At 36.6% G+C, this 72,089-nt stretch overlaps 2 pseudogenes; one reads left to right on the top strand and one right to left on the bottom strand.

Moving 5' to 3' along the window:
- Nucleotides 1–25,233: 25,233 nt before the first annotated feature.
- On the bottom strand, nucleotides 25,234–25,746 carry LOC116904437 (annotated as a pseudogene).
- Nucleotides 25,747–33,161: 7,415 nt separating this feature from the next.
- Nucleotides 33,162–33,903, top strand: LOC116904436 (annotated as a pseudogene).
- Nucleotides 33,904–72,089: the final 38,186 nt, after the last annotated feature.

Below are 72,089 nucleotides of genomic sequence, written 5' to 3'. Positions count from 1 at the left end.
TTATGACAGTCTATTAAACTGATAATTTATTGTTACATAAAAATAGCCTTACTTTTGTTAAAGCTATTTAATTGTCTTTTTTCATGCATTTCTGTATGTGTGCATATTTTTCTTTATAGGTACCTATATTTGAGTTCCCTGAATATGGGCACCTCTCTCCTTTCCTGGGACTGAACTCAGGTCATCAGATTCAAGTGGCAATATTCTTTATCTCAGAAAGTTCCTGGTTTTTTTTATAATGTAAAGAATCCAAAATTCTCACCATCTAACCGATCCTCAGAGATGATGACATTGTGTATATATTTTGTAAAAAAATATTCCTTTTGTTTTGCTCAGATAATTTTCATATTGGTAAGGAAAGATATACACAATACAAAATAGCACTCTGTTTCTTCATGTTAAGAAAAATAGAACTTACAGTTATACAGTTGATCTTAGCCAAAAGGCCAAGAAGTAATAGAACTTACAGTTATAGCAACTATCTAACATATATGAAAATCATTTATAAATCTAAATGGAAGTGGATGGAAAAATGTACAAATGAAGGTATCATGCTTAATTACTTTACGTAGGTAATATATTTGTGCATAAAGTATGCTTTATGTAATTATATACACATGCATATAGTCCTTTGTGGTTAACAATAGACATAACATTTCTTTCTTTTATTCTTTTCATTCTCTGCATTTTCAGTGGAGAAGTAAGGTTTTGGTATGTAGAGTTTTGGCTGACCTGACGTTTTCTATGTAACCCAGGTTCCATAAGACATTTTTCCTGCATCAACCTTCAAAAGACTGGGATTCAGTCGCATAGCATTCACCTGATACATTTTTTTATTCTTAATGCTAAATTCTTTTAAAGAAGTATTTTGTCTTTCCATTGAATGGCTTTGGGCTTCTCTGTCAAATATTAAGTGTCCATAGGTATATGGGTTTATTTCTGGATGAACCTATCTGTTTTTATGCCAATGTCATGTAGATTTTATTACTATTAATCAGTGGGATAGCTGAAAATCAGGATACTGTCTGAATTTCTATTTTTGTACAAGATTGTTTTAGCTACACTGGGTTTTTGTTTTTCTATATGAAATTGAGAATTACTCTTCCAAGGTCTGTAAAGAATTTTCTTGGAATTTTGATGGGAATTGAATTAAATCTATAAATTGTTTTTTTTTAAGATGTCCACTTATAATAGCTAATCCTATTGATCCATGAGCAGCATGGGAGGTCTATCCATCTTCTGATATATTTCTCAATTTCTTTCTTCAGAGACTTCAAGTTTTTGTCATATTTATCTTTCACTTGCTTGGTTAGAGTTACGCTGAGTGATTTAGTTAAGGTCTTATTGCTGTGAACCGACACCATGACCAATGTAAGTTTTATAAAGGCCAACATTTAATTGGGGCTGACTTACAGGTTCAGAGGTTCAGTTCATTGTCATCAAGGCTGGAACATGGCAGCATCCAGGCAGTCATGGTGCAGGAGGAGCTGAGTTCTACATCTTCACCTGAAGGAAGCCAGGAACAGACTGAGCATCCTCAGGCAGCTAGAAGAAGAGTCTCTAAGCCCACCCCAACAGTGACACACTTCCTCCAACAAGGCCACACCTTCTCATCATGCCACCCCCTGGGCCAAGCATATGCAAACCATCACACCAAGATATTTTATCTTGTTTGTTGCTATTATAAAGCATTTTATTTCCCGAATTTCTTTCTCAGTCCATATTAAGTTTATATAAAGGAGAACTACTGATTTTTAATGTTTATTGTATATCCAGCTACTTTTCTGAAGGTGTTTATCAGCTGTGGGAGTTCTCTGGTAGAATTTTTGGGATCACTTATGTGCACTATCATATCATCTGTGAATAGCAATTCTTTGACTTCTTCATTTCCAATTTGTATCCCCTTAATGCCCTTTAGTTCTCTTATTGCTCTGGCTAGATCTTCAAGTACTATGATGATTAGATAGGGAGAGAGTGGACAGACTTGTCTTATCCCTGATTTTAGTGAGATTGCTTTAAGGTTCTCTCCATTTAGTTGATATTGGCTATTGACTTGCTATGTATTGATTTTATTATGTTTCAACATGAACCTTGTATTTCCTGATTTCTCCAAGACATTTAACATGAGGTGCTGTTGGATTTTTCAAAGACTTTTTCAGCACTTGATGAGATTATCATGTGACTTTTTTCTTTTTCTTTGCTTATATGGTGGATTATAGTAATGGATCTTCATATATTGAGCTATCACTGCATCACTGGGATGAAGCCTACTTGATCATGGTAGATGACGTTTTTGATGTGTACTTGGATTCAGTTTGGGAGTGCTTTATTGAGTATTTTTGCATTGATATTCATAAAGGGAAATTGGTCTGAAATTCTCTTCCTTTGTTAAGTCTTTTTGTGATTTAGGTATTAGGGTGATTGTGGTCTCATACAATGAGTTTGGAAAATGAAAGCATCTTCAGCAAATGGTGCTGTTATAACTGAGTGTCAGCATATGTAAAATGCAAATAGAACCTTATCTATGACCCTGCATAGAACTCAAGTCCAAGTGTGTAGGATGTCATACCGGTGAAGACAGGTACAAGGCCTATCATTGGACAAGAAGGAAGGATAGGCAGGAGAAAAGTTTTAGAGAGAGGAGGAGACTAAAGCAAGGTGAGAGAAAAGCAGAGAGAACATGGAGGCTGATGTTAAGAATCCTCTCTGCACCTTTATAGGTTGTTGTGAATATTTTTAAGGGATGGATGTGTACAGGGCTTTGTGTGCCTAGATTAGCAAATCATATATTATCAATTGGATCAGAGGTTATTGTGTTGTGTGTTCTTTCATGTGGCAATTTAAGTTCAAGAGAGTATGTGACACTAGGCCTACTAGCTGGAAACACTAGGCAACAATGGAATTGGAATGTATGAGATGAAAAAATCTACCAGATATTTTGGGGCACTACAGTGCGGATCTAGTGAGGGATAAAAGACAAACATTTTTTATATAATTTTACAGCAACACAAGTGGGTCAAAGACCTCAACATAAAACTGGACAAACTAAATCTATTAGAAGTGAACATCACAACCTGTCTTGAACTCTTGGTACAGGAGATAAATTCTTAAACAGAATACTAATAGCTCACATCCTAAGATCAAAAATTAATAAATTGGATTTCATTAAACTGAAAAGCTTAAGAGCAACATCAATAGTACAAAATGGAAGCCTACAAAATGGGAAAGAATTTTCATGAACCCTATATCCAACATAAGACTAATATACAAAATATATAAAGAAGACAAAAGGAATCAGACATCAAGAAACAATGTAACTAAATTTTTTTTTATTATTAACTTGAATATTTCTTATATACATTTCGAGTGTTATTCCCTTTCCCGGTTTCCGGGCAAACATCCCCCTCCCCCCTCCCCTTCCTTAAATTTTAAAATAGGATACAAAGCTAAACAGAGATTTCACAACATAGGTATCTTGAATGTCCAAGAAATACTTAAAGAGATGTTTGTCTTCCTTAGTGATCAGGGAAATGCAAATCAAAATGACTCAGATCCCATACTGCCCTCACCAGAATCTACAGGATCAAGAACTCAAGTGACAGCACATACTGGTGAGGATGTGGAGCAAGGGGAACACTCCTCCATTTCTGGGGGAGTCCAAACTTGAATAACCTCTTTTCAAATCAGTTTGGCAGTTCTCAGAAAATTTGGAATAGTTCTACTTCAAGAAATTATGACGAGGTGTCCGTGTGTCTTTGTTGGAATAGATGTAATCTCATTGGAGGAAGCATGAAACTGAGAGTATGGCCTTGGAAGACCTACACTCAAGATATGCCTTGTGTGAAAGTGCCAGTCTCCTACAGCATGCCTTAAGGTCAACATTCAGACTTCTCAGATCTCCCAGTATCATGCCTGCTTAGACGTTGCTTTTCTTCCTCCCATGATGACAATGGACAGAAAATGTGAAATTGGAGCCAGCCCCTAGTGATGTTTTTCTTTGTTAGAGTAGCCTTAGTCTTAGTGTGACTTCACAGGAATGGAAAGCCTAACATAAGACAGAAGTCAGTACCACAAGTAGAGTGTAGATTTGAAAGGCTTGGCCATGAATTTTGGAGTAATTTTGATTATGTAATTTTGTATTTGTAGAGCAATGGAATGCAATGAATGGGGTTTAGTGGGCCATCCTAGTAGGAATGTAGAAGATATTGATGCTGAAAGTGATTTGAACTGTGGGGGCCTGGCTCATGATGTATCATAGGAGAAGAATTTTAGTATGTAGCCTAGAGATTATTCTTGTTATAAGTTGGTGAAGAATGTGGCTACTTTCTTCAGAAAGTCTGCCTGAAGTCTGCCTGAGACTAAGCTGAAGAGTTTCAGATAAATTTCAATTGACAAACAATGTAATCAACCCAGTTTAGACTCTACACTGTGCTTTACTATTATGAACCCCATCTTGATAAAGCAGAGCAAATTTAGAGAGGAAAATTGCAAAATGAATGGTTCAAGTATTAAAGTGACTACAGGAAGTGGTGCAACTGAGTTAGATCATGAGTACAAAGACATTAAATGGAATTAAGGAAATAGTGCCCTAAGGACAAGCTCCGACCCAGTAAGTTTATTGTTTATGTGTTTGCAGCTGCTATAGGAATGTTAAGTTTTATTATAACCTTGGGTTTTTTTCCACTTGGAATTTTGATCTGGAATGAACTACACTCAAGAAATGGAGGGTACATCTTTGATCCGGATATTGAGACTGAAAAACATAGAATTTTGATCTGAATATTGACATGGGATGACAGAAGCTTTTGATCTGGGTCTTAAGGCAGAGTGGTCATGAAAATTTAGGTCCAGGAATGCTGGCACATGCCTTGAATCCCAGGAAATAGATACAAGCACATGTCCAAATGCAAGGCCAACCTAATACAGAGAAAGTTCCAAGGAGAGAAAAGCTTAAGTCCAAGCTTGAGGGATTGTCCCTTTAATACCAGCACTTAAGAGACAGGAATGCAAATCTTTGAGTTCAAAGTCAATCTAAAGAGCAGATTTCAGAATAGCAAATATTAGTCAGAGGATGAATATATTGAAACAATATATATTGACAATTGATGCTGGTTATCTGAAGCTAAGAAATTAGCCATGATTAAGAAGAGACCAGAACCACTGAGGTGAAACCTTCTGGGAAGCGTATTCTGCAAGCAAAAAAAGGCTGAGATAGATAAGGTTGTACCTTGAGATGAAGCTGGACTTGGTAATGTGTAAGACAACCAAGTGATGTTGACTTTGAGGCGATTGTGTTTCTTCACAGCAATGGAAACCCTATCTAAGACATAGGCTTCTCCTTATCTAAGGAGAATGGGAGAAAGTGATTTGAAAGGGACTTTTAAGGACAGGAGTAGGAGGAAAGGAGGGAGGGGTACTGTGATTGGAATGTTATATAAATAAAAACTAAGAGAAAGGGAGAAAGGGTTTAAATGAACAGAACAGTAAAGAATTATTTTGTGAGTAATTTGAGCTTGGGTTATTGTCTTAATATCTAGTTTCTTGAGGTCATTATACATTTTTGATATTAGCTCTCTATTTGATATATAGTTGTTAAATACCTTGTTTTTCCATTTTGTAGGCTGCCACTTTGTCCAAAGGACAGTATCCTTTGCTGGGCAGAAGCTTCCCTATTTCATGAGGTTCTATATCATAATTGATCTTAGTTTCTGTGAAACAGTGTCTGTGGGAAGGAGTAAAAGATAAGAGAGCTAAAATTATGGGGCATTTGATGGGTAGACTGGCAACCTAATATAGTAGAAACCTACTAAAATATATACATCTATGAAAGTGACCTAAATGAAATTGCCAAATTATGGGGGAGGCAGTGTCCCAAATGTCCATTCCTTGTCACCAAACAAAGCTTCTGATATTGGCATTGTGCTACATGAAACAGAGGTGTTAGTCGAAGAGGCCTAATTGTAGTCTCCAAACAACTAATACTGTTGGTGAGACAATAGGTTGTCTGAACAAAATGTCACTAGGGTCCCCTTGTTGAAGATAACACCTACTACACAACCCATTAAAATTGAAGATAGCAACTCAGTGCTCACTAAGACCATTTACATTTACATTCTAACAACTTTGGTACATAAAGATACTCTGTATGCTGTCAAAGGAGGAACATAGAAACCCAGCTAGTCACAAACTCTATGTGCAATGGTGTACTGTTTGCAAGATATTCTCTGGCAAAAGAGGGGAGACAAGAAATCCTTTAATCAATTATATGATTTCTATACTTCTGTTAGTTTCCCCACATATGTACCCTATAAAAACATGCATATACTAATGAAAAAAGGAAGCAATAAATAACTTTCTCCCTGTCTTTCCTCTTTTTTTCCTTGTCCCTCTCTATTTCTTCACATTTCTCTTCCCCCACATCCATAATTCAAAATAATGATCATGACCTCACACCTTTCTTACTTCTTTCTTCTTTTAAATATTATAAAATTATTTAGAAATTACTAACAAATAATTAGGCTTACTAAATAAACCTGGTTTTCAATTAATCACTTTGGAGGAAGGAAGATATCTCATAGCCTTTTGATCAAAATTTTGAGAAGCATCAATGAACAATCATTCAAGACACTTTATTGTACAGAAGAAACCAGAATAGAATAACAAAATGTGTTTCTAGAAAGAAAACATGGTGTTAAAAAAAGTTGTTGAAACATACTTTAGAAAAATGTGTGTGTATATGTGTGTGTGTGTGTGTGTGTGTGTGTGTTCATGTGATCAACATGTAATGAACTTGAACCTATTTGTTCTTATATCTCACTTACTGGAGCTAAGTTATATTTTGGCTTTCACCATATTTTCAATAAAAAGCCTGACTACTAAGAGTACTGATTTACTCACAAGATAGAATGTAAACTATCACTGGAGAGGATCTTATTTGATCATAATAAAATGAAAACAGGGTGTAGAGGGTAAAACAGGCAATAATAGAGGAAAGCAAGAAATGCCATTATAAGCTACTACCTGTTGCAACAGTGGCTAAAAGTTGTGGAGCTGAGGTGAGGTTATTCTCACTGATATGTAAGATTCTTATTAAATCCAAAGGGAAATTTGAGTATTATTGATCTCATCACAACCAAACACCAGGAATGAAATCCCACAGGGGAAGCAAACATTTTAATAATCTATTATGTATCCAGAGCAGTAACATTGCAGTGAAATGTCATGGAAAACCAAGCTACTGCAACCTTTAAATTTCACATGTTCGGGATTGCATTCTAAACCAGACAACCCAGGAGTCCAAAAAACTTTTGCTCTTACAAATTGATTTCAGAAAAGTTCCTGGTATACAGCCTTACCACGCAAAGACCATTATAAATTGCTTGACCATATTAAAATGTGTTTTATGGGTTTTTCTCATTGCTGCATGCTCTGAAAATTAGAGACCTGTGACTGTACGAGATGATTTTAGATAAATTTCTGTCTTAATTGTCCCTTTGTATTGTAAAGATTTTATATTAAAATTGACAATTTTATTATCATAAAAAATAAAACAAATTGTTATATAATTTCAATAGAGGAAACCAATATGCAAGTACTTATTGGACTCTTTCAGAAACATGACATAAATAATAGAGTGAAACAATTATTTCTTGAAAACACTGCTTATGAAGAGTCCACTTATGTTTTCAAAATCTGCTGTAATGAATCAAGAACAACACAGAAAGTTTAATATTGTCTTGTAACAAAGACTTTTGTTTTTCTTAGAAAAATCTACACATCTTCTACAAATATGGCAGTTCAAAGTTCACCAAGTTCTCTGAGTCTAGTATCACAAACAATGAAATGAAATGAAAACTGATGCAGGAAAGACAAGGGATTCTGGCCGGACAATTAGATTAGTCTGACAGAGGCCAAAAGTTGGCCATGGAATTTCAGAAATGCTTTGGTGGATACTAAACCTACAAGTTGATTCAGAGTGCAAAGTGTGCAACCTTTACAGAAGTAATTTTAAGAGTAAAAATATAGAAGTTTAAGAACAAAAACGTGTATTATTCTGCTGGAGTTTATGTTGTCCCATAATTACAGTGTATGGATATAATAGCACAATATCTTCTTACCTAAAATATATTGTTTGCTTCTTCAGTCAGTGAAATAAACAAATGATTGCAAATCTAAATTCCCCATTCACCTTCAAAAACTACACAGGGATAGACTCACAATCAATGTTCCATTTTGAAGTAGAGCAGGCCCCAAGTCTACCCTACTTTCCTGCAGTATAATCAAATAAACTGCACACAACGATGGAGGAAACGAAATAACAGACTTTAGCTCCTACCACCAAGAAGTTTATATTATATTCATGGTTCACAGCTTCAGACAATCAAATGACAGATGCTGAAAAATAGCATCTCAAGACACATCAGCTGAAATGTCACAGATGTTACAGATTCTTGATAAGAGAAAAGACTTGAAATTGTGGAAATACAATTCCATAGAGGAGGAGCAAGTCCTTTTCAGTCAGTGCTGTAGATTTCTTGCCTCAAACAGTCCCTTATCAGCCCCACTAAATAAATGGACAGATGGGACCACTAAAGTCACTGAATGAGTTAATTTGTCTTTGTCAGTGTGGCAGTTCACATAGCTTTTTATTTCTTAGACATTTAAAATTGGATATTTTATGTATTTACATTTCAAAGATTATTCCCTTTCCAGTTTCTCCTCTGGGACCCCTATCCTATCTCCCCTCACCCAGCTTATATAAGGGTACTCCCCCACACACCTACCCATTGTCCTCAATGCCCTGGCATTCCCCTACACTGGGGATTCAAGTCTTCACAGGAACAAGAGCCTCTCCTCCCATTGATGCCCAAGCAAGGCAATGCTCTATTACATATGCTCCTGGAGCCATGGGTTCCTCCACATGAACACTTTGGTTGATGGTTTAGTCTGTGGGAGCTCTGGGGGTGGGTTATTGGTTGATATTTTTGTTGTTCCTATGTTGTTGCCAACCCCATCAACTCCCTCAGTCCTTTAACTCCTCCACTAGGGTCTACATGCTCAGTCCAATGGTTGGCTATGAGCATTAGCTTCTGTATTTGTCAGACAATGACAGAGATTCTCAGGAGAGCATTATAGCAGGCTCTCAGCATAACATCTTGGCATCAGCAATATTGTCTGGAATTGGTAGCAGTATGCATATGGGCTGAATCACAGGTTGGGTAGTCTCTGGTGTTTTTCAGTCTCTGCTCCACATTTTGTCCCTGTATTTTCTTTAGACAGGTTAGACAGGAGCCATTCTGAATTAAAAATTTGTAGATTGGTAGGTAGCACCATCTCCAAAACAGGGGTCTTGCCTAACCTCTGGATATGGTCTCTACAAGTCCTCCCTCCCCTTTTGGGGCATTTCATTTAATCTCATCCCCTTAGGGTCCTGGGAGCCTCTTGCTTTCTTCTCACCTGGGACTTGATGGTGGCTACCCCCAGTTCCCCATTCTCTATTGTTACATACTTACTTTCAAATTCATGACCTTCTATATATCATCCTTGACTCCTTCCATACCTGATCATGCCCCTTCTTTTGCCTCCTTCTTTTTTTCTTGGTCCCAAATACCAACCACTCTCTACCTTCCATGAGCATTTCATCCTTCCTTCTAAGAAGAACTGAGGCATCTGTATTTTGGTCTTCCTTCTTCTTGAGCTACATATGTTCTGTGAATAGTATCTAGAGTATTCTCAACTTTTGGGCTAATATCTACTTAACAGTGAGTGAATACTGTTTATGTTCTTTTGTGATTGGGTTACCTCACTCAGGATGATAAGTTCTAGTATCATCCATTTGCCTAAGATTTTCATGAATTTATTGTTTTTAAGAGCTGAGTAGTACTCCATTGTATAAATGTACCACATTTTCTGTATCCATTCCTCTGTTGAAGGGCATCTGTGTTCTTTACAGTTTCAGAGAAGAAACTGCAGGCTATTACAAATAAAGCTGCAATGAACATAGTGGAGCATGTGTCCTTATTATATACTGGAGCATCTTTTCGATATAGGCCCATGAGTAGTATTGTTTGGTCCTCAGGTAGTACTATGTCCAATTTTCTGAGAAACCACCACACTGCTTTCCAGATTGGTTGTACCAACTTACAATCCCACCAACAGTGGAAGAGTATTTCTCTTTCTCCACATTCCTGTCAGCATCTGCTGTCACCTGAGATTTTCTTCTCCCCATTCTGACTGGAGTGAGGTAGGATCTCAGGGTTGTTTTGATTTGCATTTCCCTGATGATGAAGGATGGTAAACATTTCTTTAGGTGCTTCTTAGCCATTCTGTATTACTCAGCTGAGAATTCTGGTTTAGCTCTGTACCCCATTTTAATAGGGTTATTTTTCTCTTTGGAGTCTAACTTCTTTTGTTCCTTGGATATATTGAATATTAACCCTCTAGCAGACGTAGGATTTTCTAAAGATCTTTTCCCAATCTGCTCATTGTAGTTTTGTTCTAATGACAGTGCCCATACAGCTTTTATCACTATTGCTCTGTAATCAAGCTTGAGGTCAGGGATGGTGATTTCCCCAGACAATCTTTCATTGTTCAGAATAGTTTTTTGCTATGCTGATTTTTTTTTTGTTATTCCAAATGGATTTGAAAATTGTTCTTTCTAACTTTATGAAGTTTTGAGTTGGAACGTTGATTGGAATGTCATTGAATCTGTAGATTGCTTCCAGCAAGAAGGCCATTTTTACTCTACTTCTGTCAATCCATAAGCATGGGAGATTTTTCTATCTTGTAAGATCTTTTTTAATTTCTTTCTTCAGGGACTTGAAGTCCTTGCCATATAGATCTTTCACTTGCTAATTTTTAGTCACACAGAAGTGTTTTTTATTATTTGTGACTATTGTGAAGGGTATCATTTCCCTAATTTCTTTATCAGCCAGATTACCCTTTGAGAAGATGTTTGAGTTAATTTTATATCCAGCCACTTTGCAGATGTTGTTTCTCAATTTTTGGGGTCACTTAAGTATACTACCATATCTTCTGCAACTAATGATATTTTGAATTCTTCCCTTCCAATTTGTATCTCTTTAACCTCCTTTTGTGGTCAAATTGCTCTGGCTAGGACTTTGAGTACTATATTGAATAGGTACAGAGAGACAGTTGGCAGCCTTCACTACTCCCTGATTTTCGTGTGATTGCTTCAAGTTTCTCTCCACTTAGTTTGATGGTGGATACTGTTTTTGTTGTAAACTGCTTTTAGTATGCTTATGTATGGGCTTTAAATTCCTGATCTTTCCAAGACTTTTCTCATGAAGGGCTGTTGAATTTGTACAAATGCTTTTTTTCCAGCATCTAATGAAATGGTCGTGTGCATTGTATTTTTGAGTTTGTTTATATAGTTGAATATTTCAATTGATATCCATACATTGAGCCGTCAGTCCATCCCTAAGATGAAGATTACTTCATCATACTGAATGATAATTTTCATGTTCTTAGACTTGTTTTGCAAGCATTTTATTGAGGATTTTGCACTGATATTCATAAGGGAAATTGGTCTTCAGTTCTCTATTTTGTTGGATGTTTGTGTGGCTTAGGTATAAGTGTAATTGTGGCTTCATAGAACACACTGGGTAGTGTTCCTTGTGTTTCTATTTTGTGTAATAGTTTGAAGAGTATTTGTATTAGGTCTTCTTTGAAGGTCTGAGAGTATTCTGCACTCAAACCATCTGGTCCTGAACTTTATATGTTGGGAGTATTTTAGGGAATGCTTCTATTTCTTTAGGGGTTATGGAACTGTTTAGATGGTTTATCTGATCCTAATTTAAATTTGGTACCCAATATCTTTCTAGAAAATTTTCCATTTCATCCAGATTTCCCAGTTTTTTGAGCATAGGTTTTGTAGTAGAATCTAATGATTTTTTTTGGATTTCCTAACTTTCTGTTGTTATGTCGCACTTTCATTTCTGATTTTCTTAATTTAGATACTCTCTCTGTGCCCTCTTGTTAGTCTAGCCACATGTTTATCTATTTTATTGATTTTTCTCAAAGAACCAACTCTAGGTTTTGTTAATTCTTTATATAGTTCTTTCTGTTTCTATTAGAATGATTTCAGCACTAAGTTCAATTATTTCCTGCCATCTACTCCTCTTGTGTTTATTGACTTTTTTTATTGTTCTAGACCTTTCAGATTTGCTATCAAGCTGTTAGTGTATGCTCTCTCCAATTTCTTTTGGAGGCACTCAGAGTTAAGAGTTTTCCTCTTAGCCATTCTTTCATTGTGTTGTATAAGTTTGAGTATGTTGTGCCTTAATTTTCATTAAAGTCTAAAATGTCTTCAATTTCTTTATTTCTTCTTTGACTAATTTATCATTGATTAGAGCATTTTTCAGCTTCCATATATATATGGACTTTCTGATGTTTTTGTTGCTATTGAAGATCAGTCTTAGTCCTAGGTGATCTTATAGGTTGCATGGGATTATTTCAATTTTCTTGTATCTGTTGAGACCTGTTTTGTGACTGATTATGCAGTCAATTTTGGAAAAGGTACCATGAGTTGCTGAGAAGGAGGTACATGCCTTTGTATTAGGATAAAATGTTCAATAGATATCACTTAAATTCATTTGGTTTATAACTTCTCTTAGTTTCTCTGTGTCTCTGTTTAGTTTCTGTTTCCATTGCTGAGAGTGTGTTGTTAAAGTCTCCTACTATTTTGTGTGAGATACAAATGTGTTTTGAGCTTTAGCAATTTTTTTTAGTGCCCTTGCACCTGGAAAATAGATGTTCAAAATTGCGAGTTCATCTTGGTAGATTTTTCCTTTACTGAGCATGAAATGTGCTTCCTTATCTTTTTTGATAACTTTTGGTTGAAAGTCAAAATTTTTCAATACTGAAATGGCTACTCCGGCTTATTTCTTGGGACCATTGGCTTGGATTTTTTCCAGCCTTTTACTCTATGGTAATGCCTGTCATTGTCACTGAGGTGTGTTTCCTGTATACAGCATTCTGCTGGGTCCTGTTTACAATCCAGTCTATCAGTCTTTGTCTGTTTATTGGGGAACTGAGTCCATTGATGTTAAGAGATATTAAGGGAAGGCAAATTTTGTTTCCTATTTTATTTTTGTTGTTACAGGTAGAATTATCTTTGTACGGTTTCTTAGTTAGGGTTTCTATTCCTACCCAAACATCATGACCAAGGTGCAAGTTGGGGAGGAAAGGGTTTATTCAGCTTACTAACACATTGCTGTTTCATCACCAAAGGAAGTCAGGACTGGAACTCAAGCAGGTCAGGAAGCAGGAGCTGTTACAGAGACCATGGAGAGATGTTTCTTACTGGCTTGCTTCCCCTGGCTTGCTCAACTTGCTTTCTTATAGAACCCAAGATCACCAGCCCAGGGATGGCATCACCCACAAAGGGGCTGGGTCCTCCCACCTTGACCACTAGTTGAGAAAATGATTTACAACTGAGTCTTATGAAGGCATTTCCACAACGGAGGCTCCTTTTCTGTGATAACTCCAGCTTGTGTCAAGTTGACACACAAAACTAGCCAGTACACATGGCTATTTTCTTTTGTTTTCTATTGAAAGAAAACTACTTTCTTACTGTTTCTAGGGGTAGTTTCCCTCCTTGTGTTTGAGTTTTCCATATATTTTCCTTTGTAGGGCTAGATTTGTCAAAAGATATTGTATAAATTTGTTTTCGTCATGGAATATCTTGGCTTCTCCATCTATGGTAATTAATAAGAGATCAAGGGGATACAGATTGGCACTATTTGTAGAGAATATGATACTATATATAAGTGACCCCAAAAATTCTACCAAAGAACTTCTCCATCTGATAAACAACTTCAGCACAGTGGACAGATACAAAATTATCTTGAATAAATCAGTAGCCTTCTTTTTTATAAATGATAAACAGACTGAAAAAGAAACTAGGGAAGCAATTCCTTTCACAATAGACATAGAAAATATAAAATATCTTGGGTAACTCTAACAAAACAAGTGAAATACTTCTATGATAAGAACTTCGATTCTCTCAAGAAAGAAATCAAAGAAGATCTCAGAAAATGGAGAGATCTCCCATACTCATGGATTGACAGAATTAACATAGTAAAAATGGCTATCCTCCCAAAGGCCCTCTACAGATTCAGTGCAATCCCTATCAAAATCCCAACACAATTCTTCAAAGATATGTAAAGAACAATTCTAAAATTCATCTGGAAAGGTAAAAAAGAAAGAAAGAAAGGAAGGTAGGAAGAAAGAAAGAAAGGAAGAAAGAAAGAAAGTCAAAACCAACCAACCAAACAAACAATAGCAAAAACAATTCTTAACAATAAAAGAATGGCTGTGGGAATCACCATCCCTGACCTCATGCTCTACTACAGAGTAGTAGTGATAAAAAAAAAACAAAAAAACTACACATGGTATTGGTACAGAGACAAGCAGGTTGATCAAAAAGAATTGGAGACCCAGAAATTAAACCACATTTGATCTTTGACAAAGAAGCCACAAATATACAATGGGAAAAAGAAAGCATCTTCAGTAAATGATGTTGGTCGAACTGGCTCTCTGTTTATAGAAAAATGAAAATAGACCCATATTTGTGACCATGCACAAAGCTCATGTCTAAGTGGATCAAGCACCTCAACCTAAAACCAGAAACACTGAATCTAACAGAAGAGAAAGTAGGAACAGCCTTGAACTCATTAACATAGGCAGAAATTTCATAAACAGAATTCTAATGGCTCAAGCTGTAAGATCAAGAATTGATAAATGGGACATCATGAAACTAGAAAATTTCTGTAAAGCAAAAATTATAATCAATAAAACAAATCAGCATCCTACAGATTGGGAAAAAAATCTTCACTAACCGCACATCTGATAGGGGCTAACATCCAAATATAAAGAACTCAAGAAGCTTACAAAAACAACAACAAACAATCCAATCGAAAAAATCAGGTATAGAACTAAACCAAAAATTCACTACAGAGGAAGCTCAAGTGTCTGAGAAGCACCTAAAGAAATGTTCAAAGTCCTTAGTGACCAGAGAAATGCAAATCAAAATGACCCTGAGATTCCACCTTACACACTCAGAATGGCTAAGATCAAAACCTCAGGTGACAACACATGCTGTCAAGGATGTGAAGAAAGAGGAACACTCCTCCGTTGCTGGTGGGATTGCAAAATGCTACAACCACTCTGGAAATCGATTTGGAAGTTCCTCAGAAAATTAAAAACAGACCTACCTAAATGTCCAGAAATACCACTCTTGGGAATATACCCCAAAGATACCCCACCATTCCACATTCCACTCTGTTCATAGCAGTCCTATTAGTGATAGCCAGAAGCTGGAATCAACCCAGATGGCCCATGACAGAGAATGGATACATAACATGTGTTTCATTTACACAATGGAATACTATTCAGCTATTAAGAATGAAGATATCCTGAGCTTTGAAGACAAATGTATGGAACTAGAAAATGTCACCCTGAGTGAGGTAACTCAGACCCAAAAGGACAGGCACAGTATGTTCTCACTAATATGTGAATATTAGCCAACACAAAAATAAAAAAATAAAAATACAGAATACCCAAGATACTGTCCACAGAACACAAAAGGTCAACAAGCTGAAGAATCCAAGTGAGGATGCCTTAGTTCCATTTGGGATGGAGAAGAAAGCAAACACAGGGGGCAGGGAGGGAGTGACAGTGAAATAAAAGGGGATGGGAAAGGAGAAAGGGGAACATGATCTGGAATTGGGTGGAGGTAAAGGACTGAAGCCTGGAGGGCCAGCAGAAAGATGGAAATAGGTGAGCTTGGGAGGAAAGCGGTTGGGAAGACCCTCTAGAATATACCAGAGACCTGGGGAATGATAGACTCTCAGGACTTAAAAAAAAGGGACCCTAGATGAAAAGCTCTATAGTGGGGAAAGGGGACTTCAAGTGAGGGATATGGTTCCTATCCCACAGCTAACGTTCTGACCCACAATTATTCCTGTCTGAAAGAAATGCAGGGATGGAAATGGTGAAGAGCATGAGAAAAAGAAGGTACAGCGACAGGCCCAAAGTGGGTTCCAACTCAAGGGGAAGCCCCAACAACTGACACTATTACTGAAAGTATAGAGCATTCACAAAAAGACCTAACAAGCTGTTGAAGGAGTCAGTTGCAGATATGTGCACCCAACCAATGAATAGAAGCTGCTGACCCCTCTGGTTAAATTAGGGGAAAGCTGGAGGAAGCTAAGGAGAAGGGCAAATCTATAGGAGGGCCAGCAGTCTCAATTGAATTGGACCTCTGACATCTCGTAGACACTGGATCACCAATCAGGCAGCATACACTAGCTGAGATGAGGCCTCCAACACATATACAGTAGAGGACTCCCATGTCTGGTTTCAGCCAGAGAAAATGTACCTAATGCTCAAGAGTCTGGAGGCCCCAAGAAGTTTAGAGTTCTGGTGGGGTGAATGGGGTGAATATATAGTTTTGCTGAGTATTGTAGCATTTGTCTTCTCTTAGCGTCTGCATGACATCTACCCAGGATCTTCTAGCTTTCATAGTCTCTGGTGAGAAGTCTAGTGTTATTATGATAGGTCTGCTTTTATATGTTACTTGACCTTTTTCCCTTACTGCTTTTAATATTTGTTCTTTGTTTTGTGCGTTTGGTATTTTGATTATTATGTGATGGGAGAAATTTCTTTTCAGGTCCAATCTATTTGAAGTTTTGTAGGCTTCTTGAATTTTCATGGGCATCTTTTTCCTTAGGTTACAGAAGTTTTCTTCTATAATTTTGTTGAAGATATTTACTGGCCCTTTAATTTGGGAGTCTTCATTCTCTTCTATACCTATTATTCTAGGTTTGGTCTTCTCATTGTGTCCTGGATTTCCTGGATGTTTTGGGTTAAGAGCTTTTGAATTTTGCATTTTTTTAACTGTTGTGTCAATGTTTTCTATGGTATCTGATAACCCTGAGATTCTCTCTATTATCTCTTGTATTCTGTTGGGGATGCTTGTGCCTATGGCTCCTATTCTCTTTCCCTGCCCACCCCCAGGGTTGTCTCCCTTTGTGATTTCTTTATAGTTTTTATTTCCATTTTTAGATTCTAGAAGGCTGTTCAATTCCTTCTCCTGTTTGGTTTTGTTTTTTCTGTAATTCTTTAAGAGATTTCTGTGTTTCCTCTTTAAGGGCATCTACCTGACTACCTGGGTTCTCCTGTACTTCTTTAAGATACTTATTTATGTCCTTCTTAAATTCTTCCTTCATCACCATGAGATGTGATTTCAAATCTGAATCTTGCTTTTCAGGAGTGTTGGGATATAAGGGGCTTGCTGTGGAGGGAAAACTGGTTTCTGATGATGCCAAGTAGACTTAGTTTCTGTTGCTTAGGTTCTTGTGCTTGAATCTCAACATCAGGTTATCTCTGTTGATAGTTGGTCATGCTATCTCTCACTGGAGCTGTCCCTCCTGTGGGCCTGTGAGCCTGTGATCTTAGGTGTGTCAGCACTCTTCAGAGACAAGCATCCACTGGGCATTAATGGGGTTTAGAGAGCTGTGATTTTAGGTGTGTTAGCACTCCTGGGAGGCCAGTTCTCATAGAAAAAACCTCATAGAAAAAAAATCACATACTTCATTGTGCAAAAATATACATATGAGATATATGCATATCCTATATTGCACATGTTCTCAGAAAGTGTGAATTCAGTACTAAAACAATGATTTTGTGAGTGGAGGGTATCATCCTTGAAGGTTTTGATTTTCTAAGTTCCTGAGCTTATTTTATATTCTAGGAACTCATTTTCAAGACATTGGATATATAACTCTATGTTTGCTAATGAGTCCCTCTCTGAGTTTGGCCCATACATGTTTTTAAAGTCTGAACATTTGTCAAGTAATATATATGTATATATGTGTGTGTGTAATATATATATTGTATATATGTAATATATATATATATATCACTAGTAATTTCACTCTCAGATTGAACTTTAAATACAGATACTAATAATAAAAACTCCTTTTCTTTGCTTGCAATATAACTAATTTCAAACTAAAATACAAGTGACAACTTACATTGCATCTAACAATTCATCTTATTACTCTAGTAATTCAACATACAGTATTATGTACAAATTCACATATATAAAACATCATATGAACACACATCCATAAACATATGTATATACATATACATATGCAAGATGACAAGTTAAGTGGAAAATAAAATAAAAAATTAAAATCCTATGAATAAATATAAATTCATGATGTTTTACCAAATATTTAATATATGGAGCATTATTAATTTAGGAGTTGGTAATTATATTGTGACTTGTAATATTTTATAAACTCATCTGACGAAATAACTTATTTTACAATTTTTATTTGGAATATAAAAGGATATAAACTTTTATGCTTTTTTTAACCCTAACACAATTTTAGGTTAAATATCTTCCTATTAATTTGGATGTATTTTTCTTTGACAGAGGTCTTAAACTTTATTGTTGGGCCACATTTTCCATGCTATGTTACACTTTCATTAGAGACACTACAAACAATACCTCCAGCCCTGGCTTTCTAATAACACATAGTATTGCCTGTTAAGCTTCTTGCTGAATAGCATATAGAGCCTGAGTCAGCAATAGGTAGTATTAAGAAATACAGAGGCAATCCTACTTCAAAACTCACAGAGTTTTTCTCGTAATTTTTTAAAAAATATTTCTTTATTTACTATATATTAGTAGAATGTAGCTGTCTTCAGACACACCAGAAGAGGCCAACAGATCTCATTACAGATGGTTGTGAGCCACCATGTTGTTGCTGGGAAATGAACTCAGGACCTCTGGAAGAGCTGTCAGTGCTCTTAACCACTCAGCCAAAAAAACTGAGCCCCCCCCCCCCCAAAAAAAAGGTGTGTGTCGTAATTTTAACATGTAAATATTCATAATGGCCCAATACATAATTACAAATGCTTGTAACTGGTCTTGCTCAGATTTAAATAATAATAGAAACAGCATCTATATGGCTAGGTATAGAGGAATTTGAATCCAGCAATATGGCTGCTCTGGCAAGGGATTACACCCAAAGATATGATCCAGCTCAAATGCAGACATGCCACACAACTTTTATCCGTCTGGCTGGAAAAGAGATATGGCATTAGTACACATCTTTATTCCCAAAGAATGACTTCTAATTGAGGAACAGACAAAGGGAAAAATCAGGGAAAAGATATGACAGAATATAGGATATGCCCAACTCTCACAAAAACAGATAGAAAAGAGAGACTAGTTAAAAAGTAGTGAGGGAGAGAGATGTAAGTTCAGTTCAGTCCTTGATGTTCATTTCTGTTCAGAGCAGTTCAGAGCCAGCCTTCCCTAGAAATACAATTCAGTCAGAAGCTGAGAGAAGCCAACTTGAATCAATCAGCTGGGAGAGGAATTTGAACCAGAACAGCTGAATTGAACCAACCAAAGTTCAGAAAGTCCTAGAAAGAGTTTATTCAGCAGTAAGTCTTGAAAGCTGGAACATTCTAGGCCTAGTTGAGCAGACAGGCTGGAAACTGTAGGCTGCAAGGTCTGGGCTTCAGAAGAGTCAATGGCATGGAGGTTAGAACCTCCCAGGCCTAGCCATTCTGATAGTTAGAAAAGAGAACGAAATGCTCTGGGCTCCACCCAAGCCATGTATTCGCACAGCTTGGATGGGGTTTTCATTTCATCACATCATCTAAGGAAATAAAAGTGACATTTAAAGCTCAACTTCTGCTTTGGAAAATTCAGCCAGTTTAATGCTTCTGTATGGAAGAGTGTATAGCAGTGACTGTCAAGAACACGCCATAAATCTAATCTTGTCAAATTAGAGTACAATGATATCTTGCATATCTGAAAACAATCTTCTTTAGTAGTTGCTGAATCCATATCTTCCTTGTTCCCCTTTTGGGTAGGAATATGGAAATGCTAAGTAGGTTTGACAAAGCAATGCATGAGGAGCTCTGGAAGATTTATGAAGCAGTGTATCCATTTATCTCACATTATTGGAAAACATTCATGGTACATAACTGCTTACCTGCAGGAATCTTGATGTAAAGACATTGTATTTTTTAAAACATCTCCAGCTTTATTTTTCTAAAGGTTGAGTTACAATTAATAAAACAAATGAGATATATCAATATATCTCAAATCTTTTTTAAGGTCCTACATTTTTAACTGTTGTCCATTGCAGCATGTTTGTGATATATTCAAAATCAGTCTTGAAGAAAAAAAATGGAGAAGCCCTCAATATCTTTCTAAGTGTGAGCATGGCACATATTTCACTCAATATTAGTAGTTTTTATGTAATAATTTACTATAAAGGCTATAAATATTTTAATAAATTTGTCTTGCTACTATTATGTATTACTAGATAATATCAGTTGGTAAGTGGGTGCTTTTTATTATTTATAAATAGAAGACAGGACATAGTTTATTAAATGACATGATTGATCAGATCCTCAGTGTCTGAGGTAGGATTCATTATTTAGTGAAGTATGGAAACTATACGATGTGTCTTCTATTCTGAGATACCTGAATTCTTATAAAGACCTATAGTTTCTATGATTCCTACAGAATCTGGACTGTGATATCAACACAAAGACAAAAATGTGGATGCTTCTTAGAAGGGGTAACAAAATACTCACAGGAGGAAATATGGAGACAAATTATATAGCAGAGACTGAAGGAAAGGCCATACAGAGACTGCCCCACCTGGGGATACAACCCATATACAGTCACCAAACCCAGTCACTATTGGGGATGCCAAGAGGTGCATACTGTCAGGAGCCTGATATAGCTCCTGAGAGGCTCTTCCAGAGCATAACAAATACAGAGACAGATGCCTGCAGCCAACCATTGGAATGAGAACTGGGTCCTCAGTGGAGGAGTTAGACAAAGGACTGTTGTGCAACCCCATAGGAAGAAAAACAATATTGATCAACCAGACACTCCAGAGTTCCCAGGGCCTAAGCCACCAGCCAAAGAGAACATATGGATCGACCCATATCCACCTGCATATGTAACAAAAGATGGGCCTTGTAGGGCATAAATGGGAAGAGAGGCCCTTGGTGCGCAGGCTCCATGTTCCACTGTAGAGGAATGCCAGAGATGGGAGGAGAGAGGAAATGGGTGGGTGGGTGAGGAAGCATCCTCATGGAGGCAGAGGTTGGGGTTTCCAGAGGGGAAACAAGGAAAGTGGATAACATTTGAAATGTAAATAATGAAAATATCCAATTAAAAAAATTCAAGCACCAACTGGCATTAAATTATGATTCCAGTGTTCCAAAGGGTCTCATCGTTAAACTACTGTTATTTTTTTAACTGATTTCTTTGAATTTCTGCCTACCTTTGCCATTTTTAATACTTTTCACACTCATGGGAACTTATGGTGAAAATATTCCAATGCAGTACTAGGTTTTCCCTATAAAATATGTTAAAATACTGTTTTCACTAGTTTCTTGTAATGAACGGGTGTAGAAATACTGCTCATTATAAGAGTGTATCTCTCAGCAATGAGCATGTGTTGTTTATTGCTTATTACATTATGCATGGAGACATGCTCTAACTCCACTAACTAGTTTTCTTCCTTTTGTTAAACTTCACAATCTTAAAAGGATTGACGAATTGGAACAACTGCACACTCTGCTGAGATTTGTGACTGTCATCCTTCTGGTTGGAATTGCTCATAGATCTTGCAAGAGTAGCAGAGACGCATCCATTATAACCACCAGTCAGAGTGGTCATTAAGCACTTTCTGCAGTTGAGATTGCTACAGCAGATGGTACTTCATGAACAATAGACGATGCACTCCAAACTGCCAAGCATTTGTTCTGTGCCATGTTAACTCAGAACATGCAAAGAATAAAAGACAGCAGTACCTGTAAAATTCAAATTACTGGTGGTAATCATCTAGATTTTCTAGCCATAAATTTCTTTTTTATTTGCACACTAAGACAAATTGGTCTCTGTATTTGGAATATACAGGGTGGGTTGATTTATTTATTTATTCATTCATTCTTTCATTCATTTGGGGATGTGGTCTTACTATATATATTCCATGATGGCCTGAAATTCACAAGCTCTTTCTCCTATATCACTATAGTCCAATATGTTTCCTGACCTGATCCCTGGTCATGTAAATGGAACAAAGCAAGTTCATTTTGATTTGTGTAATACTCATTTCCAGTATAGGAGATATTTTTATTTGTTCTCATTTTTGTTGTTGTTTATTTTTGAATTGTACTCTAATTTGAACCTTTCTCACTTTACTTTCCTCTTTCCAAACCCTATCATAAAGCCCTACCCACTATCATCCAAATGCATAGCCTCTTTTCTCATTGATTGTTACTGTATGCATATTTATATTTATATGTATACATATATAAAACAGACACAGAGAGACACAGACATGCACACACACACACACACACACACACACACACATATATATATATATATATATATATATATATATATATATATATATATACACACACACACATTCTCCTATACTCACTATGACTTTGCTAGTATTGAGAACTTAGTTAATTAGATTTCCAGTACCAGGGATGGTTTTCTTCTTGTTGAGAATTTATTAAGTACAAATGGCTGTTGGTTTTTTTTTTTAATAAAGTATGCTATCAATGATGAACTTAAGGCCTTCTTTATAACCCATTTTGATAAATATATATACATTGTGTGTGTGTGTGTGTGTGTTTGACTGAGAGAGAGAGAGAGAGAGAGAGAGAGAGAGAGAGAGAGATGGTATATATAGAGGTGATGTGTAGATATAATAGATAGTAGAGGTTCTCTCTCTTTCTCTTTCTGGGGAGAAGACATGCACCCATATATGTCATTTCCTCCTCTCTTTGTCTCCATTTCCTTTCTGTAACTTAAATTTTCATCTATGAAAGAAAAGACTCCCATAGTTCCTCTATATTCCTTCAGGGTATTGGTCTAGAAATGATGATGGCCAGGCCCTTAACTCATAAATAATACAACTGTGGATCAGGGAAGATGCCAGAAATAACATCTGACTGATATAAAATGTGAAGGACATGATTTTCTTTGGCTCAAATATTTAAAAGTGTAATCAAATTAGTTCCCTTCCATGGTTAAGGCTTTGATTTAGTCTTAAATTTGTAATTTAGTATTTATATGTAATAACCACTACAACAGTCAGCATAATTTATCTAAATTATACCTAGAAAATGTTACAATGATTACAAATATAGTTTCGAAAAAAAGAAGATATAAGTTTTATCCATGGAAAGAAAACCTTTAATATCTAATAAACAAAAATATTATCTTTAAATTAATTTCAAGAATATATATAATACTGAAAATTAAAAAACAATGTTAGCAGGTAAATGGGATTGCTTTAATGGGCTATTAGTTTTAATGTGTTAAAATGAATACTTAGTTAAAATGAAAATATTAGTATAATTAAGAAAACATAGCAAGCAGCATAATGTATTTCCTAAATCATGACATAAAATGTGAAACAAAAATTGCTGAATGTAAGAACCAATAATATGGTGCAGATTCATAAATCATATATTCTACACAGTGAATATTAAAAATGTGTCTCTTTGTCAAACTTGGAGAAAAGTATGCTAAGGTAAATATATTTCTCATCACATAAGTTTTGTTTCTAATAATTCATAATCCACTTTATGTTTAAAGTGTTTCTTAATCTATTATATTATATTATAATCAAATCAAATCAAATCCTCAAAGAAGGAAAACCACAAATGATTGCATACTGCAAAATAACCATTCGAGATTTGGTATTTGATGTTAATATTTTCAGGATACTGAGAAATAAGACTGAAAATATTGCACATTTGATCCCATTGAAATAACTCTGAAGTATAAAATGATGTACAAAAATTCAAAAGGTGGGAAGTGAAACCTCTGGATTTATCATTACTATGTAATTATTTAAGTTATAGCTTTCTGATTAAATGTATAAAACATATAAAGTATAAATAAAGTCTAAGTAAATTCCCTTCTACCTCTCCAAAGTTGTTTGTCAGATGCACTTTTTGATGGCAACAAAATGAATCGTGTTTATTTCTGTATGCATCCCCATTTCAATATTTAGTGGTATTGAACAGTGTAGGAAACCTGGTGGCAATGAGCCAGGAGATCAGGCCCACCAATCTGCAAATGAGGTAACTCAGAGCTCCTCCTGCTGAGGGTCTGAGGAGCACCTCTGAAACCTGAGTCCACAACGTCAGGGACTCATGTTCCACCTAAGCTCCACATCAAACCCAATGGGCAGCCAGGGTGACACAAAAGCTCTGGTCAGAACCCTTTACTGTATAAAAGCAAAAGGGTTATGGGAAAAGAAGCCAACTCAGAACCATATGCACTTAGGACTTTCTGCATGGCCTTTCTCTAGGCATAACCATCAAGTACCCTGAATGCTGAGCAGTCTGGATAGTCCCATTCCTCCTCTGCTCACCTGCAGATCTGAGCTTAAAGCTCATGGGCTGATGGTAGTGTCAGCACAGAGAACCCAACACTCCCTTCCCAGACTGGTGGCAAGTAAACAAGTGTGATTCAGAGTTATGAGAAGGCCAGGTTCTTCCAACCTCATCTGATGGCTTCTGGCCACAGCAAATGTTGGATGGTGATGAACAACAATGAAGTTGAGGAGGAGGAACCAGCACACCATGATAAAGGTGGGGAGATAAGAGGTCCTGAATTCCTTACTCACAACCAATTTCAGAGGGAGGGGAGGGTTCCAGTCTAAGCTTTGGACAAGGCTTACAGTGGAGGAAAGGGGACAATGGCTTTGATGGGGCATCACTTAAAACCTAAGAAAGCAGGGATGCACCCAATATGACCCCAAGCCCAGCAGTGGTAGGTACCATGGTTGCTACCTGAAGCCTTCCCATCTGTTCTAAGAGCCACGGTGTAGCTGTAGCAGACAGCAAGGTGGGCAAAGGCAGAGAAAGATCTAGGCCATTGGCCAGCAGCAAGTGATTTTATGAACTCTTTGTTCACAGTTAGTTAGTTGAACCTACCTCTCCTAAAAGAAACCAATTCACATATACCTTCTTGATTCCCAAAATTCAACAAGATAAGCGGTAGTTATGTTCAACGATTATGTTACAAAGTACAACTTTCAAAAGGACATTAAGTTAATATCAGAAGAGTGTCTCAGGAAGAAGTCTGAAAGGGACTTCTTCTCCAGTACTTTGAGGTCTATAGATTTATCTAGAAAATTCACTACTGTGAAAAATGTAAATGTAAGTTGGATGAGGAGAAGAAACAGGGCCTTGATGACTAATTGCCTTAACACTTTCCGTCTGTGGTGGCTATGACAGCTTCATGTTCTCTTTTGACATCAAGTGTTGAAGTTCTTGCAAGACAACTTTGATGCTGTGGGAATTCCGTCACTTTGCTAGCACTGCTGTGGCTCTTGGATCTACCACTCCATTTGAACTACTCATACTGTTCTATTAACTTTTGTTACAGATCTTATAAATGAGCTTCTTCCACATTTTTAGTGCTACATTCTGTGTAAAGGCTGTATTTCAGTTTTCATAAATTCTTTTTGAAGGCTTAATTATCATCCCTACCTCTCTTGTAAGTCACATGTCTTCCTGGTCCTCTAGATCCCAGCATACTGTGCCATAAGCAGCTCCTCTCTGGCCTTCTGCCAGCTCTTCCAACAATAGAAAATTTCAAGGGACTTTTACTCCTGCACCCATGGTGTATGCCATCTTGTGTCACAGTTGCCCAAAGCCAGATGTCACAATTCAAAAACACAGAGATAGAGCTCCTTTGTGTAAAATGGTTTGTTCAATATGAGTTATCTTTGGACATTCCTTAAAGAGTTTTTAAAAAATCATGTTGATTTTATGATATATTTGGGGGTGTGTAGTGGTATTTTTGTCTTCTTACTTCTGATCAAAGTCTGTATTTAAGCAATAACTAAGTTTTTTATTCATTGTGTTGGGGTCCCAAACCATAGGAACACCAATCTCAGTCAATCAAGGATAGTTTATTGAGTATATGCCCCGGGACTGATTAATCTGGGCCAAGATACAGGTTTGGGACTGGAACCATGACCTTGAGTTAAGAACCTACAGAGTTTTTAAGCCTAAAATCCACAAACATCTGTGTCAGATATTCCACCAATCAGGAGTTAGTGATAGAAAAATTTCCTTAGGAACATGTCTTTGTTTTACACTATTCCTAATCCCATTGTTTGGGATATTTAACTGTGTTAGGGGACTTGCCTTGTCTAACATGGATGTCTTAATTTGTCAACCCATATAGAACTTGTCCAACCTTCAACTCTCCAAGAAGGATGTCAATTACTAATGTACATGTCTCTTTGCCCCCAAGAAGAGAGATCTTGCAAACTTAAACTTTCCTTACCCCTATGCATAATGGAAGTCTTCTTATATTGGTGCAGGAATCTCTATTATATTGGGGTCTATCCCAGATGTAGCTTATAAAAGAAATTCACAGATGGAAGTTACTGGGTGGTTGGTTTGGGTCCAAGCCTATTGTGAGTGGCTATACAAAAGAGTTCTATTGTCTTCTATTGTGATTTGTTTCCAGGGGCACAGAACACAACAGAATATGTAATCGACTTGGGTATAAGAAAGTTTCCTGATCACAGCAGAAACAACATATGAGAAAGTTTCCTTATACTATTAGTAATACCATGAACTGGCAGGCAAGCCAGGGTAGCAGTAACCTAGACCTTAACATTCCATCTAGGATTTAATATTTTACCCAGACATCAATAATCCATATTTTAATTTGTTACATATGTTGGTTTCAGCATATGCCAGTAAAAATCACAAACAGATGGCGTTAAATACAAAGACAGACTCATAGCTTCACCAGGTCTGTGAATAATAGACAGCTGAGTACCCATATCCAAGAAAACATTTACAACATCCCTTCTAAGAGCTACAAGATAGAAGAGCTGAGAAAGCCCACCCCCCCCAGGCAGATCAAACTGACTACAATTACAATATTATCATAGTTAAAGATGCAAGCACACATCTGCACGGGAGGGAACATGTCAACAGCTGGACAAGGACAAAGGAGAGGCACAGAGGACACTACTTCTTATTGCTGAAGTTTGCATTCTAATAGATTCATGGGGAGTAGTGATAATGGCCTTATGTACATAACACTGATGACTCTCCTAGACTCCAGTGGATATTTCCAATCTAATGATCAGAGAGACAGTCTTGGCTAAATGAAATGGGTCATGAAACAAAACCAAAAGTCATGAAACTGGAAAATGGACTGGTCCCAAATTAGTGTGGTAGGAATTAGAAGCCATTAAACAGCACACATAAAGGACAGGCTGTTCCAAATATATGGTATCTGAATGAAGCTCAAATAATGTCACTTATATGCCTAACTACCATTACCCAGAAAATTATAGCTATGACATCATTGCAAAAGAGTGATCAGTTGTCTTAAATCATGTTCTTCTAGTCATAATGATGTTAAGAATCTCTACAAATGCAGTTAGTTAGGGAAACTGAAGTGAAGAAGGAAGGCATATTTTGGGGGAATTTGGAGCGAATACATGGTCAGTTGGTTTGCATTTTAGGAGAGGGAAATTTGGAGGGATTTGAATACCAGTACCTGAGAGTTTTATTAGAAAAAAAGACAACTTGAAAAATAAAATGAATAAAATAAAAGTAATTCATTGAACAAATGAATACATCAATACAATGATAAAATGTTTTACTCTCCCACAGGATTTTCTCTAAAAGGGCTCTAAGCAAAAAATAATAATAATTAATTTTGTATTTATGTTTTATGCATTAAAACTTTGAGTAGTCTGAGTGTATAACACGGTAAGATCAAGAAACATTCTCCAGCTTAATGCCCTAGATGAATTGCTTTAGTAAGATCTGTTCTTGGAGAGCAATGTTAGAACAAAGAAATCAGAGTTCTCAGATATTCTTCCTAAGTGGTATCCCTTTAAAATAATGTGAAATTAAACCAAATAAAGATATACTTACAATACTCCAGCACCCTGAGTAGCAAAAATTAAATCATAGCAAAATTGAGTAGAAAAATAACTACCATACAGTTACCATTTGATAAAGAAGAAAAAAAGGAAAATATTATAAGTGTATATAGTGTACTACCAGATGAATATCACATGGGAAATAGAGAAAAGTCAGACACCAAAAAGGATAACAATGGCTTAATAAAAGTAATTATTTTACTCCAATAGAAATAACTTACCCATTGCAATGTTGCAATAAAACAAATGACATGAATTTAACTTTCAATAACTAAATGTATTCATTTTTCTTTCTATGTTTAAAAATATTCTGCAATGGGTAACAGTTGACTGGCAGAACTTATTGGAAACCAACCACAATAATTAAGATAATACGGGACGCTCAGACCTGAGTGGACACGAGGTTAATACATAGAAAATATGAGGCTAAAGATTTTTTAATTGAGTCTAAAAGCATTGTTAGTGCTCCAATATTAGCTTTGGAGAAGAGGGGGTGGCATTCATATAGACATGGAATTAACCAAGATGCTGAAAAAGTATCAAGCTACATCATACTTTTAGGAGAAGAACAGAGTTTATCAGGAGTCTAACTTGAGAAAGTGAGGTTTGAGATATCCATTGACATTTAATAATTTGACACCATAATTGTGTTTTCCAATTCTGATATTCAAAACAATAGTTAATATAGATATCCATCAAACAGTTAAGACTTACTTCTATATTTAATCTTATAAGATAAAATTCCAAGGAAAAGATTATTAAGACAAAGCTAAGTACTGTGTCTAAGATATTTCAATTTTGAGACAAAAATGTTAGTTTACTTGTATTCTTTATTGATGACTATTTTTTTTTTCTAAATTTTGATTTTGGGTGAAGAAAGGCTATTTGTGAACTCCAATATTCATTCCAATCACACTGGAAACGTGTATAACTATATGACTAAACTTGCTCACCACATGAGTCAAAAGAAGAATTCTTACTTATTCCCACCAGATAATGTTTATAGACAATATTTCATAAAAGTGTAAGTAGCGTGTTTGAGTGTCAAGTTAAAAAGGTGTGAACTTGTGATGATTTTTATAGATTATCACAACTACAGACGATAGAATTACTTTGGAGAACATGTCTAAATTGAAATGTCTAGGTTGGGTTAATTGAGGTACAAAGACCCAACCTAAACATAGTTTTAGATTAAGTGGTTTGATAATTCTAGGCTATATATAAAAAGGAAGCAAAGTGAGTGCCAGCATTCTTCTTGGTTTGTCACTGTTGATGCATTTGGCATCAACATCTTTCCCCTGATGTGTAACTTTCATACCAAGATAGACAATAATTTCAAACAGTGTGTGTACTGCATAAACCCGTGTTCCTTGAGTTGCCTTTTCAAGTGTTCTGCTGCAACAGCAAGAAAAGTGACTAACAACATACCTCAGTGTAATTATCCCAGTCCTTAAAAGACTAAGAAAAAGCTGTGGGAAATGGCAAGATGGAGAAATTAGCGAGAAGTTCAGCATGAAAGAATGCTTATTTGAACATGAAGAGACTCTGTGGAAAATATGAGGGAAGAATGAGTTATATGAGTAACCACTGACTGAGAAATATGAACCAAACAATCAAGTGAGAAATATAGTAATAGCTGCCACATGATATCTTGTCAGATATTCAGCATAGAGTCTGGTCACATCATTCTGCTTTTGCATTCGGTACAAACTAAAAATGAGCATCCTTTCAAGCTGCTCAATTTGTGGTGATAATTTGTAACAAAACAATACTACGGTAAAAATAAAATATAATTCAAATGGCTAATCATGCATTAAGTAATTGATTATAAGGAGTTTTTATTAAAATTCATAATAATGATTGCTGTAGGGTGGTCATTACAGCAGTGGGGTAGGTGTTGGTGAAGGGTGAATAGATTCATTCAGACTTTGCTATGGAAAGACATTTTTATTACAGATTGTGCAAAAATACAATATTGGCTATGAGAGTCTCCATTTCAGACAAGTACTTATATAAATAATGTGACTTTCTCAGTGTACAATTTACTCTTATGGAATGTCCACCATGTGTACAAAGGTGAGTGACAGCAGTAAGTTCTAGATTGTAACATAGCATGCTGTGCACATACTTTTCAATTATGGAAAACTTACAATATGCACAGATAAATACACACGGAAGTAATTCTGACTCACTGTGTTACAGAGATCCCTGGATCTGCTGTAGTTCCATGTTGTCATCACATCCTACCATACCACACAAGGATGATCTGCTTGGTGATTTCTGGACTTAATTGGTGACTATATCTTTATGGTGTAATTTGTTTTTCTAGTTTTTAAATGATGGCTTTTCCTGAACAGTACTGATAGCTTCAATGACAAGAAAGAGAGATTATTATCTGAAAATTCAAAAGAACAAAGTAAAAAAGAGCAGGGTGAATTAATGTGATCATTAAGTAGGTAGTAGACAGAGAAACATCTGCCTGGTCCAACACAAAGTATGTTATTTTATTGTTGCTTGCCACCATGGCCCAATATATCTCTATCTGAACAAAAGGAATCCATTTTTATGACCATGTCAACAAGAATATTTACTCAAAATGCCCACTGATTAATAGAAAAGATAACATCAATTATAAATTTGCAAGTGTATACAAACCCTGAGATTTCAGTCCCTAGCTTACCAGGTATAAACTAATAAGCAGAAAATATAGTACACAGACAAAGGGGAAATATTCATCTTTTTATGGAAACAACAGGAGAAAGTAGGACATGGATACTTTTATAAATTGGTTTGTATTTCTAAAATTATATTAAAGTATTATTAAAACTATTACAAGATATCACTATCACATAGATAAGAAAAGAAATAATACTGCAAGTAATGAGATGACCCATTTGTTAACCAAGATGAACATTTATTTACCTTTTGTAATGGATCAACAGCAGAGAATTAGATGTGTATAGAAAAGTCAAACATTAATTATGCCCCCATATAGAGACAGTCTTTAATCAAATGCTGGGTATGTATGGGTTCGTGGGAGCACATTGGCAGAGATGCAGTGGGAAGAGAAGAATCAGTGGTAAATCCCTAAAGACGGTTCTCTGGGAAGTCCACCATGAGGTATCATCTGAGGGCAGACTTTGTAATGTGGTAGAGGATGGCAGACCATTAAGGCAAAAATTATTAACCATTTCATAGCTGAAGAGCATTCCATGGATGTTTTATCACGCCAATTTAGAAGATGTTAGAGGCAGAGGTTCTGGCAATTTAGAATGCCTTCTGCATTGGTACAATGGCAGAAACAGAGATGTTAAGAAATATAAAACAGTATGCTAAAATCAAAAGAGCTGCACAAAATATTTGTATGAATATCTCAACTTGGAAATATTGGCTAGGAAGAAAAGTTAAATTAATTTTATAAAATATTTTGATATTTACATTGAATATACATGCAATGTATTATAACTAATAAATCCAAAATATGTGTAAAACATGACTGTTTTCCTTTAAATGTACTTTTAATTACATACAATATACTAAATAGTAATATGTTCATGCTGTTCTAGACAAGGGTTAATTATAAAGAAATCAAGTAAAATTGTTTTTCCTACATTTTAATTGTTATGACAAAATTCAGAAAAACTATATTTAAAATGTCAATCGATTTATCACTGAAACAGGAACACTTGAGAAATCAAAAATGTAGTGATACAAATTAGCAGTTATTAATTTGATGTTTAGTGATAAAATATGAATACTTAGACAAATATTTATTGTATCTAGAGTCTTAAGAATTTGTTCATTGCTACTTTTAATTTAAAATAAAAATACAGTGATCTTTTTTTGTCTGATTTTGGCCATCAAATCTGTCTTCTCTCTGTCTCTCTCTGTCTCTCTGTCTCTGTCTTTCTCTCACATACTATATCTAAACCATAGTTTTCTACCCCTATCTTCTCATCTTCCCTACTTATCCTCTTCCCCAGATACACCCTATCTCTGCCTCCCCTCGCAAAAGAACAGAACGCCCACCAACCATGGCATAATAAACTACAATAAGACCAGGCAAACACCTCACATCAAGACTCAAGGAGGCAACACAATGGAAGATTTTCCTACTGGGTTGGAAACTTCCTCCCTAGTTGAAAAGTCCCACAAGTAGGCAAATATTTTCTATAAAAATTATATTTTATCATTAATTGCATGTTTTTGTAGTGTGCCATTCCTGAATAGCTAAATAGATTTATTTAACCGGTTCTTTTTATAATTTTTATAGACTCCATGGTTCAAATATCACAGTGAAGCTGCTGGATTTTTCTTTCATTAACCAAAATATCTGTGTGTCTGTTTGCTTATAGAAATCTTTTAAAATATGGTAACATTCACTGCATGACCAACAACACAACTTTGATTCTGTTGCTTTGTCTGATTTAGATCTATGCATAATTATTTGTAAATTCGTCATCGTGTTTAATTTCAAATTTTCATTATGGTATATCACTTTATAACCATGTGACATAGAAGGGCTAAAACTATCTCAGTTTCTCCTTTTTAATATCAATATAAAGTACTTTGATGTTGAAAGAAAAGAGGTATAAGAAAAAATTTAAAAGAATATTTAATTACCATGAAAATGCCCCAATATTTACACAATCCACATAAATGATTAGTCCTCTTAAAATGGGTTAATCCAAAGTTAAAATCTAAAATCTAAAGCTTAATGCAAGAAAGTGTTCTTTATATATGCACTGCTTCTTCTCCAGTGATATTACATAAAGCTGACCTTTTCTTTCCCTCATCTATTTGTTTTATGAATTAAATAATAAGAATAATATAAAGTTAAAGTATAGCGATGGATCACTGTATTCTCTAGGGACAGCTGAAAGCTTTTATTTTATTACATTTTCCCATAGCTCTGCAATTTAAGAGACGGAAAGCAGTGATGCAGATGGAATCAAGTCAGTAGGAAGCAGTCAAGAGCCATTTCATCAAGAAAAAATATACCTGTCCCACGGTTCTACTTTTAGCATCTAAACTCCTTCCTATTGCTCTTATTTAAATTTTTTTGAATATTGTATTTACTTTATGAAACTTTATTCTGGGGCCAAGCTACTTGCTTTGATTTTCTTGATGAAAAGAAGAGCTCTCTTCCAGAGCAAGGTGCCCCCAAGGAAAAAGGCCAAAGGGAAGAATGTGGCCCAGCCCCTTCCATCATCAAGAAACGGGATGCCAAAAAAATGGTCAATCTTTTGTTTGAGGAAAGGCCCAGGAACTTTGGCATTGGGCAGGACATCCAGCCCAAAAGAGATCTAACATTCTTCGTCAAGTGGTCCCACTATGTCAGGCTGCAGCGGCAAAGAGACATCCTCTATAAGTGGCTTACAGTACCTTCTTCCATTAACCAGTTCACCCAGGCCTCGGCGGACAGGCAAACAGCTACTCAGCTGCTTAAGCTCGCCCACAAGTACAGGCCAGGGACAAAACAAGAGAAGAAGCAATGGCTGCTGGCTCATGCTGAGAAGAAAGCTGTGGACAAAGGGGACGTCCCAACTGAGAGACCACCTGTCCTCCAAGCAGGGGTCAATATAGTCACCACCTTGGTGGTGAACAAGAAGGCTCAGCTGGTGGTGAATGCCCATGAAGTCGACCCCATTAAGCTGGTGGTTTTCCTGCCTGCCCTGTGTCTAAAGATAGGGTGCCCTATTACATCATCAAGGGAAAGGCCAGACTGGGATGCCTGATCCACAGGAAGACGTGCACCACTGTTGCTCTCACACAGGGTAACTCGGAAAACGAGGGTGCTCTGGTTAAACTGGTGGAAGCTATTAGGACCAATTACAATGACAAATATGATGACATCTGCCACCACTAGGGAGGCTATTTCCTGGGTCCTAAGTCTGAGGCTCACACTGCCACGCTGCAAAAGGCAAAGGCTAAAGAAGACACCACTAAACTGGGTTAAATGTACACTAGCTTTCTGTACATGAATATAATTACAAAATTTTTAAAAAATAAAGGAAAGAACTAAACTGTGCAGCAGTCAACAAAAGCAGATGTAGTTTTAGGTTTTTGCTCTAGATTACATTAAGCTGTTTCATTTCCTAAGCCTAGGTTCATAGCTTAATGCAAAGCTATGTATCACAATAATGATGATTAGAATTGAGCTGCCAAAATGAAAGAACACAGTCTATTTCTGAACATTTCTGAATAAAAAATCTGTTGAAAAAAATTGATGCTATGGTGTGCTTACAGATAGGAGCCTAACATGGCTGCCCTCTGAGAGGCCCAACCACCAGCTGACTGAGACAAATGCAGATATTTATTCCTAACCAATGGACTGAAGCAGGAAACACCTATGGTTGAATAGGGAAAGGCTGGGAGAAGCTGAGGATGAGGACAGCACCGTAGGAAAACCAGCAGCTTCAAGTAATCTGAACCCTGAGATCTCTCAGACACTGAGCCACCAACCAGCAGCATACACCAGCTGATATGAGGCCCCCAACATAGGTACAGCAGAGGACTGCCAGTTCTGGCCTCAGTGAGAGAAGTTGCACCTAACCCAGTAGAGACTTGAGGCCTCAGAGAGTTAGAAGTCCTGGTGGGATGAAGGGGGAGGGGACATCCTCTTGAAGACAGGGGAGGAGGAATGGGATGAGAAACTGTTGTTGGGCAGACTAGGAATGGGACAGTGACTAGACTGTACAAAAAGACTAAAAATAATTAAAAAAAAAGAATCAAGATGTGTAACAGTTCACAGATATGTTTATTTTGGCTTAATATGTTTTAAAACCAAGAAAAAAAGGATGAATCACAAGTTTGAAAGTATTACTTCAGGACTAACATAAAAACCAAAACTATAGATAGATAAAAACTACAGCCTGAGAATTGGAAAATTCTGTGGAAAGCTGTTCAATGGAGGAAGTTCATCAATAGAAAGAACTAAGTAGAAATGTCCGGAAGTGTATTAAAAGTCAAAAAATGAACAGATATGTGTTACCTCTCCTTATTATGATGCTTGCTATCTTTCAATGCTGCTTTGATTCAGTGAAGGATCATCTGTATTTCCTACAGATATTAACTTAGAAAACATGATTTAATGAAAATCCTGCAATGACATGGAAACTGTATGATTCCCACGTGATGTGATTCTTTGGAAAGAATGGAACACAATTAAAACTATGTCCATCTTATAGGTAGAGCAATTGTTTAGTAATGAACTTGTACAGCCCTGAAGCATAAGAGAATGATCCCGGTGGTAATGGTGATGATGTGTTTAATGACTTCAGCTGAGTAGTCCTTAGAAACATAAACACACTGGGAGATGTGTTTTAAAATGTACTAAGTAGACATTTTCTTTTACAGAACACAGAATTTAATTTTATAGGATTTTTTTAAATCAACGCCTTAAAAGATAAAATGGATAATAAAAAAATAGACTTTCTCAGAATAAGATGTCCAAGTGACACTGTTTGTGGCTAATAGATTTTAATTTCCTGCTTTTCAGCCTATTACATGCAAGGTTATTTACTAAAGAAAATGTTGACTCAGAACCCTCTTTATATTCATTCTAATTTTGGTGCTAAGTACAATCAGCATCAAACAATCATAGTCAATGTCTTGAAGTCTAAGTTTAAAAATGATTAAATAGATTGGATTAAAGTTCCCACCTAGAGAAAGAAGGTATTAATAAGAAAATTCTAATAAGCTAAATACTATAATAAAAGTTGAAGTGATCTATTTTCTTTCATGGCATGAAAACAGATGACTTCATAAATTTTTTCATTGACAATTAAGCATTACATCTTGTTGCTTCAGTTACATTTGCATAAGTTCCACAATATAAATGCTAAGAGAACAGCAAGAGACTTGTAGGCTGTCTATCCCATTCACAGAGGCATTACAAATTCTTTGCTAAAAGCTACGTATATTTATACTTTTTATTTATATATTTCTATTGGATATTCTTTTTATCTACATTTCAAATATTAACCCCCTTCCCTGTTTCGCCTCCAGAAACACCCTATCCCATCTCCCCATCTCCTCCTGCATCCATGGGGGTTCTCCTCCTCCCACCTACCCATTCCCCCCCACATCCGGCCCTAGCATTCTCTTACACTAGGGCATTGAGTGTTCAAAGGACCAAGGGCCTCTCCTGCCATTGATGCCTAACAAGGCCATCCTCTGCTACATATGGAGCTGGAGCCATGGATAGCTCGATGTGTACTTTTGGTTGGTTGTTTAGTCGCTGGGAGCTCTGGAGGGTTTGGTTGGTTAATACTGTTATTCTTCCTATGGGGTTGCAAATCCCCTCAGCTCCTCAGTCCTTTCTCTAACTTCTCCATTGGGGACCCCATTCTCAGTCCAATGGTTGGCTGTAAGCATCTGCCTCTGTATTGTCAGGCTCTGACAGAGCACCTCAGGAGACAGCTATATCAGGCTCCTGTCAGCATGCACCTCTTGGCATCCCCAGTAGTTACTGGGTTTGGTGACTGCATATGTGGCTGTCTCTGAATGGTCTTTCCTTCAGTCTTTGCTCCACACTTTGTCTCCATAGTCTCGCCTGTCAGTTTCCTTATGAAACAGTTCTCACAACAAGAATTGAAGTAGGTAAAGAAGACATTATACAAAAATAACATAAGGAAACCCCAGGGATACATATATGTGGAATGTAAAACACTGGATGGTGTATGTGCTAAACAAGGGACAGAATTTCAGTTAGAAGGAAAAAAGTGTGCTTTTAATAGATTTAGCACATAGCATCAGGGGATAACTAATAATAATGTTAAAATAGGTCTCATCTCAAAAATAAAATAAATAAATAATAATAAAAGGTTAGTAAATAAAGATTAGGAAAGATAACCATTGAGCAGAAGGATAAACAATGTGGGCTTTTGCAGTATTGTCCTAATGAAGTCATCACCAGATAACCAAGGCACCACTTAAAAATCAGATTATGTGCTCAGGGAGAAGATAAAACAATCTTATTATACTTCCTGTAAATCAGATAATACACTAAAACCTTGTCATTCGGCACTTATAAAAAGAATAAAAATTAAGGAAAGTGAATCAACCTGTGGTAAGTGAAATGAAATAGGATCAAGAAACCCAGTTACTTGGAAGTTTTTGTCTGAATGCACACATTTATTGAGTTTACAGTATGAAAAACACTAAATCTTGTTCAAATCTGCCAATCAGACAATATCAGTTGGCCAAGAAACACCACACATAAATTCCAATCATTGAAAAGTAATCTGATAATTCAACCCATATCTCAGTAAAAAGATAATATCTCTGATATACTTTGAGACTTGACAAAACTATACCGTATCATTGTAGATTTTTCAAGATGCTAGAAAATCTAAAAATATATTCTGCAGGAAGTAATCTTCCAGGTCAGTTCCAATTAGTTCACTTATGGTCTGTCTCTAAAGTATAATTTCCTCAGCAATAGAATCTTACCTTCCACCTACAGAAGAAAACCAGGGCAATGACAATAGCCTATATTGTTTAGGTGTCTTATGGAATCCCCTGACTAACAACTACAAGAGCAGCTTCCTAGGCCTGATGCCAGGTCTTTTTCTTAGAGTGTCTATGGCTCTTATAGTGAGAATTATCTATCATTCTATGTGGTTTGACTCCATTTAAAGTATGTGCCCTTTTCTCAAACCAGTAATTTATTACTTGTGTTCTGAATATTTATATCCACAAATAAGTCTAGCTCTCACCCTTATTAAAACTTCATTTTGGGGTTGGGGATTTAGCTCAGTGGTAGAGCGCTTGCCTAGCAAGCGCAAGGCCCTGGGTTCGGTCCCCAGCTCCGAAAATAAAAAGAAAAGAAAAAAAAACTTCATTTTACAAGAGACAGAAGCCATTACAAAGATATAAAACTGGTCAAAATTCAAATAATAAGTAATTATCGTATACCTAGTCCCAGTTAGTACATCACCAATACATCTAAGCCTGGCAACATAATCGAATAATTGCAGAGAGTTTTTAAGAGAAACAGAACTAGGATGTCTTCTTTCATATAATGTCTTCTAGAACTAACAGGGGTGCTGTCAATAAAACCTTAACCATGTGATGGCCTTAAAAATACTTGCATATACTAGCACGAATCACTATGCCAATGATAATAGGAAAAGTTTTACATCTTGAAGGGCTATAAGCATCGATGAATAGTTGCTTAAAGAGAGGATAAGAGCAAAATGGATCAGGTAGGGGAGGGAGGAGCAAAGGGAGAGAATATAGAAAGGGACAACAGGAACATATGGGCATTTAGGTGGCAATGTAGATACTTAGTGCAGAGGAACCTTTCTGTAACTTATTAGGGTGAACCTACGGAGGACTCCTAGGTATGAATATGGAACTAGCCATATTATGTAACCATGAAAGGCTTCCAGTTGTGGTACTGGGACACTAACCAAGCCACAAAACTTACAACTCACAAGCTGCCTTCTTACAATATGCACAGGGGCTATAGAGGATCAGAACTCATGGGAGTGGCTGACCAATGATTGGTCTAATTTGAGGCACACAGCCTCAATTTAGTGAATTGATTAAATGATTGATTAATTAATTGAGTCACTTAATTCTTTAAGTGCTTCTTGGCTATTTAAGATTCTTTTGTTTAGAATTCTCTGTTTAGCTTTGTACAGCTAAATTGGGTTATTTGGTTTTCTGGCGTATTGCTTATTGAGTTCTTTATTAGTTTTCTAAATTAGCTCTTGGTTGGATATAGGGTTAGTGACAATCTTTCCCATTTTGTAGCTTGCTCTTTTGTTCTATAGACAGTGTCCTTTGCCATACAGAAACTTTTCAGTTTCCTGAGGTGCTACTTATCAATTGTTGATGTTACAATCTGAGCCATTGTTGTCCTAGTCAGGAAGTTTCCCCCTGTGCTAATGTCATTCCCCTTTATTTTTTGTACCTTCCCAGGTTTCACTTAATGTTTGACTGTGAATCTTAGATCTACCTGAGACACACTCTTAGGCATACACCCAAAATATGCCAACCGTGTCACAGAAGCCTTACTTATGATAGCCAGAAGCTGGAAACAATCCAGATGTCCCATGACAGAAGAATGGATGCAGAAAATGTAGTTCATTTACACAATGGGATACTGCATACAGCTATTAAGAATTAGGACATCATGAGTTTTGTAGGCAAATGGATGGAACTAGAAAATATCATTCTGAGTGAGATAACTCAGACCCAAAAGGACATGCATGGTATATACTCACTGACAAGTGGATATTAGCCAAAAAGTATAGAATAACCATGATAAAACTCATGGACCATAAGAAGTTTAACAAGAGGGAAGGCCTAAGGGAGGATGCTTCAATCCCTCCTAAAGTTGGGAACAAAATTATCACAGGAAGCAAAGAGAGGGAGGGACCTTGGTGAGAGAGAAGAGAGGGAGGGAAAGGGGAAACATGATCAGCCATTCAGGGGGAACAGGACTGAAGCCCTGAGGGCCAACAGAAAGAATGGAAACAGGCAACCTCAGGATGTAGGAGATTGGGAGGACCCTGAGGAATCAGACCTGAGGACTAGAGACCTGGGAGGTGAGAGACTCTCAGGAGTCAAAGGTGGGACTTTAAATGAAATGCCCTACAGAAAGGAGAGGGAACTTGTAGAGCCTATCTCCAGCAGAAAGACAGGGCATCAAGTGAGGGATGGTGTTGCTATCCCACAGTCAAAAGCTCTGACCCAGAATTGTTCCTGTCTCAAGGAACTGCAGGGACAAAAATGGAGAAGAGCCCAGTTGGGGATGATGGGGTGGGGACATTCTCTGGGAGGCAGAGAGGAGGAGTTGTGGGATGGGGAGCAGTCAGGAACCAGACCAGTAATGGGATGAAGACTGTTCTATAAAAAAGGATTAAATAATAATAATAATGATAATAATAATAATAATGTGTTCAACAACTTTAGTCATCAGAGAAATGCAAATGCACATGACCCTGAGATTGCTTCTTAACCAATCAGAAAGGCTAAGATCAAATCTCAAGTGACGGCATGAGTTGGGAACAAAATTATCATGGGTGAGAGAGAGGAGAGGGAGTGGAAAAGTGGTCCAGGATGAGACATAGCGGGAAGCAGGAGAGAAGCCCAGAGGGCCTGGAGAATGAGTGGAGATGTGCTGCTTCCAGGAAAGTGGGCCAGGGGAATCTTCTAGAAAGTCCCAAAGACTTGAGATGTAAGAGGCTTCTAGGAATCAGTGGAGATGACCTTAGACAAAATGCCCAACAGTCAGAAGGAAGATGGAACCTGAAGAGACCTCTCCAGTACACAGACAGGACCCTGAGTGGAGAAAGGGCAACCCTCTCATCTTCAAAACTTTTGACTCAGAGTTGTTCCCATTTAAAGGAAATGCCAGGACAAAAATGGAGCAGAAACTGAAGGAGAGGCCATCCATTGGATGGCCCAAGTTGGGATCCATCCCATGAACAGGTACCAAATGTTGACACTATTACTGATACCATGTTGTGCTTTCTAGAACAGAGCATAGAATGGCTGTTTTCTGAGAGGTTCTACCAGCAGCTGACTGAGACAGACACAGATATTTACAGTCAACCTTTGAACTTAGGTTGGATTCCCACCATGGAAGAGTTAGAGTTAGGATTGAAGGAATTGAAGGAGATGCCGACCTCATAGGAAGAATAATAGTATCAACTAACTTGGACCACTTAGAGCTCCGAGATACTAAGCCACCAACCAAACAGCATTCATGGGGTGATTCATGGCTAGAACATTTATAGCAGAGGACTGCCTTCTCTGGCCTAATCCTATAGATACTTGAAGCCCATGGCCCATGAAAGGGGGATGCTGGGTGGATAGATGGCTAGAAAGGTAACACCCCTTCAGAATCGAAGGAAATGGGGCATAGGATGAAGAACTCTGGGAGGAGGAACTTGGAAGGGGGTAACATTTGGAATATAAGCAAATAAAATAAAGAGAGAGAGAGAGAGAGAGAGAGAGAGAGAGAGAGAGAGAGAGAGAGAGAGGACTGTAGGAGCCACAACAGTCAAGAATATCAGGAGGACAAGCTCCATGATATCAGCTAACCAGGGCTCATACAGACTCACAGACATTGACATTATAATCATGAACCTTCCATGGATCTGCACCAGGTCCACTGTGACTCTTTAGCTTGGGCGTTTTGTTGTTGTTGGACTCCTAATGATGCAAGTGGAATTGGCTCTGACTCGTGCCTGCTCATCGGTCCCGTTTGTTCCTGCAGAGTTGCCTTATCCAACCGTGATATGAGGATTTATCCCAGTCTTTTTTCCTGTGTTCAGTTAATGTCAGTGGGAGGCCTGCGTTTTCTGAAGGAAAAATGAAGAAGCAGTCGATCTAGGGGAGATGGGCGGTTGGAAGAGGCTGGGAGGAGGTAAGGGAGAAGAGGCTATAGTCATAATCTATTCTCTGGGGAAAAATAAATCTTAAAATAAAATATCAAGATTAATGTTACATAAACAAGACTTGCACTTTGACAGCAGGTTTCCTTCCAACTAAGATGGGGGAAAAATCAAATAATGTCCCTCTCCAGATTAAGAGTTATGGTCAATTACTGGTTGCTAAGGGAGAGTCAGTCTTCACAGGAACAAGCACAGCTTGGCCAATGCCAATCAGTCAACCTTGAACACATATAGATATATGTAAGACTAAGTGGCCTAAGAAGATTGCATTTGTGCATGTGTCTGTGCAACAGTGACACTTAAAGAAGAGTTATGGATTTGATTGACAGTGGCTAGGTCTCAAAGGGATATGGAAGAGAAAAGGGTTGAGTTGGAGATTATATAATTAAAGTACTTACCTATGAAATTCTCCAAATATAGTAATGTAAAACACAGGAAAGGACTGATTACTGAAAGAAATTTTGACATAAAAAAATTACAGATAAGCCTGTATGAAGAGTGATGACATATCTATTACTTTGGGGAAATTTATTAATATGTTATTTACTAAATAAATTTATTATTTACTAAATAAATTTTCCTCCTTCCCTTTCTTGTAAAGCTATAGTCACTTATCTGGATAATTATTTATTTCTAAACAATGTCTTACTAGGTAGATTTGGCTAACCAGAAAGCCACTATAAAGACCAGGTAGGCCTCTAAGTTATAAAGATCTGTTATACCTCTTCTGAAAGATATTTAAGTTTGGTTTTCCAAATTAAATTTCTCTCAGAAATACTTTAGGAAAAATGTCAAAAAATGACAAAGAGCTACATAAAAACTTTAGTCAAAATATGATTTTAGTTTTATAAAATTTTAACTTTATTTTTCTACCAAGATATACAATATTTTTATGTCATATTTTTCTGTGCATATCAAAGGTTCACCTATATGATTTCATTATATTTAAGTAAAAATGTCCTGTGTCAAACATAATCATGGTTTTAGTTAATAATAGGACTTCAACAGTTTTGTGGGCTATAAGTAAACCTAATTCGATAAATAATATATATTTGAGTCTTAACTGAATTCCCCATAGACCATATCATGGCTGGGTATTGATCCTTGTTTAACTCAGTCAGGGGAACTCACTGCATTTGGAGTGTTGGTCCTACAGTTCTGAAGATTGAAACTGGGCTCACTCATTCCAGGCAAGCATTTTGCCTTGGGCTATCATGGCCCCTAAACTCAAGATTACTGAAATAATTACATTTACATCTGCAATTCTTCTGTATTTATATGATCCTAATTTTTAAAATTTCCCACCTTAAACCGTTGCAGTGCTGTCCTTTATTAGTGTGCACATTGGAGCATAGCACATACATCCACACTTGAATCAGCTTCATGTCTATTTCAAACAAATTGCAACAATCAAAATGATATTCCCATAGATAATCTTTGCCCTTTCCTTTGGTTAAACACGGTATATCTTTAAACATGACACAACAAAGTTAAAATAGTTACTGCCATTCTATGAACGTATGTTCAAGTAACCTGAGAAAAAAATCACCTAATTTATTATAAAGCTGCTGATTTATTAATCTTATTGTGTCTTTGACTTACATATTTGATACTTTGTGTAGGGCAATGCATCAATAGTGACTTCTTCAATCTTTCCCTGGGCTGCCCTATCATAGCAGTGGTACTGCATCTCTATGTATCATAGGAACTTTATCTATCTCTTCATGTACAGGTAGCTCTATACCATTGAGGTTTTTATTTTAATTTTTCCATTATATAAGTATCATACTGAACACGGTTTCACCCACCTCTGCTTCTCACAGTCCCACTCTCCCATGTCCTATCCTTTAGATCCACTTCTCCTCCATTTCTCTTTAAATACAAAACAAAGCAAAGATTAAAAACAAGCAATTAAAACAAAAAACAAACAAAAAAAGCAGGTCTCCCAGAACTATCAATCAAACAAGGCACAACAAACTACAGTGATACTAGACACAAACCCTCATATTAAGGCAGAACAAGGTGATCTAGGAGGAGAAAGGGCTCTAAGTTCAGGCAAAACAGTCAGAGATACTTTTGCTCTTTGTCTCACAAAAGCACCAAATTAAATAACCATAAATATATGCAGCAAGGGACCTAGCTTAGCCCATACAGGGAACATATTTGTCACTTCAGTCTCTGTGAGGTCCTGTGAGCTCTACTGGTTTGTTTCTGTTGGTCATATTCTTATAGTGGCCTCACCCACTCTGGCTCCTAGAATCCTTCCTCCTCCTCACCCCCACCTTCTTAGAGGTCCCGTTGCCTTGCCTAGTGGGTCTCTTTGTCTGCTCACATCAGTTGCTGAATTTATCGAAGCATAGCAAAATACCATTAGTAATATTTTATTGACTGTTCTCAACTCATATTTGGTTCTAACCTTGGTCTCTGTGCTGAAAACCCTTTCTGGTTCCTGGCTACCCATACAGCATTAGTCCTGGGCTCCCTCTTGTGGCATGAGTCTCAAAGTGGACTAGTCATTGGTTGGCCACTCTTACAAGTTCTGTGCCAATTATCGCAGCACATCTTGCAGGCAAGATGTGTAAAGTTTTTGTGTCTGGGTTAATGTCCCAGTTCCATTTCTGAGTGCCTTGCAGGATTATAGAAGACAGCTGGTTCAGGCTTCATATTTTCTATTACTGGAAAAGTACACTAGAGTCAGTCTTGTGGATTCCAGGTAATTTGCACTGCAGTAGATTTTATATCACCCCCAAATGCCACCCCAAATCCAGTCATCTCTCTCAGTACTCTCTCTCTCCAATCCCTTGTGAACCTTCCTGTTCCTGTCTCCTCCCACCCCCAGTCCACCCACATAATCTATTCTATTTCCCTTTCTCAGGGAGGTCCATGCACTTCTCCATCCTTGCTACTTACTCTCTCTGGATCTGTGTATCATAGCATGATTTTAAGTCAAAACTTGTAGTTTTCTTTTGGAAAGTCAGTTTTGTCAAATGGTGTTTTGCTGGGTTTCTCAAGGGAGATGATGTTTTGCAGGGACAGACACAGGAAAGTATGCTTTTCTGAAGAAGACATGGGTGAAAGGCTGTTTGGAAGGAGCTGTGATGAAGGAGTATAAATATGACTCCACAGATAGTGGGAGAGGTCACTGAGCATCAGTTTGGTTTGCTCCACCTCACTATTGTTTGCTAAGGGCATGGATTGCCTTACATAGCATTGCTGAGCTGAGCTTGTGGCAATGCCACCACTGAGAGAAACTCAGCCAAGAACTGCTTGTGAGGTTGCAGCATATATGCCCTCACCTCAGGCCAGTTGGCAAGCCTTGTGGCTTCTTCAGGATTCAAAAGCAGCTGCTAGTTCATGCCTGGTGTTTGCCTGCCAAGAAGACTGGAGCTGACTCATATTTGGTGTTTGCTCTGGCACTGAACGGCTACCAAAGGAAAAGAAGCTTGCCCCAAAGAACTACTGCTGAACAGGTTCACTTCTTCCATATCCTAAGAACTTTCTCTTCTATTGCCTTTACTGGGCAGTGGGCTACAGAAGACAATTCACCCTTATTAAAAGTAGGTTGCAAAGGATTTATTAGTACAACCATTATCCTGTATTTAGTATGTAACTCCCACACATAATGGAGCATGTATCATATTTGTCTTTCTGGGTCTAGGTTACCTCACTTAGAATGTTAGTTTTTAATTTTTCTATCACACTCACATGGATAAAAGTAATTTTGTTTAATTTAAACATAAATGAGTGAATTTTCATTTTATGCCTTTCTATTACTTTATGTACCGCCCTTCAATTGGACAAGTATTGGAACACAAATCCCACATTTCAACACTGATACAAAACTGGTCTCACATGAATCCCAAGTATACACCAACCAATCAAGTTAATAGTATCATTGAATATCTACCTCTTGATGGAATTATTCTCTGAAACATAATAGAAGGGAAATGAGGGATAAAAAAATTGGGTACAAATTTATGTAGCCAGTAACTGATCTTGAAATTTGCGATCTATGTGAGCATATCATACACTATTATCCATTCAGAATCACATGTAATCAGAGATGGTAACCAAAACCATAACTGAAGAAAGTTGAAAATATGATTACTCAGAGATATTTGTGCCAAAAAGGAAAAGTCTAGGGCATCAAAGGCTTGGAGCTATTTGTGGTTCAGCGTAGATGCATAGAGGCATCTGATCTGATTGTATGAGACGTCATCCATTGACGAGCAAGTGCCTTAGAAAATATCCTGTTTTATCCTTCCTCAAACTGTGCATCTCCAAGGATATTCTCAAGGAAATATGGCCACATAGAATGATGACTGGCTGTAATACTACTTTCTCAGCATTATACTTTATCACCTTAACAGCATTTCATAGAAAGCCACATTTATTCTAGAAAATATCAGTATTTGATTTCTGTACCCTTGAGAGGAAAGTTAACTTAGATCAGTTACTTCTATTTCTCTAGAAATAACAGTTACAGTTATTTCTCTAGAACTATCCTTATGTTAAATGAAGTAAAGAGAACAGAATTCAGCCTTCCTAACCTTTTTTCCTAACACATAAATGAGAACATTAAGAATTAGAGATTGAAAAACTCCTTTCACTAGGTAAAAAATAGCATAAGGTCACTGCTCTATGGATCCAGGTAGTACAGATTTTATGGAGAATATTTGTCCATTATAATATGATTATGAACTATTATCTTTTCAATGAAGAACATGATTGTAAAGTAAAATTATATTAATCTTTAAAATGCAATACCAGAGATATATGTATGTATGTATGTATGTATGTATGTATGTATGTATGTATGCATGTATGTATACTCTTACAACAATTAGAACAAATTATAAAACTTGTGCAGTGTTCATGGATAGAAACTTGTGTCAAGAATGAAAACTATAAGCAAGTAGACACGGAAAATATACAAAATTTTAACTACTACCATTCAAATTCCAGGTTGTTCTGTTTTCATGTAGTGAGACCTCTAGAATAGACAATACTATCCAAACCAAACAAACGAAAAATCACTAGTTTTGGATTGAGTTACAAAAGGTAAACTACATTTTCTATGTCTTCTACCTATATTAATATTCTTTAATTTTATTGTAGAAGAAAATAAAGACAATACAATGTCTCTTTAACAACCATTGTGATAGTAAATGACCAAAGCCAAAAATAGAAGTTTAGGAAGAATTTCAATAAAAGGAAAGTGAATTAAACAGAAAATATCCCAAGGAATACTAAAACAGAAACATTCTTATGAAAAATAGAATGGTGAGAAAAATCAAAGCATTCTAACAATGTCCTTCTATGCATTTTCTAGAACTTAAACAGACCCCTCACAGGCTACAGAACGTGTGAGACTGGGCCTCCATGCCTTGACGGGGCTGCACAGTGGAACTGTCTTGGAATACATGGGTGTGGGAGGGAGCCCTCGCTGATGGTAAGATAGCAGCAGAACTAACATGCCTCCGTGGTGGTATTGGGTAGCCTAGCCCTAGTAGTGTTGGAGAGTTCACCCTGGTGGTGCAGGTACAGGAGAGCTACCAGCTCAGCCAAGGCCAGATTCAGGGTTCTGAATTGCCCCACCCTAAAACCTGTTATTATCTGTAAGTGGTTAGGATGAAAGGGCCCGTCCTGTTGTTTTGAAGTTGTGGGATCTCCATGACTCAGGATAAACAGAGGGATGTATTAGGAGGCACCCTTTGACATATTACAATTTCCATGATGATATGTTTTCTATGCTTTTGTTCTTTGGTTGTTATTTGTATTCTATTTGGGGTGGAGGTTTCAAGGGTGAAGGGCAGATATAAGGGGATTGGGAAATAAGTGGGACTGGGGTGCATGATGTGAATCTCAGGAAGAATCAATAAAAAGGTTTATAAAAGGCAAATCTATGTAATAATGAAACACATGCATGTACGTACTACATATTTGTTGTGCAGTTTACAATCACATATTGCAATAATAAGACAACATTAGCTAAAAGTATGACATCATCTCTCTGGTGAATGTGTGTGCACCGTGATTTAAAATCACAAATATACCTGCATAGACAGTGATCATTTTGGCCATGGACCCATTCTTTCTCTTCCTATTTCTTCCAAATAATTTGAAAAAAACCTGAAATACATAATGGAAATGCCATATTTTGAGATAAGAATGTGATCTCTCAAGTGGCTTGGGCCTGTCCCTTCCAAGAACAAGGTTTCTTTTATCACTAGGACTCCTGGACATAATTCAGAAGAGAGCTCTTCAGAAACAATATTTTGTGAGTCAAGTGGAGTATCCCATATTATATTCTTCCATGAAGATTGAGAGGCTTGATAACAAGAAACCCTCCACTACTATTGATCCCAAGGAACTACTTTCTAAGTCCTGCTGCAGTGAAAGTTGCTTTGCCTCACACAGTCGAGGGAATTGGTAAGCAGCCATTGTGCACCGGCTTCCCCAAAAATGACAGAATAGAAAATATTCCAAAGAGATGAGAGAGCAAACAAGGACACCAGGATTTTACATTAGAATTCTAGTGATTCCCAGTGTTTTATAATACACAGTGTCTTTCTTGTACTTAAGATACAGACTTTGAAGAGAACACAACTGAAGTCATTAAAACAAAGTGTCTCATAATCCATATAATAGCATATTTTCTTGAACATGTTGATGCTCAAAGTCTTAAAACAATCCAGTGACAGGAAATCTAAGGTAAAACAAATATTTCCAAAGATGTATGAAAATATAAACTCTTGCTGTGCAAAGATGACACTGCCAACGATAAAATTTGTTATTATAATTCAGATGAAAAGCTTAGAGAATTTCTCAAACCTCAGAAGGATAGGTTGAGAACGCAGACACACACACACACACACACACACACACACACATGCACACACACACATGCACACATACACACACATGCACACATGCACACACACGCACATACACACACGCACACACACACACACACACACACACACACACACCCCACATATGAATTCCTAATTAGATTTATAAACAGCAAGAAAGGCTGACTAATATTACAATGGGCATGTCTAAGTTGGTGAGCCAGGGAAATTACATTTGCTCAATATACAACCCCAAAGATCAATACAATAGAGTTTGCAGCACAATCCTAAAGTCAGTAGTCTGATGGATCCCTGGAATATTTCTGATACAACTCAAATGCAAAACATAAAGAATCAGAAACTTGATATTAACGACAAGATCAACCGAAAACATGCCGTTTGCAGAAAAGGCAGGTACACAGTAGCTGATTCATCATTTCACCTCTCACTCCTGATATGTGGCAATCAATATTCACTCTATTTTATGACACCTACGTGTTGAGTTCCCTCTGTAACAACTGCAGAGACTTACTTAGGAATATGAGTTACTGCTGTTTTAGACAATTTTAACCCTGATAAGTGGACAACCAAGTTAATCATCACACATAGATAACTAAAATTATCTAAATGAGGAAAATAGTAAACAAACAATCAAACAAAGAAAAATCCCTCCACAGTTTAATTTATGAAAGGATCAAAACCAGGAAAAGAAATTAGTTAGTTATTTAAGTATTAAAAAGAAATTTAAAGCTGAAGTGAAAAGAAATAATGAGCAAAATATATGGGGCAATCCAACAATATTCAAAGTGTAATGAAGACTGGGAAAAATGTGAGCGTCTAGTGACGGACAGCAACGAGCCAAGTAGAGTGACTAGAAGCTGACTACCCATCGGTATATTACATAAGAAACAGTCTCAGCTCTGCTTAGGCAGGAAATGTTCATAGATTCTAGGTCTGGACATATTAGGAGTATCAGGTCTATATGTCAAAATTATACACCTGATGAAATGAAATAGCAGGCATATCCAGTTACAATGGAATGATATAAATGTTCTTTTAGCATCCTTCAATGGCCCATGTGAAGCCACAGCATATGTTTTGTCACTGGGTCCTTGTACTACATATAATATTAATGATTAACTGAAAGTCTAGTTTTAATGAGTAGTATTTAAATACCTCTGTAAGGTTAATGACAATAATTCTAAAAAGCTTAGGTACTATTTTCTTATTAAAAAGTTACAACTGCCCCACTTAAAATGCTCCTGGTAATCGATGATGTTTAATTAAATTGTTCATGGAAGTTAAAGGAAAAACTGAAAATTGATTTTATCACAGTAGGATACAGAATGTATTTATTGTTTTTTTACTTTGGCATTCCAGTCATCCTCCTCCCTCATACGAACTAAAGTAAAGGTTAGCATAATATCGAGTAGAACATTTTGCTTTTCAAAAAAATGATTATTCTTATTCTAATTATATAATAGTACCAATCACAATTCATTCACAAACACACACACACTCATGCACACATTCACAGACATACACACACTCACATCTACACACACACTCACACATACTCACACACACACAAACACACACAGTCACAACACACTCACACACACGCACACGTGCACACAGACACTCACACTTCTTCACTAAATCATAAGGCTTTTCATAATTAGTTTTTATAAAGTACTCTAGACATGTTTCCTGAAAAGTACTAGTTGTTTAAATTTTACTATATTTTAAGACATATTCTCATGTAAACTTGGGTGGTGTAGAACTAACAGATAACTTTGAACTCCTGATTTCCTGCTTCTTCCTTCCAAGTACTGAGGCTACAGACAAGATTTAGGCCAGGTTCTCCTGAAACGTTTCTACAAATTGATCTTGCACTATTCTTGACCCACTTCTCATTTTCTTAAACTAATATAATTATTATTAAAGTTTGTCCATTTAAAAGAAATAGTGCTTGTTCTTTGTTTTACATTTTACATTAATATATTTTATAGGTAAATGTAACCATATTTAGCAAACACGAGTAAGAATGAGTGTGAACATTCTTTTGAATTTACATTGCTTAACAGGAGATGGTTAGATTACTATATATCCTTATGTGTATCTGTAAACATATATAAATGTATAATTGCTGTGTTTTTGAATAATTTATTTTATTATAGTATTTTTATACATACTATTTTTCTCTCCTTTGGTCATTGTGTACCAGCCTGTATATTTCTCCTCAACAATCCTTTTTCTATTTATATGTCCAATATAGCCTACTTTGCTTCTTTTCCTAGCTCTGTCCTATCTTAAAACTTGTGGTCACACTAATGAATCTTTTTAGAATTTGTTCCTACACTGCTTCACACATGTGTTTAAAACTTAAACTATAGGACCCCCATTTAGGAAAGATTTAGCAATTTTCTTTCTAAATGTGGGCTGACTCATTTTATATAATAATTGTCAGCTTCATTCATTTTTCTGAAAATTTTGGGGTTTTTCTCTTCTTTACAACGTGGTTCCATACTAAAAACACTTTATGGAAAAGTTTGGCCATTGCAAACACTTTCGGTAAAGTTTTACTTCTGGTGATGTTATACAATGACATACGGTTATTCCTGATTGTCAACTTTTTTTAAAAAAAGATTTATTTATTTATTTTATGTATGTGAGTACATTGCTGCTGTCTTCAGACACACACCAGAAGAGGGCATCAGATCCCCATTACAGATGGTTGTGAGTCACCATGTGGCTTCTGGGAATTGAACTCAGGACCTCTGCAAGAGCAGGCAGTGCTGTTAACCTCTGAGCTATCTCTCAAGTCCATGGTTCTCAACTTTACTACATCTGGAATGAACTAGAATACAGAAACGGAAGGCACATCTGTGATCCAGATCTTGAGGCATAGCCATTTTTAGTAGACAGAAAAATTGTGAAAGATTTTAATAGAATAGAGAAGTAAAACCAATAGATTTTCCTAACATCAGAGATTTTGTTAAATTTTAGCTGAAACAGTTTCAGCTTTCATCATCATATTTGCCTCACAAGTGTAGTGTGTGTGTTTGTGTGTGAGTGTGTGTGCATGTATGTCTGTGTGTGTGCTCGTGTGTGTGTGTGTGTGTGTGTGTGTGTGTGCAAGCAACATAGTGGTGACTAAGACTATATACATACTGTACATCCAAACGTACACCCTAAACAAATATTTTCTATAGCCATAATGAGGGTTCTAATTGAATGTTAATTCCTCTTATTGCTTCTTGCATGTTATTTATTCCTTAATAATTAGGTTACATTTTCAAGAATATACAACACATCTAATTATACCTTCATGTCTTTAATTATATGAAATGTCTTTCTCATTCTTCATTGTTTCTGACTAGAATGCTAGCACAATCTTCTAGGCTACCTATATCTCTTAAAGTCTAAATTGTTTTAGGAAAAATATAATTTAAATTCAATCCCAGAAAGGCCTTTGAGGGCATTCTTACCCTGTGTCTTTCTTCAGTATAATCAATCATTTGCATAACTGAGCATAAGGGCATAAGGTGTTAAACAAGCCAACAGAAAAATACAGCATGACAGTGATCTTTTCTGGAGAAAGACAGGACGTCTAATATGTAAGACTGTTAGGGCTTGTATGAGCCCATCATGCCATTTCCCAATTTGACCAACTTGAACTATGCTATCATCTATGGATAGCATCCCATGTCTCCTTGATGAATCAAATATATATGAACATTATTCAGAATATTGAGTAGCATAAATATATAAATAATCTTTTCAAAATATAACTCTACATTACCAAATAGTTTCAGCCACAAATGTAGCAATTATAGAAATCAAGGGAAGCATAGAAACTGAAGTGAAAATGGTTATTGGAGAATATATCAAATGTTTCAAAATTCATGATTGTTTTAATAATGCATAAGAATACATTGCTCTTTTATCAAAATGAATAAACTAAAGCTTGATGATATAAAGTTTCTCAGAAGCTACAATTAGATTGTAAGTCTCAAAGTATCATCACGGTTATAATATTAGATGCAGAAACTGAATGAATGATTGTTAAAACTATCCATATAATATTAAGATTATAAATAGAACACCACTATTGTTTTTTAGATTACCTAACAGTATTTTGAGTTGACTTTTGGATTTTTTAAACATTTAACCCAAACATGTGTATCTATTCTTTTTGTCTAACCAAGAGGAAAGCAGTAGCATCTTGTAGATATTGATCAGTAATTGATCCTGAAAAGGGACATCAGTCCTCTGCAAATGTGGTGTGTAAATGCACTGTCCTGTAAATTTGGAAATGTCCCAGTGCACCTGGGGCACTCCATGATCACATTCTTCTTGAGCCAGGCTCATCCTCCCCAGTGAGATATCTGCTTCCAGGCTTCACCGCTCATTTAATCACACCAACACCAAGACTTCTTAATCCTTCCCACCAAAATGCTTCACAGAACCAATCCTTCCTCTCATCACACATTTTAAAAATAATGATCTGTCTTAAATTTGTTTAGCATAAGCCTGCTCTCTGAGTCTGAAACAGTTAGACCCTTTCATTTTTGACTTACTAAAAACTTTCTTTCCCCATGTGACTACTATACAATATACCCTCCATGTGTTGCATCCCAGTGACTGCTAATTGCACCCAGAGCTGCTATACAGTCAAACTCAATGGTAAACACTGAATCTATAGGTAAAAAAATGTCTTCTTGGCTCTTTAAAAACTAACCAGGGTGAGCTCTGAATGATAGCCTAAGCAATAGTTCTCATGTTGCTAAATTGCACATCATCCCGCAGAGAGAGTCCCTTAGTACTTCTCCCCAATCACTGAAAGAGCACCCCATTCTATGATTTCTATACTTCCTATCAATCCCATCTTTCCTCATCACTACTATCCCCTTATAAACTGTGTGTGCCGAGGTGATGCTTCTCATATTCTGTGTGCTTTGCTTTCCTTCCTCTCCTATCTCACATGACCCAGGACACCAAGCCTAACACTTCTTCATTAAGTTATCTTGGAAAGTGATTCATTTAGTAGGGATAATTCAGGTCCTATAAGGTTCTAACTGTTTCAGACCACCTGTGTGAGAGGTAAAAATGAATACCCAGAGAGCAGATGAAGGGCATCTGACAGTAAAAGCTAACTTACTGATATAGAAACATAAGCTAATAGTTTAGGTAGTTAGAAATTGGGATATCCACCAGCACAAGGAAGGAGTATATGGAAGACATAAGCATCCATGGTCAACCGTGGTATCTCGTCAAGTTAGGGATAGTATTAGAATATCTCGAAAGAGAGAATGAAAGGCCAAATTTTATATATTGCTTTATTTTATTACATATAAATAATAGCTTAATTAAAATTGCTCCCATTTTCCCATTTTCTTTAGCTCTTCAAAGATTTAAGTGAACATGTTCCTTTATATTTATACACATAGAATTGTACATTAAATAGGGTTTTTGTCATTGTTGTTTGTTGGCTTACTTGCTTTTTAGTTTTAATAGTTATTTTGCCTGCATGTTTATACATATTGTGTATGCTTAGAGCCTGTGTCTTCCTTTTAAGAATGCAACCCCACCTTTTATGTAGAAAAGTGTTTAAAGGGAAGTCAGGCATAACTTATTTAAGTCAGCTCAGTAATACACCTCCTCTAATTTTCCAGCTTGCATCAACAACGCCTTCTAGTTACTTATAACAAAATGAATATCTTAAATTTAAGGAATACAGATTAACTTGAAATATGAAATAAATGCAATAGCTCATAAATAATTGCAGTATTTAAATAATAAATAGGTTACAAATATGAAAAGTATTTGTGTCTCAACTTTTTGTGATTAGAAGCTATGATGAACAAAAGTTTCTAAGTTTTTACTTAATCTATATATAGAATTTTTGCTCACTATAGACTCACATCTGCACAAATTTTCTACAATATTAATTTGTCTGAAAATCTCTTGGTAAACTGAGTCGCTACATTATAGACAGAATATAGGACCATACCAGTGTGAATGAAAACATCCTTGAGAAGAGTGTTAAGTGTTCAAATACAGAGGATTTTACAAGTTTACAGATGAAACACACATATTTCATAATATAGTAATTATAATAAAATCAGGAGAGATATCTGGTTTTGGGTGAAATAATGTAAGTTTCCATGCAAAAACACTTAGCCACAAAACTCCTTCAAGACATACTAAATTTAGGTTGGAGGTGATAGCTACACAGTGACAGGCAAAAGTTCCTGAAGCTTCATGAAGAAACCTTATGCTTTACAAATTATATATAATGTTTTCACAAGGGTGGGAGACATCTTGTGGGGCACACACAATAGACAAGCACACATGTGAATCCATACATGTTCCTAATATTTAATTGCTTGCTCACAAAATGTGAAGACAATAGTTTGGTCCCCCAACTTCCAAGAAAATTCTGGGAGGGTATGGCATTCAACCACACAACTTGTAGACGGTGTCTATAATCCTAGTCTCAAATCTCATAGAAAGGATCTCAAGAGCAATCTGATGGTGAGACTAGTCCTGTTAGTGAGCTCTGAGTATAATTGAGAGGGCCTGTGATTTGAATTAGATGTTCCCCATATTCTTGAAAATTTGAATATTTAGTGCTCAGTTGGTGGCTGCTTTTGTTTCGAGCTCTCAACCATTCCATCTGTGCCTCTTCTGGAAACAACCTGTACCCTAACCCTCTGGAGAAATAAGTTCCAAATGTAAATGTCTTCTAGAAGGTTCCTTGGTCATGCTGTTTTATTATAGCAATAGAAAAGTAACCAATGCTCACAGCTTCAAAGAATAAGGTCCAGGAGCTTTGGGGGATGATTCTCAAATTCAGTCTTGGACAATCGCTGGAGCACACACAATAAACAAGCACACATATGAATCCATACATGCTCATCTGGTACATGCACACATTAAGGTGGAGAAAGACAAATCTGAAAGTGTGCTTCCGTGTGAACTACAGGGTAAAATACTTGCAGAGAAGTAGTTATTTTATTAATTTATTCTTGGAAGAATTGATGAATGTACATATCACATTTTGGTCACACCAACACCTCCTTTCTTATCCTCTTCCTTCTTTTGTGAACCACCGCTTCCACACAGTTATTCTTCTAGAAAATTGTTTAAATAGAGTCAAACATACTTAGTCAGATCAATTAATAAACCACTCTCCAACTTTCCAGCTACATGAACACCACTTTCCAGTCTCTCAGATATTCTTAGGGGATCACATGTTTAAGTGTGAATCACTATATGCGTTGCCTTGATATTTGGTGCTCATTCTGAAGTTAAATCGTCTTTAAATCATCTCCACACCACTCTGTAATTCCTGCTCTAAAACAAGTTAATAGGTGCATTGATACATCCCTCCTGGGTTCATAGCAAAAAAAAAATGTAATGAAAGTATCTACTTTACTAATTCTGTTTTGAGGTAAGATACATTCTTAAACAAGGTCTAGAAGTACACCATTTAGTACTACTATATTCAATATTATTATATTCTAAGTCTCTACCTTAAAAAACAGGCATACATGCATAATGGTAACCTAAGTTGCTTTTGATTTATGTATTATGATTTATGAATGTGAAGAAACTCCCAATGTATGTCATGAGCAAGGAATCATCTCACTGGGAACCTTCTGCTTTAGTACACCCGATTCAAAACAAACACAAATCAAGTCAAACCACACAGAACTTCAGAGTGTGTGGGTTTTGCTTCATTTTTTTGGATGAAGATTGGGTTTCAGGCTCCCATGGCTGTGTCACCTTGAGCTTTGTTTTTCTTTCTTAATAATAAATCATACAGAAAAGGATAAAAAAGATCTATGGATGTCAGTACATCTCATATATCTATTTGAAGCATTAAACTCTTGAAGTAAGCATTCATGCTCCAGAAATCAATGTTTTCCTTTAACAGGATTATTGCTGTTGGCAAGTTTTACAAAGTTTTTAAAACAAACACATTAGTTAAGTTCGAAATTGAATCTATATATCTATGTGTGGGCAGAAATATATTGCATCTATGCAGATTATGCTTCTGAAATGGTAATGAAAACACGATTACGAGGAGGCACAGCAAGCAGCTGAAAGACTCAGATGCAAATACTTACACCCACCCAATGGACTGAAACAGAGATCCCTGTGTTGAATTAAGGAAAGGTTGGAAGAAGCTGAAGAGGAGGGTGACCCCATAGGAAGACCAGCAGTCTCAACTAACCTGGAACTCCGAGATCTCTCAGAGACTGAACCACTATCCAGGCAGCATACACATATACTAACTGATACAAGGCCCTGGCAAACATACAGCAGAGAACTGCCGGGTCTGGACTCAGTCAAAGCAGCACCTAACTCTCAAGAGATTTAAGGTCCCAGTGTGTGTGGAAGCCTGGCAGGGTGTGGTGGGGTCGGAGTGGGAAGATCTTCTTGGAGACAAGAGAAGATATTGGGATGAGGAACTGTCTGAGGGCAGATTGGGAGGGAGATAAAAACTGGACTGTAAAAAAAAAGGATTAAAGATAATTATAAATGAATAAATAGATAAATATATCAACATAAAAATAAAATAAAATTGAGATTCTGCACCATATATTTTAAATATAAACTAATAAACTATAAGAAATAATTTCAACCTTCTCCTCTGTCGTGATCTCATATGGTAATCAAAAGTAGGTTATCTCTCATATATACCCAGATTGAACAAACCCATTCTATGAATTAACTTAGCAATGACAGTGTTAAAAAAGTATATCTTTAAAACTACGAAGTAAAATTTAGCATGAACAGTCCATTTTGTGGTGACAATGAAGTATTTAAAATACTAATAAAAATATGGCAACAACAAGGAGGACAGATGAAGCTGTTCTGAGATTACCTTTTAGGCTTCAGGATGGTATTTTTATGACCATAAAGTTGCTCATCTTCCCAAACTACCGCGTCATCTCAGCAACATTATATTAAACAGAACAGTACCAAGCTAGATCAGTGATTCACACCACAGGGTGACACAAGACCTCTCAGAAGGAAGGTCTGCCTAGGAAATCACATTTTCTGCAGAAAACAAAACAACCCATCAGATGGGAGACATCCCAGAACAATTGCTGTACAGTCTCCACCTGTCCGATTGAATTATCGTGTTAGAGATAATCAAGCGCTGCTATCATCCTTCAGGGGTTAATGATTATTTTATAACTGGAAAGTTAATGCCGATGAAAAGAGATTAGAAGTTTGCATTTCAAGCAATTAATTTAAACAAGTTTCTTTATTGATATCATAACATCAAAATAGTTTGGGATTAAATTGTAGGCTGCAGTAAATGAACACCTAGGCTAGCAACTGACAGCAAATCATTTCTTCAGCTCGCTAGGAACCCTTTCTCCTAGCGTTGGCAGGATACTGCCTTGGTGTCTGGTTAGCTTCAAGTGCTTTTATTTCTATTCAGGATGAGATTATGTATTCACTTCAAGATATGTAGAATGTTCTAATAGGCTGGGGATGTCACTCAGCGGCAGATACATGTGTCCAGAAGCCTAGCTAAGATCCTCAGTACTTGAATAAAAAAGAAAGGTGATTCATAATATAAACAAGTATTTCCTGAAAACTATATTCTATGATAAAACATAATTGGCAATTTTATTAAAACATAAGAAATTAAAGTAACTCAGGAAGTAAGTCAATGATACAATATCACATTTTTGAAGGTCTATAACATCAAACCAAAGGGAAACAGTTGGATTCATACTACATTAGATTCAATTTCCCTAACGTCCCTTTGTTACATCAATTTATTTCTCTTTGATTGTCATCAACTATTGTTTACAAAAATATAATAGTAGACTTTAGAATATATTAGAATATATTCCAAAAAAGAACAAATGTAGTGCCTATCAAGATTTATTGAACTTTTCGTATAGGATGTGTTAGCATCCAAGAATCACTTAAGAATGATGCCTCAGACTCACATAGTATGCAAAAGCAAAGAACATTTACTCAACTGAATTTCCTACATCCAGCGTTGTCCACACATTGGAATGGAGAACCGAGGCACTCCTAGGCCCAGCTTCTATTGTCTTTTGGGGGAATTTCAGGGAGGGGTATATGCTCCTTTACCGTGATTGGTTAGCTCTAGCTCTGAGATTCTAAGTCTACAACTAGTTAGGGCTCTGGAGATTTCTCAAGGTGTTGCTTACTCACTCTAGCTACCTATTCTTCAGGACAAAGTATCCTCAGATTGGCTGCCCACAGCTGTGGTTGGCTGACTTCGGGTTCACGGATCCCGATTTTCTTTATTGGGAAACAAATTTAGTGCTAGTCTCCCAAACTGCCATGTTGCAGCCTGTCATGGAGTCAGTCTGCCTCTGGCTAACTCATTACTCCCAAAAGGAGATTATGTAAGGAGGAAGAGGTGATAGGACAAGAGAGAGAAACGGGGGAGAAAGAATAAAGATTGTGCATATTTTCTTGCATGCAAAATCTCTCTCTCCGTGTGTGTGTGTGTGTGTGTGTGTGTGTGTGTGTGTGTGTGTGTGTGTGTTTGTGTGTGTGCATTTGACAAGAAAGCAGAAAAGACTCTGTTTGGAAGCAGGAAGAAGCCAATGACTATGAGTGTGAATGACGGGTTGACCAAATAAATAGTGGCTTGTATCGCCATGTGGAAAGACTCATCAGGCTGATCCTCTGTTCTATCTTGCTGTATCTACTTAGAAGGGAAACTAAATGGAAACATGAATTTATATCAACATCATTTTCATATGTAGTTAAAAGAGAAACAGAAAATATTAGAATTATAGTTTTCTAAATACTAGAGAAACTACAAAAATTAGGGACAAATTAAAGAAATTTACTGTGTTGGTGAGACAGTCTCGGGCTTTGAAGATAAGACAATTTTTTCCATACAATTGTGATTTAAGTTTCACCATGCTAGTGCCTAGTAACCTGTGTGGTGTTTAATGTCTAAATCATAAATTGGAAGATCACTTATGGTTTTTCCAGAGTTTTCAGTTCCTAGAACTCATGGAACTATGGAGTGGCTCACAGCCACCTAAAATACTGCTCTAGAGGATCTGAAACCTTATTCCAGATTTCAAGCATATCTACATTTGCAAAATACCCATGTACAGACACATGTGTGCAAATTAAATTAAATAGTTAATAATAATGATAAATTATATTTAGCTTGGAAATGGGGTAAAGATTAAATTTTTTACTCCTTTTTTTCTCTCCTATTCACTGACTAAAACCATCTTCTACCTTCAAGGATCTTAACTTTATAACAAATATTAAATCATATGAGAATTTTAAGGTGATTTAAGTTTTTGAAATGCAGTACTTGGTTACAGGATATTTGGGGATTATACAACTCAATACAACATTTTCATACACATGAACATGAAGAAAAATAGAAATTGTTCGACATGACTGACAATGTTTTTCTATGTAAAGCACAGAGCCAAATGTCACTCATACCTACATATTACAACTCAAAAAGTGTTTTAGGCCTTTCTGACAAGATGCTACAGTCCTAAATACACCATCAGCGAGCCTTTGATAATTCAGAGTGCTAGTCACTCGGGAAAGCTTACCTCATTCTGGTTCTTTCCTGCAGTCTAAATGCAGACTGATTTGAACATAGCCTTAGGTAGCGAAATGAAGAAAGACATTGTCTGGGTTTCACGCTGTGTTTGGGAAAGGGGCGGTTAATATTTTCCCTCAACAGTGAAGGTCTGTAGCCAAATGTCGTTGACAGAGAGATTGCCGTGGAGGGTGCAGGAGGTGATGCTGAGAATTACTTTTCTCTTTTTCCTCTGTGAAGAACAATGTGAAAAATGTGACTAAAAGGATAAGACGATTTAGCTTGGAAATAGGGTAAAGATTACATTTCTTGTTCCTTTTTTCCTCCTCTTCACTGATTAAAACCCATCTTCTACCTTCAAGGCAACAACTTGTCTTTGAGATTAAATTTTCTATTTTCTCTGGGGAAATGCACACATAACTTGATCTTTATTTAGCAGCAATCTCTAAAGCACAGCACATGTACCCAATTGCAATAACTGCATAGCAGCTAAGTGCCCTTGGAACTGCAGAGAATATTACACACTGATATTGGAGTAGCTAGCTGCTTATGATCTCTGTTCATTGCTTCATGCACTATGTCAGTAAGGCTTTAGAACTTTCATTCAGCAAGAATCTACTGATAGCCAGAAGTAGTGATTTGGGCAAAAGAATGTCAATAACATGTTTTGTGTTTTCTGAATAGTTTCAGGGGAAAGCAAATGTGCACTGATCATCATAACATAGCTAATAAGTGTAATGTTAAGAAGAGGGAAACACAGAGCCAGAAGCAGTATTTTCAGAGTTCTAGATTCTCAAGTTCATTTGTTCATAGCTGCGACATGGACACCCAAATAGGTATATATGCATGCACATACATGTATATACACAGAAGTGGATTTTTTGACTAGATTCCCAGGGTAGGGTCAAGGCAATAGACATTGCAGTTCTCAGAGTGATGCCTGAGACGGGAGTCATCATGTAAGAGTTAAGACTCAAACAGTCCGGAAAGGTCCCTCTGGCTCATTTTGTAGAAAATTCCAAATTGTATATTGTGCTTAATATTTCAATACAATGGTAATGAGAATATAAATAATGAAAACTGCAAACCCATTATCTAGATAAAACTTAGTACAGGATTATCTTCCATCCCTTTGGTGGAAGGGGGATGTATAGGGGGGAATAGCTGTGGGGAAGGGGGAGGGGAGGGGATGGGGGCCTATGGACAGGAAACCTGGAAGGGGAATAACCTTTGAAATGTGAGTAAAGAAATATATCTAATAAACATTTTTTAAAAAGTAAAAGGCTAAAATAACTATGCAGGATCAGATTTGCTGTGCTTTAGGGAAGCACAGAAGAACATACTGAGAGGAGGAAGTCAAGCAGAAAGGGTGAGGGAAGAAAGGTGGAACGAGAAAAGGGAAATGGGAAGAAGGGCAAGATCGATAGAGAATCTGAGCTTTCTCATTGTGGGCAAGTGAAAAACTTCACATTTCTAAGTAAAAATAATCATGCATTTCAAGAAATTATTTAAAAGACTAACTAACCATCGTAGTGGAGGGCTCAGAGGAAAACCTAGTGCATACATAGAAATAGCATAAGATGAAGGTAAGAGAGTTGAGAGTATCAACACCTTAAACATTTGTGTGTTTTAATAGGCTTGCCTAGGTTGGCAGTTACTGTCGGCACAGTGGTGGATGTAACAGAATTTTTTGTTTTGGGGAAAAGGAGCTAAAAAATGGTTTAATGAAGCAGTCCTGTTTCAAGTAAAACAACTCAGTTCAGCACACATACCTGGAGGAGTTCTGATTACCACTGTAGCACCAGGTACTCTGGCTATACATACCCAATGACCTTTTCTCTTCCCTGTGTGCACAAATACCTCTCTCTTTCTCTCTCTCTCTCTCTCTCTCTCTCTCTCTCTCTCTCTCTCTCTCTCTCTCTCTCTCCACACACACACACACACACACACACACACTAAAAGCAATAAGAAAGATAGAGAGGATTTCCATTAAATTCTGCTGCTTAACACTGCTGTGGCTCCAGTCTACCTGTCTTCCTGTCTTTTCTGCTGCTTTCCGATCTTGCCAGTCTGACTCCTGTACGAAGAAGAAATAAGATGCAGGCTAGGGAGTGTGTGTGTGTGTGTGTGTGTGTGTGTGTGTGTGTGTGTGTGTGATATACATATATATGTAAAATAGGGGAAGTGGGGGTATGTATTTTCACCTATGTTGTCTTCCATTGTGTTAGAAAGTAAATCCTCTGGGATAGATAGCTCTTCTTTCAGAAAATATTGTTATCCAAATAAAGACAGTAGGAGATGTACTATTGCTTGTTTTCACAGATAACAATCTTACTTATTAACAGGAAAAATTTAGTATATTTACTGTTCTCTTGACATTTCTGAACAAATTGAAGTTATGAGATACTATACAGAGAAGTGAAAGTTGAAGTTAAACAGTGATATTTGAGAACAAAATTTATAAATACAAACTACTTTCAGGTCTGTCTTAATACATTGGACAAATATCTAATATTTAGGTTCATATTGCATGTGTTGCATCTATCTTTTGCTACCCTGCCTAACCTCCCCCATACAGCTTCCATTGAACCCACAGATAAAAGATACAAGTGGAACGGGAAGCCCTTGGTCCTGTCAAGGTTGGACTCCCAGGGCAGGTGAATATGGGGGATGGCAGTAAGGGGGATGTATAGGGAGAATACCTGTATGGGGGAGGGAAGGGAATGGGGTCTTATGGACATGAAACCGGGAAGGGGAATAACATTTGAAATGTAAGTGAAGAAATATATCTAATAAAAAATTTAAAAAAGAAAAAAGACACACAGGGTGCTCATTTTCAACTTGCCTTCACACACAATTGCTGGTCGCTACTATAGAAGCCTGCCCTTTTCAATATTATTATTTTTTTTTTTTGGTTCTTTTTTTCGGAGCTGGGGGACCGAACCCAGGGTCTTGCGCTTCCTAGGCAAGCGCTCTACCACTGAGCTGAATCCCAACCCTCCTTTTTCAATATAATTTTTTTATACAAAACTTTTTTTTTTTTTTTTTTATTAACTTGAGTATTTCTTATTTACATTTCGAGTGTTATTCCTTTTCCTGTTTTCAGGGCCAACATCCCCCTAATCCCTCCTCCTCCCCTTTTTTATGGGTGTTCCCCTCCCCATCCTCTCCCCATTGCCGCCCTCTGTGTCTCTCCACTTGCCCTAAACTTTACTTGCTCAGTTACACTGATAAACATTCTTGACAACCCAACTGTAGGAGTGGCCATAAGCTCTTTCTGAGATTTCACATGGCTGCTTGCTCTCTCCCTCTCCTCCCTCTCCCTCTCCTCCCCCTCCCTCCCCTCCTTCACCCTCTCCCCCTCCCCCCACTCTCTCTTCCTCCTTTTCCTCTTTGTCCCCTCCACCCCCCTCCCCCCCCTCTCCCCCTTCCCCTCCCCCCCCCCCTCCTTCCCCCCCTCCTCCCTCCCCCCCCCTCCCCTTCCCCCCTCCCCTCCCCTCCCTTCCTCTCCCTCCCCTTCCCTCTGTCCTGAGAACATTGCTTTTTCTTTTTCTTTTTCTTTTTTTATTAGATATATTTCTTTAATTACATTTCAAATGCTATTCCCTTTCCTAGTTTCCTGTTCATAAGTCTCCATCTCTCCCCCCATATGGGTATTCCCCATCCATCCCCTTACCGCCTCCCCACGTCCCATCCCTGCACCCCCATCCCCCATCCCCCAACACACCCCCACACCCCTGTCTCTTTTTCTCTAGGGACCCAGAAGTCCCGCCTACTCTTGCACCTAACCATTTGCTCATGGCTGCTTTACTGACAGATCAAGAACTAATTGAGTAACAGGACAACATTAGAACCACCTGTACAGTGTCTATAGATTTTGTAATTCCGTGGCTTATTTTATTTTATTTTATTTTGAGATAGGGTTCCTTTGCATAGCTCTGGCTATTCTGGATCTAACATTTTAGAGCAAACTGGCTTCAAACACACAGAGATAGAATGCTTTTGCCTCCTGAGTGCTAGAAATAAAATTACTATGCCTGGCTATTTCTTTAAAGTAATAAATAAGAAACATAAGGAAGAGTTTCATTAACAAATTACAATATTTTACAAATTCTTCACACTGCATCATCCAGGTTTTACTGTATTGGACTTACATTTTATTGTATTTTCTGATAAAGTAATAGAATTTTCTTTATTTTTTTCACTTATGCATTTTATATGCTTGATTGCTTTATCTGAATTACAATGCAGAGTATATGCATCATGTGTTGGCCTCCAACATATGAATGTCAGAATGTGGCATTGGACCCCTTGGAAGAATAGGAGTTTAAGATGGTTGTGAGCCGCCATATAGTTCCGGGGAACCAAACCGTATTTTCAGAGTAAGAAACACTTTTAACTGCTAAGGCATCCCCTGAGAACCCTATAATGGTTATTTAAAGTAGAAAAAATGCTTAAATAGCCAAGAGGCTCTTCTATAAATTAAAAAAAATTCTGATAAAAATAATTACAGTTATGTCAGCTTTATGGTGTTAATCTTATGACAATTTTCAGCACAAATATTTTGACATACATTGTGCATTTTATGCAGTTAAAGCATTCTACAACTTACAAATAATAAAAATAAGAAGTTCCCAGACAACTAATAGTGTCAAAAATAGGCCCTTTCATTTCATCAAATTTGTAGAAATACATAAATTCAAGCAAGGCACTATTAAAAACATGAGATTCAGTTAATAACTCTATAAGCACCACATATAGTGAAATTCTTGCTCCATTTAAAAGTATTCTACAAGTGTTTGTGAACCATGACTGGGTACATGAGGTACTGAATCTGAATAGCACTGAAACATCTGATTAGTACTGTATACATTTTTAGTTAATTTAATAGCTAACGATTTATGTGGTATATACAATTAATACTATATATTTCTTTGTATATAAAGTAAGATATTCATTAACATTCACAATCTTTTCATGATACATTTTCTACCATCAAATATTTTAAGTATGGAACTAGAAGCATATGTAGCTTATATGTAATTGCTGGTCTCTTAAAGTCATTTGATGATTGGTCCACCTACTTAAAAATAATTATTAATGATAAAGAATATGTTTCAATAATAACTCCTGTCTGTGCTAAAAAAGTACATTAATAATATGTAATAAGAAAATAGGAAAAATAATGTGTCATAGAATTTCATTTAGGCTCACAATCGTATAACTATAAATGAATGCTGTATGTTTTTTAAGCTCTAAAGTTGCTTTTCCATATTGAAGTAGCTCAAATGACCTACAGAATTCAGTTCAAGGTTCATCTGTTTACACAATCCATTGCCTGAGGGAGTGTTGAAGGAGAGAATTTATTTGAGAAGAAATTAGATAATCACTGGGGGAGTTGATTGAATGCTGACAAAGTGTCAGCAAGTTGCTTCTTTAATTTATGGTTTTAATCATAGAAAGTTGGACAGAGTCTAGAAACAGGCACATACTTTAACCAGCGTGCTAGGGTTCATAGCGCTTAATGTTATACTTCAATTGAGTAAAAATATTAGTACTACATTTAATGTTTCATTCATTTATTAGTTAAATGAATCCTCATCATCTGCTATGTGCAGAAAATTCAATGAAGTGTGTCTAGAGGAAATCATGTCTTTGATAAGTATAAGAGATGCATTTTGAGTTGGCAGAAAGAAAGAAAGAAGGAAAGAAAGAAAGAAAGAAAGAAAGAAAGAAAGAAAGAAAGAGGGAGGGAGGGAGGAAGGAAGGAAGGCGGAAGGAAGGAAGGAAGGAGGAAGGAAAGAAGGAAGGTAGGGAGGAAGGAAGGAAGGAAGGAAGGAAGGAAGGAAGGAAGGAAGGAAAGGAAGGAAGGAAGGTAGTGCTGGGAGAGGCGATGTCACAGGATATGTTAAGTGGAAATTTCATTAAAATAAGATAAAGATTTGGCAGGGTAATTGTAGAATACATTCTGATGTAAACTTGGTACTAAGATAGAAAAAAATAAACATAGAATTTCAGGTCTATTAAGAAAACTGGAATGTTTGTATATTAAATGAGGAGACAATGAAGAGGTTTTTAATTATGGAGTTTAATGACAGATTAGCATCCAAGCACAGAGAGGAGGAAACATTACATACACACACACACACACACACACACACACTCACCCACACACTCACACACACACACACACACACACACACACTCACACATACTCACACACACACTCACACACACACTCACACACACACTCACACACACACACACTGTAGTAGAAGCTGAAAGTAGTAATGTTGTTGTGCAAAACAAACACGACTGCTGTGTGCCAGAGCAAACAGGCAGAACTAACAGAGGTAGAGTATGTAGGAGTAATAATATGCATCCCACATGGAACCCTGGGGCTAGCATGAATGATAAAGGGGGACTAATTGACTTCAATGTTAGCAGTTTTAATGTTTTATAAAGTGGTAATTCTATTTCAATAAATGTAAACAATTCCCAATTCATTGGTAATTATAACTCTGTGCTCAACTGTAGATCACTTTTAGAGAATGCTGTAATATAATGAAATATATAATAGATAGATAGATAGATAGATAGATAGATAGATAGATAGATAGATAGATAGACAGACAGATAGATAGATAGATCTGTATTGGATCATATGCCAGGAGAATATGATCACAATTTGCACACAAGATTTCCCATTCTTCCGTTAGTTTACACAAACAAACCACATACTGTTTAAGGTATGATTTTTCAGGAGAACATTAACAAGGGGATGGATATATAAAAGAGAATATTTATGTTAGGAGGAATTATTGATACTGCTTGCCTAAATGGAGATGTAATGGTTCAATGGCTGTCTGCACAATGAAGGACATGGTAGCTGATCAGTACAAAACTTGGAAGCTCTCAACAGGGGAGAACCATGATGAACATATTAAATGAATTTGTTTTGAGATAGTTTTATATGAGCATAAGATGATTCTGAACACCTCATCTCCCCACACACTCGACCTTTAGTCACACCCCATCCCTCCAATTACTTTTTAACCAATCATATTCTGTCTCCCCTCTCTCTCTCTCTCTCTCTCTCTCTCTCTCTCTCTCTCTCTCTCTCTCTCCTTCCCTCCCTCCCTCTTTCTCTCTCTCCTTCCCTCCCTCTTTCTTTCTGTCTTTCTTTCTTTCTTTCTTTCTTTCTTTCTTTCTTTCTTTCTTTCTTTCTTTCTTTCTTTCCTTCCTTCCTTTCTTCCTTTCTTCCTTTCTTTCTTTTTATTAGATATATTTCTTTATTTACATTTCAAATGTTATTCCCTTTCCAGGTTTCCCATCCACTCCCCATCCCCCATAAACATGTTCCCATCCACCCTCCCTTACCTCTCTCCCCTCCCACAACATTCCCCTGCACTAGGGGTCCAACCTTGGCAGTACAAAGGACTTCCCCTTCCACTGATGCCCCAACAAGGCTATTCTCTGCTACAGATGCAGTTGGAGCCCTGGGTTAGTCCATGTGTTTCATTTCTTCCTTTCCTTTTCAGTTTTTTTTTTTACTTTTTTTTTGAGAGACTAAATTGTTTTAATTAATTTACTTATTCACTTTACATCTCAGTATCTGCTCCCCCTATCCTCCCAGTCCTCTCGCACAGCTCCTCCATGCATTCCCTTCTCTTTGAAGGGCAAGCTCCCACCTGGGTATCACCCATGCACATCACGTGGCACATAAATTCTCTGCAGGACTAGGACATTGTCTTCTACAGAAGCTAGACAAGGCAGCCCAATTAGGAGAAACAGGATCCTGAGGAAAGCCAGAGATTCCAGGAGAGATCCCTCTTCAGTTGTTAGGGGACCCAAATGAAGAACAAGCTCCACATCCCCTACATATATCCAGCAGCCTTCATCTAGCCCATGTTCGCTCTTTGGTTGCTGGTTCAGTCTCTGGGAGCTACCAAGGATCCAGGTTAGTTGGTTGACTCTGGTTGGTCTTTCTGTGGAGTGCCTATCCTCTTCGGGTTCTACAATCCCTCCTCAACTCTTCCAGAGGACTCCCCAATCTCCATCTAATGCTTGGCTGAGGGTCTCCTCATCTGTTTCCATCTGCTGCTGGGTGGAGCCTCTTAAAAGACAGCTAGGTACTGTCTGCAAGCATGACAGAGTATTATTAACAGTTTCAGGGATCGGAACCAGATACACTAAACCTAATAGAAGAGAAAATGGGAAATAGCCTTAAACGCATAGGTACAGGAGACAATTTCCTGAACAGGAAATGGCTCGGGCTCTAAGATCAACAATTGATAGATGGAATCTTGTGAAAGTGGACAGCAAGGCAAAGGACACTGTCAATAAGACAAAACATCAGCCTACAGTTTGGGAAAATTACTTCATCAAACCTACATCTGACAGAGGGCTAATATCCAAAACATATAAAGAACAGAAAAAGTTAGACTCTAACTCCTTTGAAACACAAAAGGATTAGGTATTTTTATAAGTACTTTCCTACCCCTGAAAGTTTATTTAAAGCTTAAGTTTTCCTAACATTTTTTTCACTTTTTAAGCCCTGTATTCTTTCATTACATTTTAATTTTTTAAAAAGGGACTAATTTTCTGAGTGTCCCCTTTAATTTATTTTACACACACACACACACACACACACACACACACACACACGAATGTATAGGAATATATAAAAATACAATATTAACTTTTGAAAAAATCCATTTTATATTGTTTGATCTTGATCATTTTCCTATTAAATGTAGAACATTAATACTAACTAAATAAACATACTGGCACCTTTTCATTGTTTTGAGTTTGCCTTCATTTTGGGGGAACAGGGAATATTTAAATAATTAAATCCTGGATTAAACTGCTCGCCCACAGGCATAAGAGAGAACCTCTTTTTGTTTTCTAATCTCAGGAATAAAGCAATCCCTGCCTGCTATCTTATCTATGGATTTTTCCATAATAATCTTGAATTGTGTAGGAGCAACTCTCTGTTCCTTACTTGCTAGGGCTGACTGCTCATGAGTGGATGTTAACTTTATCAGTATTTTTCTCTGCACTTCTGAAATGGGATTCTGTACTTTCTTCTACTACATTAGCATATAACTGAAATTACTTTCAGGTGTTAAACAAATTTTGTATTCAACTCCTTGCAGAATCCCTTGGATTTGTCATGGGAAAATTTTATTAATTTGTTAGGGTCTTCCAGGTGAATTCATAAAGAATTTGAGTAATAATTCAATTTTTGTAGCACATTTACCAAGTTTAGTGACATTAATAACTCTGATATCTTAGAAAAAATTGCCTAGAAATGTTTGCACTTTCATTATATGTTCTTTATTGTTAGGATCTTTAATGGAATTTAGCCCTTAAGCTGTAGGAAATATTTATCGTAGGAATGTTTTTAATGTTCATTCGATTTCTGAAAGAGTAATATAATCTTACTTACTATTTCTTCTTGATCTTTACTGTCAATATGTTTCCAGGTAAAACTTTTAAACAATTTATCAAATTTGTCTAAATTTTTAAATTTTCGCAGTAGTCCCATGCAGCTATCACAATTTGGAAATGGATAGATTTTTCATATTGTTATGAATATTTTTTACTCCAATATAGTCTAAACCGTGTCATCTTTGTTAATCTTTCCAGAGATTAACTCCTGTTCCCAAACTTTGCTTCTATTTTATTCTTTCCATATGATTTCTGTTGTAATCTTTACTGTACTTTGTTTGGTGGGCTTCGGGGTAGGTTGTTTTTTACCTTATTTCATAAATGTTAACATAAGCTGGTGCCTTAAGATTCTTCTTTCATGTAGAAGAATTACTCCTGGTGACATTATTTTGGATATTCATACTGTAATCATGGCATACATGTGGCTGAGTTACATTTATTTCTTCTCATTCAGTGTAAAATGCTTTCAATTTCCCCTGTGATTTTTTTTTCCTTGCATGGGTTATGGAGAACTGTTTTGTGTAACTTCCTCAGATCCATTCCGCTGTTGAATTCAAATTAAATGTTTTTTTGTGTGAGAGAAATACTCTGTATGATTTAAATTTAAATAGTTTCAGATATACTGCAATTGGCTCAATGGTCTTGTATATGATTTATTCTAGAAATGACCCTTGAATACTTGAATAGAATGCATATTCAAGTTGCTAGGTGACATTTGCTATCAGTAACAGTTCACTCCATGAACTGTATTTCTTTACATTGAATACATGATCATATTTCTAGTCCTTTTTATTGATACTAACTTCATTTCTTTCAGTTGTCCTTCACTTCTACTAATTTTATTTCATGAACATCAAGTTTTAAGGGGTTTTTACAATTTATATGGAAATTCCTAGAGAGTTAACCATTTACTTCAATATATGTTTTTTCTTACTTACTAATATGACATCTACGTTACATAACCATTAAAACTCACTGTATCTCTCAAATATGTTCTGATGTGTGTTTTTAATCTCTTATTATAAGCATGTTAGTATTTTTTTAATTTAGTGAAGGATTTTCCTGGAGAGGGCATATAGTTCATCCTCTTGGCTTTCAGCCTGTTTGCAGAATGACTTCAGCACCTGTTTCAAATTTCCTGTTGATTTAATGCAGTGCTTTTGTTTGTTGGTTGGATTTTTTTGTTGTTGTTGTTTAATTCAGATTAAAAAGCAAACATCAAGTCTTACACTAGGTACTGCATATTTTGCAAATATTTAGAATGTCTTACAGTTCGAGGATATTTAAGCGCAGTATTATCTCTGTATCAGTGTAAATGCAGATCTTTGCTAACAGAAATATGACTTGAATGTTACACTTGCTTATACCAGACATTGCCAATATGATACACAATAATGGCTGAAAGAACCTAGCTTTTAATTTCCTTAAATTCCTAAATAATGTGTGGTTTTCTGAATTTTTCCTATGGAAATATTAAGTAAGGTAGGTAAGAAAACACTTAAACTTTAAAAGATAACTATCAGTTATATAGCCTATGACATTATGGAGGTTTGTTCAAAATGATATATTTGCATATAGATAAGTGCACTGACTGAAGCATGACACATGATTTGTTCCTGGGAGTATTGAGTAGCACTTTATGTGTAGATAGAACTTGGCCATATATTTGTATAGTAATTATTTACCAACACATAAATCAGAAAACATCCTTAAGTGGTAGTGTATAGGGTCCAACTTATGGAATCAGTTTGTATCTGCTATAAACTTTTCAAGTGTTTTGAATTGTAAAATAGGAGAACTGTCCAGGAAATGAGTATAGGTATTTAATTAAGTTATAGAGAAACTCCAAAAGAAGTACAGGCCTATAATTCTTTATTAAAGAAGGACTAAGTGTTGCACTTTCAGGTAACCAACAACTCATTGAAGGAACAGCTACCCTTGTGTGTTTTTACAATGTTTAGTACTCAGATTATTGTAATAACTAGAAGTACATCCTACATTTAAAACAAAGTAAACATAAATTTGAAAAAAATTATAGTGATAAAGATCAACATATACTTGAATAAATGTTATGTAACGATGTTTACTTCATAAAATGTAGGGACCCAGGTGAAATAACACAGTGAGAATAAAATATATGAAGGAAAGGGTGTATACAGTAATCAATGTTTCTGGCTTGTGACTTAGAAAGCAACCATAGTTTCTGATGGCCTGTCAATTCAAAGGAGATTCAATAACCTATACAATTCAGGTTCGTGATTCAGTCTATATTTTTGGCTTCTGGGAAAAATATGATAAGGAATTTTGTGATCACAAAAGAGTGCATATGTGTTTAGTTATGAATACTGTGAACTGCATCAAGCTTACAACATTATTAAGAGCATGGACTGAGTCCCACTGATATGCTTAAAGATTATTTTTGATAGGCCTCACCAAAGCATACCTTAAAATGTTTAACAGTGCCTTTTACCAAAACCCTGAATAATATCTGCATAAACATTTGCAACAAACACACTCTTCTTTTAAGATTACATGATATAATTAATATAATATGCTTGTTTCTTTCTGTGTTGTAATCAATAAGATTCTTTTAAACATTTAACAAGATGGAGTATGGGGATTGGCATCCCCTTATGTATTGTAGGCTTCTTGTATGTAACCATTGCCTAATAAAATTAGTTTCACATATTTGATCTAATGTTCTGTTTGTTCTTGGTGAGGGATTATGTTGCATATC

Source organism: Rattus rattus, chromosome 6 (genome assembly GCF_011064425.1).
Source record: "Rattus rattus isolate New Zealand chromosome 6, Rrattus_CSIRO_v1, whole genome shotgun sequence".
In the NCBI taxonomy this organism is placed as follows: domain Eukaryota; kingdom Metazoa; phylum Chordata; class Mammalia; order Rodentia; family Muridae; genus Rattus; species Rattus rattus.
This window is presented reverse-complemented; position numbering and strand designations above follow the sequence as displayed.